At 38.6% G+C, this 72089-nt stretch overlaps 2 long non-coding RNA genes across 3 annotated transcripts; both read right to left on the bottom strand.

Moving 5' to 3' along the window:
• Nucleotides 1-9342: 9342 nt before the first annotated feature.
• LOC137012937 (uncharacterized) lies at nucleotides 9343-11265 on the bottom strand. 2 transcript variants are annotated; one of them, XR_010893634.1, is made up of 4 exons: nucleotides 11104-11265; nucleotides 10763-10983; nucleotides 10623-10675; nucleotides 9343-10528 (listed from the first exon to the last, which is right to left on the bottom strand). It is a non-coding gene; the product is annotated as an uncharacterized lncRNA (long non-coding RNA). The 2 variants fall into 2 exon arrangements; XR_010893633.1 differs by having other exon boundaries at nucleotides 10763-10960; nucleotides 11104-11259.
• A 15938-nt stretch (nucleotides 11266-27203) lies between these two features.
• LOC137012143 (uncharacterized) lies at nucleotides 27204-49080 on the bottom strand. Its single transcript, XR_010893550.1, has 3 exons — nucleotides 48917-49080; nucleotides 39335-39456; nucleotides 27204-39206 (listed from the first exon to the last, which is right to left on the bottom strand). It is a non-coding gene; the product is annotated as an uncharacterized lncRNA (long non-coding RNA).
• Between the last annotated feature and the right edge of the window lie 23009 nt (nucleotides 49081-72089).

Below are 72089 nucleotides of genomic sequence, written 5' to 3'. Positions count from 1 at the left end.
TGTGCTTTGCAAGAGCTTTGCAAAAGTGACCTAAGTATTGAGAAATGTGTCCTAGCATCTGCAAAAAACTGTAATGATGAAATATAACAGAGTTTGATTATGAACATCATAAATACTCACAGTTTGGTTTGCCACTGTTAATGCTGTTGTGTCTGACTATCAGTGTCTTTTTCTGTTTTGGTTCATTAGATTGTAACTTTTTGTCCTTCTTGTTTGTAATTTTCTCCTCCTCTCTTGTCCATACAGTGTGTTTTATTATCATCAGTCTGTGAAGCTTCATTAATGTTCTCCAGTGCATTAATTTCTTGTACATTCTGCCATTGTATAATCTGTTTAAAATATATAGAGGTTCAGTTTAGAGTGAAGTTTAAAATTAGTTGATGATTGGTGTGTAATTCAGGTTTATGTTTCATGATAACAGAAACACACATGCTTAAATAGCATAAATGAATGAATAAAAATCAATAATAAGATAAAGTGTTTTATTCACCTTGTGATGAGCTGAGAAGAGTGAATCTCCTGTGCAGCTCTGAGAGATCACACACTTCAGAGAGGCTTTTATATGAAAACCTCTGAGAACTTCTTCTTTCAGTTTCCTAAATGTTTATATATATATATATAATTTTCCTAAACTTCTCCTTTCAGTTTTCTAAACTCCTCCTCATCTTGTAGGCTACGTTTTGATTGGTGAATTGTGTTTTTCTAACTTGCTGCTGTCAGCATGTTTGCTGGTTTATATGAGTAAATGTCCTGTATATGTGATATCCTGCTGTTGAACAGTACCAACAAACCATCATAATCATTGCAATCATAATCATAAAATATGTTATGTATGTTGATTTTAATAGTTATAAACAGGCATGTAAACGTCTCGGTTACGTATGTAACCCTCGTTCCCTGAAGGAGGGAACGGAGACGTACGTCAGTAGTGACCGACGAATTGGGATATCGCTTAGAGAGCCCTATCATCTTCGTGTAAACTAAAACAAGCCAATGGAATTGGCGTGCGATATTTGCATAATGCGCACCGCCCCCGTCAGGTGTATATAAATAGGAAGCAGATGCAATCGCACTCTGTTTTTCGCTGAGGAGACAACTGGTGTCCGCGCTACAGCGAGGGTACAGAAACTGTGGCGACGGGACGTACGTCTCCGTTCCCTCCTTCAGGGAACGAGGGTTACATACGTAACCGAGACGTTCCCCTTTCAGTCGGTCACGTTCGACGTACGTCAGTAGTGACCGACGAATTGGGATCCCAACTAAAGCGCCACAGTTACGAAACCCCTTCCAGTGCCCAGCGCAAGTTCAGCCGCCCATAGCACCGGCTGGCGGTGAAGGGGGCGAGCTTACACCGAGAGAGTCTACTGCTGTCTACCACTACCCACTAAGTAAACTAGACACACTGGGAAAGCGAACCCGAAGGGACGCTGCGGAGACCACTACCTACCCAATGGGGGAGGAGTTTACGTGGGAATACACATATGGACTGGCCCGGGGGCAGTACGCATATGGAGTCCCTGGGATGGCTCCACCTGGTTAGGGGGAGACTCATCTGACAGGTGACAGCAGAGCTGGCTCTGCTAAGGGAAAGACACGGACTCGGCCCGTAGGGAGTTTTAAACCGTGGAAAATACACATATGGGACCGCTCACGTAGAGGGGTCACGACATATGGGCCCCAGCCAACAGACAGCGTCAGCGACGGATGTAGGCCTGGCATCAGACACTCCGCAATGTCCGAGCCGAAGGGGGAGGCGGAGGAACTCGACAGGGTTCGCCAAGCGGGGAACACGACTGGAGAGAAAGTATGCACGTATCCGGCCAGTGGCGGGAATGGCATTGCAAGCCGACACTTAGAGTGGGTACAACACGTCTACCGACTAGTGGATGCGAGTACACGTGAGGATACCGGCTCTACACGTAGGCTATAAAACCTAGCGAACGTGTTAGGTGTCGCCCAGCCCGCAGCTCTACAGATATCTGTCAGCGAGGCGCCATGAGCCAGCGCCCAGGAAGAGGCCACCCCTCTGGTGGAGTGGGTTCTCAACCCGAGCGGGCAAGGCACGCCCTGGGATTCGTACGCCAAGGCGATGGCATCCACTATCCAGTGGGCCACCCTCTGCTTGGAGACAGCCTTTCCCTTCTGCTGGCCTCCGTAACAGATGAAGAGCTGATCTGAGGTCCTGAAGCTTCGCGTTCTGTCCACGTAAACGCGCAGAGCGCGGACGGGACAGAGCAAAGCTAGGGCTGGGTCTGCCTCCTCCGAAAGCAGCGCTTGCAGGTTCACTACCTGATCTCTGAAGGGAGTGGTAGGAACCTTGGGCACGTATCCAGGCCGGGGTCTCAGGATGACGTGAGAATCACCGGGCCCGAATTCTAGGCACGTTTCGTCGACCGAAAAAGCATGCATATCAGATCGTGTTTCCCCAGGGACTTACCCACAACTGCATGGTGATGTGCGGCAATAGCGGCAACATGCACCTAGAGGGTGGAGGGAGACAGCCTTCGCTCCAACCCATCTTGCAGAAAGGAAAGCACGGATCCGACCGAACATGATCGGGGGTCCTCTCGGCGAGAGGCGCACCATTCGACGAACAGGTTCCACTTCAACGGATAGAGATTCCTAGTGGAAGGAGCTCTAGCGGAAGTGAAGGTGTCTACAACCGCTTGCGGGAGATCACTCAGAACCTCCGCATCCCGTCCAGGGACCACACGTGGAGGTTCCACAGATCGGGACGCGGGTGCCACAGGGTGCCCCGTCTCTGAGTCAGGAGGTCCTTCCTCAGAGGAATCGGCCAGGGAGGGGCTGTCGCGAGGAGGATGAGGTCTGAGAACCAGGTCCGAGTGGGCCAGTATGGAGCCACTAACAGAACCTGCTCCCCGTCCTCCCTGACCTTGCACAGGAGTTGTGCGAGAAGGCTCACTGGGGGAAACGCATATTTGCGCAGACCCGGGGGCCAGCTGTGTGCCAGGGCATCCGTGCCGAGCGTGCCGCCGGTCAGGGAATAAAACCACTGGCAGTGGGCAGTTTCTGGGGAGGCAAACAGGTCTACCTGAGCCTCGCCGAAATGCTGCCAAATCAGCTGAACCGCCTGGGGGTGGAGCCGCCACTCGCCCGCAAGTGGAGGCTGCCGTGACAGCTCGTCGGCTGCACGGTTGAGCACACCTGGGACATGAGTGGCCCGAAGGGACCTCAGATACTTCTGACTCCACAACAAGAGATGGCGGGCGAGTTGCGACATGCGACGGGAGCGTAGACCACCCTGACGGTTGATGTACGCAACGGCCGCAGTGCTGTCTGAGCGGACTAGAACGTGCTTGCCTGACAACAGCTTCTTGAAGCGGGCCAACGCAAGACGTACCGCTAGCAACTCGAGGCAATTGATATGCCAATGCAGCTGAGGCCCCGTCCAAAGACCTGCCACTGCATGCCCGTTGTACGTGGCCCCCCATCCCGTGGCAGAGGCATCTGTGGAGACCACAGCATGCCTGGACACTTGTTCGAGGGGTACTCCGGCCCGCAGGAACGAAGGGTCCGACCACCGGACAAGGGTGCGACGGCAGCTCGGTGTCACGGGGACACGGAGCGTGCCGCACTGCCACGCCCATCTCGGGACCCGGCCGCGGAGCCAGTGTTGAAGCGGTCTCATATGAAGCAATCCGAGCGGCGTGACCGCGGCTGCAGATGCCATATGCCCCAGGAGCCTCTGAAAATCTTTCAGTGGAGCCGCTGTCCTGCGCTTGAGCGAACTCAGGCAGTTCAACACCGACTGGACGCGCGCCTCGGTGAGACGCGCAGTCCGTGCAACCGAGTCTAGCTCGAGACCGAGATAAGAGATCCTCTGCCCGGGGGCGAGTTTGCTCTTATCCCAGTTGACCCGAAGACCCAACCGGCTGAGGTGAGCTAAAACCATGTCCCTGTGTTCGCACAACTGCTCTCGCGAGCTGGCCAGGATCAGCCAGTCGTCGAGATAGTTGAGAATACGAACGCCCTGTTCCTTGAGGGGAACAATGGCCGCCTCCGCAACCTTCGTAAAGACGCGGGGTGACAGGGCCAGCCCGAAGGGTAGGACTTTGTACTGATATGCCCGACCCTCGAACGCAAACCGGAGGAAGGGTCTGTGTCGAGGCAGAATCGAGACATGAAAGTACGCGTCCTTCAGGTCTATTGCTGCAAACCAATCCCGGGGACGGACGCATTCGAGAATGCGCTTCTGCGTGAGCATCTTGAACGGCATCTTGTGAAGGTACCGGTTCAGGACGCGCAGATCCAGGATTGGCCGTAGCCCACCGCCCTTTTTCGGTACAATGAAGTAGGGGCTGTAGAACCCCGACTTCATATCGGCTGGAGGGACCGGCTCGATTGCATCCTTCGCCAGCAGGACAGCAATCTCCGCCCGGAGAACAGGTGCACTGTCCAACGACACCTGAGTGAAGTGGACACCCCTGAAAACCGGGGGACGCCGGGCGAACTGAATCGCATAGCCGAGTCTGACAGTGCGAATGAGCCAGCGGGACGGGCTGGGAAGCGTGATCCACGCCTCCAGACTCCGAGCCAGCGGGACCAAAGGCACCACAGACGCACCGGGGGTGGGGCAGCAAGGCAGAGAAGGACCCGACTCGGACGGCATGGAAGCGGCCCGGAGTGAGGTCGGACTCTGCGAGGCAGCAGTGCGAATGGGAGACGGCGCACGGGACGCGGTCTGCGCCACCACACTGCCGCCTACTGGCGGAATGGGAGGGGGTTGCGAGTGGCGAGGCGGGGCCTGGCACACTGGCGAACGCGCCCTCCTGTGACCTGGAGTTTGAGGAAACTGCTCTTTTTGTGGCAAAGTGGGTACCGCTGGACTCCGGAGAGCCAGCGGCGGTAGATAGACAGCCGCCACAAAATCCCCCCGGCCCTCCTCCGGGGGTGGGAGAGCAGATGGAATACTCTCCCAAAGGGCAGGAACCTTCCGCTCCAGGTCGCCCGTCTCCGGGCCGAGTTTTCCCCGACCGCTTGCCACCTGGTTGGCAGAGACGGGCTGGGCACCACGTCTGCGACCGGCACCCTGCTGTTTGGCTGGTGTAGGCTGCTGCTTTGCCAACTTAGCAGGGGCGGAGGAAGACGCAGGCGGGCGCCCTCGGCGACGAGCGGGCTGAGGCTGAGCCACGGGCGGCTGGGTGGAGGCAGCAGCGGACCGCCGTGGCATGACATGTCTGATAGCCTCAACCTGCTTCTGTGCAGCGGAGAACTGTTGGGCACAGCTCTCCACCGCGTCGCCGAAAAGGCCGACCGGAGACACGGGGGAATCCAGGAACCGACGTTTGTCGGTCTCCCTCATGTCTGCCAAGGTCAGCCAGAGGTGGCGTTGCTGGGCTACCAGAGTAGACATCGCCTGGCCAACAGAACGCGCTGTCACCTTCGTTGCCCGGAGGGCAAGGTCAGTGGCAGCGCGCAGCTCCCCAAGCAGCTGTTGGTCAGGACCTTCCTGGGGCATCTGCGACAGCGCTTTTGCCTGATAGACCAGCAAAAGGGCCATCGCGTGCAGGGCAGAGGCAGCCTGCCCACAGGCACTGTAAGCTTTCTCAGTCAGACCGGCTGAGAATTCACAGGCCTGGGACGGGAGACGCGGCTTACCGCGCCAGCCAGCGGCCGTGGGACACAACTGCGTCGCAACAGACCGCTCGACTGGCGGGATCCTCGCGTACCCCCTGGCTAGCCCGCCGTCCAGGGAGGTGAAGGCGGACAAGGAACCAGGCCCTGTACGAGCCCCGTGCGGAGCTTGCCAAGACCTGGTCACCTCATCGTGTACCTCCGGGAAGAAAGGCATTGGGGCGGGACGCTGGATTTGACCAGCGCGACCCCCCCCCAAGTACCAATCGTCCAACCGAGATGGGCCGGGACAGGGTGGAGGGTTCCACTCAAGCCCGACGCACAAGGCGGCCCGGGAGAGCACAGCCGTGAGCTCGGGATCCGACTCGGGCAACGCTACCGTCCCGGGCGGCAGCGCGTCCGAATCCTCCCCCGAGGACTCAGGCTCACCTTCCGATGCAGCGATCGACATCCGATCCGCCGCCGGCACACCAAAGGTAACGGCTGGACAGTCCGTAGAGGGCCCAGCGGAAACCAACGGTGGCACGATGGGTTGCGGTGCTGATGAGGCGGCAGGGGCCCGAGGAGCGTTTCCGCTCGGCGGGGAAGCCCTGACCGTAATCCTCAGGTCACCCTTCCCATACAGCGCCGTACCGTCATTCCGGTTCCCGGGGCCGGAAAAAACGGTCGTACGCGGCATAGGAGAGGGGACCCCCGCTTCCTGAGACTTCAGGAAGGAGAGTCTCGACCTCAGCATCGCGATAGTCATGTTCCCGCAATGGGAACATGAACCATCCACAAAAGCTGCTTCAGCGTGCAGAATGCCCAAACACGAGATGCAACGATTGTGCCCATCGGCAGGGACCAGGGAACGACCGCACCCATTAACGCACAGACGAAATGACATACTGTCAGGGTTCGTCTGTAAAGCTCTTTTAGAAGGGGAAGTCAACTCACTCGTGCTGAAGCACCCAGGGAGCGACGCGATGTGTCAGGTACACCACTCCCTGACACACCGAGGAACCGGCCCAAATCGCTACACACGCACACACTCTTTTGTGTTGCTGTGAAAACAGCAGTTTTCGAGCTTATAGCTCAGCTCCTCGGAGACTCGCGGCCTCGCTGAACGTGCCCTTTCACCAGCACTGAAAGCTCGCTGTAAATCCTCTTCTGAGGCAATGTTTTAGCATAAAACAAACGAAGAAAGGAGTCTTCTAAAACAGGACACCAGTGAATGGCTCCGAAGCGAAAGACAGAGTGCGATTGCATCTGCTTCCTATTTATATACACCTGACGGGGGCGGTGCGCATTATGCAAATATCGCACGCCAATTCCATTGGCTTGTTTTAGTTTACACGAAGATGATAGGGCTCTCTAAGCGATATCCCAATTCGTCGGTCACTACTGACGTACGTCGAACGTGACCGACTGAAAGGGAACATTAATTAGAGGCATATTCCACTCTGACCAAAGAGCATATGTGGCTTTTTGAGCTGCTGAAGTTCATGTTGTGTGAAACATCATGAAAACATCAAAATGGAGACATTTTTAGGCACGTTAACAGAAAAATGATTGAGGCTGGTAACGGATAGGCCAAAGAACCAGTGAACAGATCTTTGTGTGCTGGAGGAGCCTGTCGAGAAATATGTCTACTGTATGTGAGTTCAGGATGCTTGATCTCTGTTTTTGTCTAGCAGGAAAATCAAGTCTTACACACTGTCCGCAATTTCCTTTTCTCTAAAACTAATTTCCTCATAAAACAGATTGAACAGGATCAGATATAACAGGATCAGATGTGTTTGAGTGTCAGTGAGTTTGTGCTTCATGATGATCCTCATTTATCTTCAGATCAGATTCTCTTTACTGTCTCTAAACTGAAACTAAAAGCCTTTGAATTTGAGAAAATCTAGTTGCCTGATAATATGCTGATATAGTTATTGTATTTACATGATTACTGAAACTCAGCTCTGACTCCAGAATCACAAGATTCCTGACATGATTTTTAGTTGTTCACCTCTATAGTGAAGGCATGTGTTCACCTTGAGAACTTCATCTTTGTTTCCAAATGCAATGACTTCAGTTTGTCTGTTTAACTTAAGGAAGTTCAGGCACATCCAGCAGTTAACTTCATCAATGCATTGGCACAGAGAGTCTATGGGGTAGTAGTCATTAGGTGATAGCTGATAAATCTGGGTGTCATAGGCAGTGATAGGCAGTTTGGTTCTGTCTCATTATTTGGCTCAGTGGCAGCATATATAGGTTAAACAGGAGCAGTCCAAAGACTGAGCCTTGAGGGACTCCACATGTCATGGATGTCCACTCAGACTTATGGTCACCAATAACCTCTCCTTTAGTATGACCTGAACAGGAACAAACAAGGATGAAGCTGAAATGTGAACAGACTATTTCTGTCTGGATCTTTATTGAACCAATGATAATAGAGGACCTAAACAGGACAGAGATGTTACAGTTTTTTTCAAATGCTAAATGACAGTGGGCACAACTGGAGTCACATGTGCAAAACTCTAACTACAGTCTGCACAGCAGCAGTTCATGTGGACCAAACTCTAGTTCGTTTTTCATTGCTTGAACACAGTTTTCAAAACTCTACACACTTATCCCATGACTTTAACCACAACCTGCACAACACTGTGGATTTACAGCACTTTGTTCAAATGCTAACACAGCACTGTCAAATGCTAAAAAACTGTAAATAAGGCTACATCATCCCAGAGACTCTGTACAGGACAAGAACGGATGAATAAATCTACAAAAACAGTATTTCACAGATCACAAATGTTCCACCTAAGAAACTTTTGTTTGTATGTTTATGTAAATGTGAATAATGAACACTGAAAATACTTTTATTGCTGAAACTTTATGTATCTGCTCTAAGAAAGAAAAGCAAATCTCACACAGAAAAACAAGATCAAACTGAAAGTGAAATGTATCAGTGGTAAAGAAAGAGCACTAAAAAATGAGCCACTGCAGAACTCACTGTACTGTAATACTGTTATGAATGTTCATATCAGTGATATGAATTCAGCCATCTGGTGAAGGACACCATTTCCATATAATTTCGCATTTGACACTTGGTGAGTGTTAATTATAGGCCCTGGCTCTTCAGACTGCCAAACCCTTCTGTTGACGTCAAGACTGATATCACCACTGTGCACATTTGAACAGTGTTTCTTGTTTATGACTGATTTAATTGGGCAGTTTGTTTTATTTTGCTCTAGATGACACTTCTATTTTCTGTTTTCTATATCATATATTTGTTATTGATAAATATTGTTAATATTGTTAAATATTGTTATTGAGTTTTGGCGTATCAAGTATTTTTGTGTAAACAATCTTTTAGGTCTGAGAATATTTACATGAAATTGCAGAATTCTTTATTTTATATTTTGTGGACAAAGCAACTAAACACATCTTTATCATTTAAGTCCATCACAGGGTGTACCTGAACAAGACAAACTCCACAGACGTTATCAAATGGCTTTTTGAATTCATAATTCCTTAGCGACATTGTGACGAAGTAAATGTTTTAATTAGAAACAGAAGAGTGAATCGCAGCGACTTTGAGATCTCTGAATGTAAGCAGGATTTCATCAAAACAGATGTCTGTAAGCATTTGTGTGAATGTCTGATGTTGATGCATCAGTGTGAGTTTGTGTCTATTAGTTATTAAAGCTTCAGTGATGAAGATGATCAGTCAACACTCGTCTTTGGCCGTTGAAAGAGAAAAGAAACTCACAAACAAGCAGATTAAGTTTCAAGATTTTTATCTATTTATTTTCTGAACATTTCAATCAGATTTATTCTTCTGGAGCAGTACATGTTTTGTTTTTTGTTTTTTTTAGTGAAACTAATTTCATTAAACTCTAGTTCATATTTTATTTACAATTAATTCTAGATTTAGAACATCATGTCCAGTACAATATACATCCAAAGTATTCACAGCGCTTCACTTTTTCCACATTTTATGTTAAATCCTTATTCCAAATTGGTTTAAATTCATTATTTTCCTCAAAATTCTACAAATACGCCATAATAACAATGCGATAGAAGTTTGTTTGAAATCTTTGCAAATTTATAAAAAATAAATAAATAAATAAAAAATAAATAAAATCACATGTACATAAGTATTCACAGTCTTTTCTCAATACTTTGTTGAAGCACCTTTGGCAACAACAATTACAGCCTCAAGTCTTTTTGAGTATGATGCTCAAGCTTGGCACATCTATTTATTTTTTTATTTTTTGGCAGTTTCTCCCATTCTTCTTTGCAGGACCTCTCAAGCTCCATCAGGTTGGATGAGGAGCGTCGGTGCACAACCATGTTCAGAGATGTTCAAGTCTGGGCTCTGGCTGGGTCACTCAAGGTCATTCCCAGAGTTGTCCCGTAGACACTCCTTTGTTATCCTGGCTGTGTGTTTAGGGTCATTGTCCTGTTGGAAGATGAACCTTCACCCCAGTCTGAGGTCCAGAGTGCTCTGGAGCAGGTTTTCATCAGTGATGTCTCTATACATTGCTGCATGCCATCTAACCGTGGGACCTTATATGGTCAGGTGTGTGCCTTTCCAAATCACGTCCAATCAACTGAATTTAGCACAGGTGGACTCCAATCAAGTTGTAGAAACATCTCAAGGATGATCAGTGGAAACAGGAGCAGCTGAGCTCAATTTTAAGGCTGTGAATACATGTGATTTTTTTCGTTATTTATTTTTAATAAATTTGCAAAGATTTGAAACAAACTTCTTTCACGTTGTCATTATGGGGTATTATTTGTAGAATTTTGAGGAAAATAATAAATTTAATCCCTTTTGGAATAAGGCTAGAAAAAGTGAAGCGCTGTGAATACTTTCTGGATGTAGTGTACACACTAACCCTCATTCAGTGACTGAACATGATGAAGAATTTTCAGCTGGTGAGATGACAGGAACCACCGCTTTCTGAAGAGAAAACACACACAACTCTCAATATCATATCAGATTCTGTTTCAGTTCTTCAGTTTGATCTTCATTATATGATCAGTGAATGTTTCACCTCATCTGTGAGCGTCTCTGAATCATCAGAATGAATCTCTGGATCATGAGAAACTATAAAAACAAATAGGCATTATTTCCTCATTCAGTTAAAGTAAGTTGCTATCCAGAGTATAACAGTGTTTTATATTAAAGACTCACAGTTTGGTGCTCCACTGTTAATGCTGTTTCGTCTAACTCGTCTCGGGATCTGTTTCTCTCCTGGATCTTCAGTTTGTATCTCATCCTCTTTCTTTGTCATTTTCCTCTTTCTCTCTTGTCCTGATGTTTAATTCTCCTGCAGTTTGTGATGCTCCATAGATCTGCTGAGATGATTCATTTCTCTTTTTTGCATTTTATCTGCGGTAAATCATATTGAGATACTATTTAGTGTTAGTTTGACATTTGTTAATAAATGTTGTGCAAAACAAAACAGAATTACATTTGTTTCATTATAATAACACTGTATGTATTTTTAAATAAAGAGATAGTGTTTTAATCACCTTGTGACGAGCTGAAGAGGGTTAATGTCCACTGCAGATCTGAGACGTTGTTTGGAGCTTTAATGTTATGAAGAAACTCGCAGGCGACGCCTCGTTACTGAGCTGATTACACGCTATCATGTTGTGCAGTTGCTCCTCTAGAGGAAGGATATCCTCTAGTGTGAGGATAAGGGGTTATGTGCGGTCAGCAGATCACTGTACTTCTAGTGTTGTGTGTCCTTCTCCAATTTTTGACTTTTCAGTGTCAGTGTCTCTTTTTGGGCACATTTTTTTTTCTTAATATGAGGTGTTTTTCATTTTAAGCCTTCATTCAGAGTCATTCATATGTGCAGTGCTGTGGTCCTCTAGTCTAGATGTGGTTAGCTGTGCTTGAGTTCTGTATGAAACACACGGCTTTGGTGTTTGTAGCTCATGATGGATCAGTTGAGCTGAAATAATGTTGGATTTGTGCAGGTGAAGCTCACACAGGTGATCTCTCACAGAAACCTGCTGTGATTCTGATGATCATCTGTAGAGGACGACACTTCACTGTTTTACAGGGGTCAAAGATCAAAACAGTGCAGGTTTGAAGTCCTTCATGTAGATCTGGATTATTTCTGAGATGTTAATGTGATCTCTGCTCCAGATTCAGTGTAACAAACACATCAAACATCACAATAACTGACACACAATAACCAAATATTGTCTTTAAAATACTGTAGACTTCTACATTTGTCCATTTATTATATTTCTTTATTTCACTGATTCATGTGTTCCAGATATACAGTAGAAACAGACTTTGATTCACACATGATTTTTCACACACTGAATGGTTTTTGTTGTAAAAATAATAAATAAAAACAAAAAGTGATTTACAATACTGAGTATGATATGATGGACAGATTCAAATTCCCACACCTGATTCTCTGATCCAAACATCTGAACTGATCGAACTAAATAGGCTACGTTTTATTTAAATCGCTGGCCGACGAACGTGCCGGCACATTCAGATGGATTTTTTTTCTCATGACAGAGGAAACAACTTAAAATAGACCAACTCCATAATTTTTGGCGATACAGATTAGTGCAAGACATCATTATCAACTATATTTGTGTACACTCACAATAAAAACAAAACTTTGTGCTTTTGTCAAATAAATAAAATTTAAAAAATGGTGTGCTTTCAGCTGTCTCTGCGAGAATCGTTCTGAAACGTCTCAAAAATGAAGTGAAACTATAATTAATTATATATATATAATTATTATAATAATTATCACACAAACATGAAACATGCATCTAAAGAAAGCTTAAAATGTCTACTTTTAAATAAAACAATCACATTTAAAACAAATATTCTCCTGCAATGTAATCTGTATGAAACAAAAGAGATGCACAGTATCTTTGTTTTGGACAAACGTGCCACACAAGTCCTGAAAAGTGACAATATAGTGCCAAATCATCTTTATCGCCCCCAGGTGGCTGGAAGCAGTAAAAGTCATAAACCCCACCAAATCCATGTAATGTAATGAACGTGAGACAAACTAATTTTTTTTTTAAACAATTAGTTAGTTATATTGCTATAAAAACGGGGGTGTACCGTCATGATTAATAGCTGAGATTGACAGCTTCTCGGAGTGAAGTACTCACTAGCTGTGTCCGAAATTGAATACTACTCTGCTATATAGTATTCGAAAAACAGTAGGCAAAAAGTACTCGGATAACTTACTACTTCCGGTAAGATTCTGAAGTGCGCATACGTTGTCATACTTCACTATTCCATGAGGCCAAGGGAGAGGATTTATGATTAGAGTTAAAGGGACGTAACTGACACTGGCAGGTCTATTCAAATGTCTTTGTATTCCCCTACTGTTGTTTCAATTTAAAAAAGAAAAAGAAAAAAAAGACCCTCGTAGGTCATGTGAAAGTAACAACATGGAGGATGTAGTACGTCCAAATTCATTCATACTACATGCATTTGTACTATATAGAATGTACTTTTTTAATGGTCAATATATTTAAATTCAAATGTAGTACCTAGCCTACTAGACAGTACGCAATTTCTGGACAGTACACTTTTTTCTGGATCTTCACGAAGAGATTGGAGCTTTAACTTTAATTTCTACATTTCCAGAACTGTTTATTTTGTGCGTGCGATATTGATATCACAGCTTTGTACTCACTATTGAGCAGACTCGAGACTCAAGATGTCAGATATGGTCCTATATCCAACTCCTCTTACTTTACATATCCCTAAACCTACCCGACTCCTCCCCCTGGATCTCGAGTGTTCTGCAGTGAGGGGCTAATGAGATGTCAGCGCCATATACATACACTGGTGGCTTCAGTTACTACAATGGAAGAGAGTGAAGGTGTGTCATCTATCTTTTTTTGTGAATGTTAATACTGTGAGGGTGTTTCTAATACAACGGCTGAGGGAGTGATGCAAAAGTTACATATTTCTCTCTTCTGACCAATGTAAGCAATCTTTCAATATTTTCCACTCTTTTGGAACATTGTGGAAATGACATATTACAAATAAAACAAGACTATTTATTCTGTGGAATATTTTTAATAGTTTCCTCAAAGTACTAATGTATACGTGTAATTTGTGGGTGGGAAGTGTATGGAAGTGAATGAATGTTTTTGAGACTTCTGGTTATGGCGACTTGCTGACGAGACGTATGAGTTGGTTCTGGTAAGGGTAAGGGTCAGAAGTGAGTCATAAATTCCATAAGGACTCTTCTGTCCTTATGCTGTCAAAAGCTGTACAAAAGCTGTCTCTGAGGTCGTACCCTTTCAAAAGGTATACCTTTGTACCTAAAGTGTACATATTAGTACCTTTTGAAAGGGTCCCACCCCAGAGACAACTTTTGTACTTTTATTTATTTTATTTTTTTTCTGAGAGAATGAAGGATGTTCATGACAATTTATACAAAAAGAAATATTTATTTACAGAACAAAAGAAGAAAGAGGTTAACTTCAGGAGTGGACCAGGCCAAAATAACCAACAAAAACAGCCAAGTCAAAACCAAAAAACGAAAAGAGACAGGGGTGGTCTTTTATACTTAATTGTTGCCAAAATATACACAGAAAACTGGAATAGCCAAAGCGAGCTGCAAGACACTATTAAGAACGCTGCTGTACCATTTGCAAAATTGCTGGACTTGTGTCCTCCCGTCCTCAGAAGGTCTCCCAAGTCGAGCTTGCCAAGTCCCAACTGCCAAGGACCCAATCTGAACTTGACATACTTAGTATTGAGAAATGTCTATCACAGCAGAGACAGAGCAACAAACACAACAAGTACCTTCAAGATATAAAAGCTTAGTGTTTACATTCATTCAACACAATGATTAGCACAAAAACTTCAACATTACAAAATCTCTTCCAAATGTCTAACTTAACGGATATAAACGCTAACAGCTCTTTCCCTTTACTAAGAAAGCAATAAACTAACACTTAATTTCAACATGTACTCTCTTTATTTACCAAAAACTGTTTAACTTCAAAGCATGCATTTATTAAAGTTGTGGTAACAGTTCCATCTGAATTACTTTTCAGCATGTCTCAATAAACAACCCCTCTGAGCACAATTACATAAAACATAGGGGATATCTTTTTACTTTAAGGCTCAGAGTACATTCAAAGGTCCAAATCACAATTTTAATCAATTTCAAAGGTCTGTAACAATTAGTTATTACATCCCACTGATGTAAACATGCATAACATGCACAAAAAATCAACATTAATTTTTTTGAAAAAATAAAGTGCCTTTTGCATTAAAAAATACATTACTAACAAATGCAAAAGTGGCAAAACAATTAAAGTGCCAGCATTTTGTATGAACAAAACATAACAAGAGGTAGGTAAAAGCCGCTTTTCCACTAATCTGGGCCAGCTGGTATGGTCACGATTTCTTTTCCACTGCGGGGCTGATAACGGCCGGTAACGCAACGGTTTACTGATGATAGATGTAAATAACGCCCGTGTTATGGATGATGTTTTTAAATTTATTATTAATTTGTGTTCACATCGCTCAAATAGAGCACAGCCAGCTACAGAGAAACTGGTGGCCTAATGGGGCTTTCACACAGGATGCGGTATGCGCTGCGCTCGCTGCTGGGTTCAGTGCAGCCCTTCAGATACAAAGCGATTTGTGCTGCGCTGACAGAGCATAGTAGGCGGAGTTTTCTAAATTTGTAGCGGGAGTTTATTTTATTGTTGTTCCACCTTTCGGCCAGCAGCAAAGTATGTCCCGTGCTAAGAAGCGAGCGATAGCACTAGCCCTGTTAGTTAGAATAAGAAAGAGAGCAGGTCTTGACAGTGTCTCCATGACACAGCTTTTCAACCAATGTCTCTATACGACCAACAAACTTGTATTGTATAGCTCTGGAAATTCCAACATAGACAATAGCTGTTCATACATTTTGTTTTCTGATTGTTTGGATACCCCGTTGCTATTGGTCGTGCGGGTAATCGTCACAGAGCACAGCGGCAAAAGTTGAACTATTTTGAAATTTGACGGCGGCGTGCGCGCTTTGGTCGACGCAGCAACAAACCGTCCTCGCGCAGTGCAATCCATTGAAATGAATGGGTTTCATAGCGCAGCGTGCGTCCTCTGTGAAAGGCCTTAACCCTTTGATTCACAACAACATGGGTCAAAAATGACCCGGCTGAGTTTGTATTTTCTATATCTTTGCAAGAAATTAATTTCATCATTCAGTATCCCAGGTATTCCTCAATTAACTTGTTTTTGATCATCACAAATCCTCATTTTTATTTTTTCTTTCTTACTCTTTGAATAAAAATAATTTTTGTATCACTACCCTTCTAATGCACAACATGGGTCAAAAATGACCCGTATTCATTTCCTATGTAATTTCAATCACGGTTGAGAGTTTCTTTGCTGCATCTTTAAAATAAATATATTTTATCATTCATTTATTTCAGGTATTCATTAAATATCTTGTTTTTGATTGTCAAAAATCATTTTGTTTATTTTTTCTTTCTTACTTTATAAAAAAAACTGTTTTTGTATGTCTACATCAATTTTACACACATGGGTCAAAAATGACCCGTATTCATTTCCTATGTTATTTCAATCATGACTGAGTGTTTCTTTGCTGAATCTTTAAAAGAAATTTATTTTATCATTTATTTATTCCAGGTATTCATTTAATATCTTGTTTTTGATTTTCTACAAATAATTGTTTATTTTTTTCTTTCTTACTTCATAAACAAACACAGTTTCTACATCAATTTTACACACATGGGTCAAAAATGACCCATAAAGAAATCTTTAATATTTGCAAATTTTTGCAAGTAGTAACATATTTACTGCAGACAACTGTTCTTCTGCTACACATTTCACATCTTAACAAGGCTACTTTTGTATATTTGATGGATGTAAGTCTTATTATATTTAATATATAAGGCTATATACTTCATAATTTTTAATTTTTGTCATAAATCAATGCAATTGGTCACCCTTTAAGTCTGTCAGTGTTCCTGAAAAGTAACAGTTTTGGACATATACAACATGGGTCTAAAGTCACCTGAATGAGTTATTACTTTCTATAGCTCATATATTACAATAAATTAATTTCATCATTCATTATTCCAAGTATTACTCAATAAACAAATCCTTATTTTAAATTTTAATTTCTTTTTGATTGAATTTTTTTTGTCATTACCTTTCTAAAGGCCAAAGTATACTTCACTTTTTATGCGTACATGAGGGTCAGCATACAGATTTTTTGTAACTTTTTATCATTTCCGCCTGATTTCTGTAACTGTATGTGCAACCTGCACATACACAATTAAATTGCGTTTGACTGTTCACAAAGTATACTTTCAACTTCTTTTACAGTAATGTCATCATCCACCTCAGTTCTGTTGAGGACCAGCCACTAACACTCTGGATAAAGAAAATCAAAAGCACAAGAATATACACATCAAACCCTTGATGGATACACTTATTATATATTTTCACTGTTGGACAGAAACCTTGTTCAAAACTGTTACTTTTCAGGAACACTGATAGATGTAAAAAGTGACCAGTAGCATTGATTTATGACAAAAAAATAAAAATTATGAAATCTAATATATAGCCTATTATATGAAATATAATATGACTTTCAAGCATCAAATATAAAAAAGCAGCCATGTTGTGAGGTGAAATGTGTGGCAGTCTGCAGTAAATATGTTCCTACTTGGGAAAATTTACAAAGGTTTCTATTTGGGTCATTTTTGACCCATGTGTGTAAAATTGATGTAGAAATACAAAAGCAAAGAAACACTCAGTCATGATTGAAATAACATAGGAAATGAATACGGGTCATTTTTGACCCATGTTGTGCATTAGAAGGGGTTTTCATAGCTTGTGCATCAAAGGGTTAAGCCAGGCAACATACAAGTGACCATTCCTGAGTGGCGACATCACTTCACGCATTCTACAGGCCCCGATATACTTCAAACGAAATCGAAGAACGAACTGATGTGACGTAATTTTGAACAAAATCAGGCCAAAACAAAGTTCATTTTTGGAAGTTCGAAATGGCTTGCCAAAGCGAACTTTCAGGAAAAAGAACTCCAGCTGCAAAACACCTTGTACTACCATTGGTCCGTGACAATAACGTAAAAGGATGAGGCTCCGCCTTCATTCGCGTGGAACTGATCTCTGACTCATTTCGTCTGTAGAGATTTTTGAGGTAAGATCTTTATAGGTAAGACCTCTTTATAGTACAAAATTAAGTTGTGCTTCTGATGAAATTAGGCTCTGGCACTGTTTTTCATTTTGATACTGTAAAGTTGCTTTTTTAAGCAATCTACTAAATAAAGTGCAATATAAATAAATGTGCCGTGACTGGAGTGCTACTTTGCAGAGCTCGTGCTAACATAGCTATGTTGTTATGATCAGACGCTTTTCTTATGCTTTCTATAATAAATGCTTGCTGTTTTCTCATTTTTGTTGTTTATTTTGTTACTGAGAAGAAAGTGCACGGCACGTTTACATATTCATCTAAACGTCGCTCTTAGCAGTGTGGGCGGTGTCAGATGTTCGATTACAGTATATAGCTGGTCACACATTTTGAACTTTGTTTACTCCTAAACAAAGAACGAAAAATAACATTGTTTTAAGTATATCAGGGCCTTACCAGCACGATTCAGCACCGTTAGACAACCGTGCCGAGAATCGTGCTGTGCCATACCAGGCTGCAGTGGAAACAACTTCCTTACCATCCTAAAAACTGTTTGGCCCGATGGTGGAAAAGCCGCTAAAATGCCTGTTTTGTTTTGAACATGTAGTAAATTTTTGACCTTCATGAAGGTCAATTTTTGACCTTCATATTTTCGTCACATTTTAAGGGAATAATAAGAACTTCTATTTGCAAATGAATTAATTACAAGTACATATTCATTGAAACCTGTGCTAAATAAGCAAATACTGTTAATGAAGATCCACTCCATTCCAGCTGATGGACGTCACTGATGAAGGACTTTGATGAGAGAATCTCTCCTCACTTTTGACATCAGTTTTTCAGGCCCATCTGAATCACATTATACTAGAAATAAACACACACATTGTTTTTCAATTTATGGGATATTGTTCTCAATCAGAAACGCATTTGTCAATTACATGATCACACGTCTATGAAAAGATTCAAAAGTGCAGAAAGTCTCAAGTCAGTCTGATGAATCTGAATAGAAAATCTAGCAAGACTAAAATGTGATGAAGGATTAAAGTTGTGAACAAGTAATGATCAAACACTCACAATATGGCCTTAGCCTCTCCATACTCTCACATCTCTCAAGTTTCTCTCCTCTTTCCTCTTGTGATTCACTGGTTTGTGTCTCCATTTCTCTCTCTGTCTTCTTGTTTTCTGCTGATCTGTGATTTCTGAGGCTCCAGCAGTTTTCTGGATGTGTGATTTTCTTTCTCCACTCCGTCTGAATCTGTTCAATCACACACAGAGTTTAATTAAAGCTGCTTAAGTATGTGACATTGATAAATGACAAATATATAATATATGCGTCTGCATCAGGAGTCCTGATTATAAACAGTTTTCTCTTCTCACCTCATGTTTGATCATATTTGATTCATCAGAACGACACTTTACAGCTCCGACTGGATCAACAGAGACTGAAAATGAAGAAAAACATTTAAGGTTACTCACATAACCATGGCTCCCTGAGATAACGGGAACAAGCATTGCATCTGCTTAAGCTAAGCTTGTGGCACGTAGCCTTTCCTTGGCCTAAGGACCACTTTGCTGTTGTTAGTGGCAAATTCTAGGCAGGAAGGATCCTCAGGCAGAGCCTTCAAGTCTCCAACTTGCTTGACTGATGCTAAAGCCAGTAAGAAGGCAGTCTTGAGAGAGGGCAGTCCTGCAAGAGACACATTGGCAGCGTGACATTTGCCACAACATCGCAGGAAATATGCCCTCATATTTGCTCTTTTATATAAATCGCCAGATGGCCGCAGGGGAAATGCTCAGTCATCTTGTCTGCAGAGCACTGTTCAGTCAGCTTCCAGAGTATGTAATCTGCTGAGAGGTTCATTCGGCGGCGAGAAGAGATGCATAGAGCGGCTTCAATCTTCTTCAGAACAGCGAGATGATCTTCGCACTGAAGGAGAACAATTCTGATGAGATCTGGCATTTCTGTGGCTTTTATAGGCAGCCAATCCTGCCCGTTTTGATGGGCTGAAATGCCATTTGATGGTGAAACAAACAGACGTGAACCAATAAGGCTTCAGGATTCAGAGAAAACAGGAGTTTTCCAGGAGTCATCTTAGGCACACGCAACGTGAGTGAACTGTATCAAAAGGGAACAACTGGTTATCATCATAATTTAAATACAGACAAATGCTAGATTCTGATCGCATACTTCAGTAGTACTATATTCAGATCATAGGTTCACTATTTGATTATGTTTGTCAGCTATTAAAGCCTTTTATACATACTCCAATAAAAAAAAAGATCATAATTGGTTTTAATTAGTCAAATGTCAAATGTGTAGATATTTTCTGTTTGTATCTTGACTAATATATGAAACGTTATCAAAATCGATTTGCTCAGGAACAAGTTATAGACTAATAGGACCAAAGATTGTCTGTTAGATATACCCAAACTGAATTATACTTCATGTTTAAACACTATTGTGGCAGGTCCAGTGAAGTTCTTCCTGCTTGCATGTGGTTGGCTAGTCTGCTCATCGATCGCCCTATCATTGGCCAGTGGAAGTGTATATAAACTGGCTGGTTATATGGAATAGCATCACAAGTCACCGCCCCTTTCTTCCAGTGTCACTTTTAGTCACCATCCAGGTATGTTGGGTGATGTTGTGAAGTATACATTTAAGTGTACTATAAGTGTAACAGTACCACAACTAGTTCACAGTTACTGCATTTGTACTACAAGTGGATTTATAAGTATACTAGTTGTTTACTATTTTAATACTACTACTACTACATATTTTAGCATATGAAAGTACACTTTGAAGTATACACTCAGTAAACTACTAGTTGAGTGCAAGTATACTTGTAAGTTTTAATATTTAATTATTTTTTTTTTTTTTTTGCACTTTAAGTATACTACTATGTTCCTATTTAGGCATTATTTTTTTATGCTTCATCACCCTGCAGATTTTACAGAGAGTAAGTTGCAATTATTTTACTAGTCATGGAATGGGAAATGTTATATTAACCTGTTAACAGCAATTTTCTGTGTTCATATATTTAAATAAAGGGTGATTATTTTAATAAGTAGCCTGCGCGTTTTCTTTACTCGTCTTATTCAGCCTGATGTAGCTATGCATGGAGTTATATGCCCTCAAAATTCAAGATACAAGGGCATTTTTTCCCCAACGAGTTTTTGTCATGTAGTTTTATTACAATATCACACGAGCAAGAGTGCCGTTTTCCCCAAATCAGCACAAATGCAATGTTCCTTCAACTTACCGTTAAAGGGATAGTTCACCCAAAAATGAAAATTTGATGTTTATCTGCTTACCCCCAGTGCATCCAAGATGTAGGTGACTTTTTTTCTTTAGTCGAACGCAAATTATGATTTTTAACTCCAACCGCTGCCGTCTGTCAGTCAAATAATAGCAGTAGATGGGAACTTCAACTATAACAGTAAATAAAACTTGCTTAGACAAATCAAAATTAAAACCTGCGGCTCGTGACGACACATTAATGTCCTAAGACACGAAACGATCGGTTTGTGTGAGAAACCGAACACTATTTATATAATTTTTACCTCTAATACACCACTATGTCCAACTTCGTTCAGCTTCCTGTTAGTGAGGTCAAAAAACGCATTCTGAAGACGGAAGTGATGTCTCGCCCATATACTTCAATGAGCGCGAGACATCACTTCCGTTGTCAGAGCGCGATCAGACCTCACTAACCGGAAGCTGAACGCGGTTGGACATAGTGGTGTATTAGAGGTAAAAAATGATATAAATACTGTTCGGTTTCTCGCACAAACCGATCGTTTCGTGTCTTAGGACATCAATGTGCCGTCACGAGCTTCAGGTTTTAATTTTGATTTGTCTATGGAAGTTTTTTCGACTCTTATTGTTCAAGTTCCCAATCACTGCTATTATTTGACTGACAGACGGCAGCGGTTGCAGTTAAAAATCATCATTTGCGTTCGACTGAAGAAAAAAAGTCATCTACATCTTGGATGCACTGGGGGTAAGCTGATAAACATCAAATTTTCATTTTTGGGTGAACTATCGCTTTAAATGAACAATGTGAGTTACATTTTAGACACAGTATTGTTAATATTGTTTTTTTTCCCTTTATTTTGCCAATGGAAATTTCAAAATTATGACCAGCAGAACAGAGCCCCGTGCAACAGAAATGTTTTTGTTATTCTGACTGAATCCACGTTTAGAACGAATGAATCCGAGCTTCGTTCCTGAATGAATCCGTCATTTGAACAAATCGGTTGAATGAATGACTCACTCACTCATTAAGACAGTGACTTGCTGCCACCTACTGGCAGTTTAGTTTACTTTCATATTTAAGGTACATTTTAATTAAAAAGTTAAAATTAGTAACATTTATTTAAATATTTAAATATTGAATTAAATTTATGTAGACAAATTGTAAATGCTGTGTAAATATATTAATGTCACTTCTCATTCTGTGTCACCTCTGTATTGCAAAGATGGATTTTGTTGATAATGATTTCATTTGATTGGTAACAGCCATAATGTATAGGCTAGTATTAATTTTTATTTCCTCTTGTCTTAAAAAGCCTTAAACTTGACTTTAAAAAATGTGCAGCAACCCTGAAAGAGAAAAGCTAAATAAAGTAAAAATGATTTAGACTGATAATAGTTTTCCCCTAAAGATTCTATAGATATCGCGATATATCGATATCGTGAATTCTTTTGGCCACAATAACCGTGGTGTGAAAAATCTAATATCGTGACAGCCCTAATAAGAGCCATTGGGAAATTTCCGGAAAATGGCTCTCAGCCAATCAGATTCAAAAGCCAGAACTAACTGTTATATAAATATATAGGCTTATATGACTGATATTTGTCTACTCACAGTCTGGTCTGTTTTCTCTCCTGCTGCTCCGTCTGAAGAGATTCACGAGCTTCATGTTTTCACTCTTCTGTGTCTTCATGTGTTTCTTCGTAATTTCCATCTAATTTTGCATTTAATTCACTGTTACAATATTACAAACATTCAATAATTTAATAAAACATTTCTGATAAAAAAAGCAAATAATCCAGTCATCAATATGAAAATAAAGCTCCTCAGTAAAATAGGATAGAATGAAAAATGAAATAATGTTTTTAGAAACATGTTTCTCACCTCTGAGAAGAAGAGAGATGCAGAACAATTTTCATACAATCACACTGAACATATAATGAAAAAGTAATGCTGAAATTAAAGTTCCACAGAGAGAATTGTAGTGTCCGTCTGCAGCTGCAGAGAATTCAGTCAAAGAATTCACAATCACATGTGAACTCGTTTATTTACAGAGTGGAATGTTCTGTGGGTAAAGTTTGGATTCAATGCACATTTCTCTCTCTGCTCGTGTCAAATCTTGCCCCGGAATGCCAGAAAGTTCATGTCAGTTCCCTCAGTGTTTGTGTTCTTGCACATTTCTCCCTCTCACTCATTTCTGCCCACTGAAAGAAAAATTAACAAAAATTAACACAGAGAAACAGTTTAAAGGGGTGGTATAATGACACTTTGACAAGATGTAATATAAGTCTCTGGTGCTCCCAGAGTGTGTATGTGAAGCTTTATGTATCATTTTTGTGTGTGTCCCTTTCATTCTGTCATGATAATCTATAAATTGCTTATGTGGGAACTGATCCTACAGAGCCAGAGAATATATGCTGCATGAAGATAGAACCGATATAGTTTAGTTTATATGGTTATAACTTGTCATTTTGCCATCTTGCTTTTATGACATGCTATTGCATTTGTGTTACATACCGTAAAGCAATATCATGGCCTCACGCCTTTGTTGTGTGTTCTCGGGGGCTGGGTTTATGTAAATTTTGGGGTTTGTGATGTCACTAATCCAGGAACAAGCTCTTTGTAGTCCCTACCAGCCGTTTGTTGTAGTCCTTAAACAGAGAATTCTGTAAAAGAAAATATCTCAGTTTGCATTGAACTTTCAGCGCTGTAACTTTGCAGATGTTGTTTATGATCAAACAGCAACATTACACACTAACTAAAGTTACAAAAAGTGAAATCATAATCAACTTCCCCTAATACATTTTTATTATTTTTGTTTGAACAAGGTATTTCTGGAGTTGTACAGATTTATTACAGTAAATTCATTTCATTCTAAAACATACAAATATAAAAATATGCTTAATCAATGAATGAATATACAGAATATTATGCTGATAAGGTGAAATTAGTCTTCTACACTGTAAAACAAAATGTGCTATTGTGCTAGACCCAATGGAAAAAAATGTTTTCAATTTCTTTATTCTTTGTTATAAATGATATTATATGTAAAAACCTTCACTTATTAAGTGTGAAAGTGTTTAATAACCATAAGTTACTGTGAGTTGATGAAAGATGGAACAGTGTTTAATCTTTAACATGGTAAAAACTCAGTCTGTGTGGACTGCCATTTTCCCTTTTCTCTGTTCAGTTCTCCTGCAACTAGAAGGAAGGGAAATGGAAAATTACATACACAAACAGTAAGTTGTGCTGTATGAGGCCATACTATCATGCAATGTCATTCCACATTAATTGCAAAAAGATACTCTCTTTTTTTGGTACTTAAAAAACAACAACAACAACAAAAACAAACAAACAAAAAAAAAACATTTTGTGCACAGTTTTTGTTGGAATGGATTGATCGATAGTATGTTCTTCCACTGTCCATCTATTTAAACATGCAACTTAAATAACTTTGCCTAAATCAATGGTTTTGATCATATTTTTCTCAGATACTGTTGAAAGCTAAGATGATAGTAAGGTGAAGTTTTCCCGGTGTGTTCTTGGCAACATGTAGAATCAGTGTTGGGGCATCGGGCGAGAGAGAGAGCTCTGATTGGCTGTTCAGTTTAGTGAGCGCGAGAACAATAATAAAGCAGTGAGTAAACAAGTCAAGGCGGTAGCCTACAGACAGAAGCTCTGAGTTTACATCATGAAGGGTGAATTTGGGTGTGACCAGAGATTATATACTTTAGGAAGATGAGAGGGTCTGTTTGGTGTGTCTCTACCCTATGAATTTACCTTGAACAAGAGGTTAAAGAATAACAACGACTTTAATGTACACTAATCAAATAAATCTATTGGTGTCAGATAATTTAATTCTGCAGGCCATCCTTCAATTGTGTTTTGTTCTGAAAATTGGTTAAAAAAACTCCAATAATGAAATATATGTGTCAATTCAGTCAATCAACATTTTCCCCTCAGCTGAGAATCACAGATGTTGAGAGTCACTTTATACTTAATGTGTGACAGGATGATTCTCATCCATCTTCATATCAGATCTTATCATCATGATCATCATCACTGTCTCTCATCTGAACTGAACTAAGAGGCTTGTGAGTTTACAAATTCTAGTTGCGCCATCTGGTGGTCAAAGATGGAAACAAACATTTATCTTCCATCTATTAAAAATGTAATTCTATTTAATGCAGTTGCTAGTCTATATTTACTAATTATGGTTCAAATACCAGCTGAATCAGTTGGTGAGAATCAGAATCAACTCTAATGAAGTCAGTGTAAGGACCTGAGGACTGGTGTGATATGATCATGTTTTCTGCTTCTGTTCAGTGTTCTGTATGAGCTGCAGATGTCTGATGGTGTTTCTGGAGTCCATTACAATAATCCACCCTGCTAGAGATGAAACATGAACAAGTCATGACTGGAGACAAACCATCTAATTATTGAGATGATAATGTGCTGATATAGTTATTGTCTTTACATGACTACTGAAAATCAGCTCTGACTCCAGAATCACACAAGATTGCTGACATGATTTTTAGTTTTTTGACCTCTAGAGTGAAGGTACGTGTTCACCTTGAGAACTTCATCTTTGTTTCCAAACACAATGGCTTCAGTTTTGTCTTTGTTTAACGGAAGGAAGTTTAGGAACATCCAGCTGTTAATTTCATCAATGCATTGGCACAGAGAGTCAATGGGGCAGTAGTCATTAGGTGATAGGTGATAAATCTGGGTGTCATCTGCATAGCTGTGATAGGCAGTTTGATTCTGTCTCATTATTTGGCTCAGTGGCAGCATATATAGATTGAACAGGAGTGATACAAGGATTGACCCTTGAGGGACTCCACATGTCATGGATGTCCACTCAGACTTATGGTCACCATAATAACCTCTCCTTAAGTATGACCTGAACTGGAACAAACGATGATGAAGCTGAAATGTGAACAGACTATTTCTTTCTGAATTTCTTTCTTTCTGAGTTTATTGAACCAATGTTAATAGAGGACCCAAACAGGACAGAGATGTTGAATAAGGCTACATCATTCCCAGAGACTCTATACAGGACAAGAATGGATGAATACATCAACAAAAACAGTATTTCACAGATCACAAATGTTTCACCTAAGAAACTTTTGTTTGTATGTGAATGTGAATAATGAACACTGAAAAGACTTTTATTGCTGAAACTTTATTTATCCGCTCTAAGTAAGAAAAGCAAATCACACACAGAAAAACAAGATCATACTGAAAGTGAAATGGATTTTGGTTCAAAGGCCAACATGTATCAGTGGTTTAGAAAGAGCACTAAACTACGCCATCTGGAGGAAAATATGAGCCACTGCAGAAGTCACTGTACAGTAATAGATATGAATGTTCATATCAGTGATCCCAGAGTTAAATTCAGCTAGCTGACAGACACTGTTTTATATAATCACCAAAGTCAATTTTTACTCATATTTGTCACTTAGTGAGTGTTAATTCATTTGTGAACAGGGCCTAAAATTATCAGAATAATAACAGTTAGGAGGAAAACACAGATTGTTTAGGAAATATATATTTTCAACAGAAAAAAAAAATCTCTGTACTAATAGAAGTTTATTATGAAAAGATGCATTCATTAGGCCCCAGTGGTGCAGATTCATTACAGTGAAATTCTTTTTAATCAATCATTCTAAAAAAAATTATAATTTCAGTTCATATACCTGTATTTGTTTTATTTACTTATATTACATTGGTTTCTGTTAATAATTATGTCATTGTCTTAAATGGATGTAAAGTACAATACAGTGATAAACTACGTAAATAAAAATGGCATTGCTAATCAGTGTCCGAATGTGTGTGCTATATCTGTAAGGACTTCATATTTGTTGCTGTGAACTTGAAAGAATGAGACATGACAAGAAGTTAATTGGATGCAATGTTTATTAATTGAAGCACAATAAAGAAAGACACTGTTTGCATCTTGCATCTGTGTTCATTATGAGTGTAACAGACCACTGAATGAGCCGTGGAGAAAATTAGTTCAGAAAGAGTTAATGCACAAACACACATTTATAATTGTGTCTTCATCTCCAGGATGGACTTTTATTGGTGTTAAATTCAGTTTTTATTCTAGTGCTGTTACAGTAAATGTTTCAAAGAAATGAAAAAAAAAATTGTATTTGGTTTAAATGGGGAAAACAAAATGACAAATTATTCAAAAAATTACAGGAAACAGGTGCAAAAATGCTACATAGATCTGCTTGTGTATCAAGTTTAAAGGAGTGGTTGCTTATGATTTCAAGTTTTTAACTTTAGTAAGTGTGTAATGTTGCTGTTTGATCATAAACAACATCTGCAAAGTTACGACGCTCAAAGATCAATGTAAAGAGAGATATTTTCTTTTACAGAAATCACTGTTTAAGGATTACAACAAACAGCTGGTAGGGACTACATTGAGCGTGTTCCTGGATTAGTGACATCACAAACCCTAAAACTTACATAAACCCCTCTCCCAAGAACACGCACACATTATTGCAATACAGTACATAACACAAATGCAGCATGTCATAAAAGCAAGATGACAAAATGACAAGTTATAACCGTAATTAAACTAAACTATACCTGTTCTATCTTCATGCAGCATATATTCTCTGGCTCTGTAGGATCTTGCAACAGTTCCCACCAAAGTGATTTATAGATTATCATGACAGAATGTGCTAATCAATGAGATTAAGATACTTAACTCCAGTCATCTACATTAATTCATCAACTAACTGTTCAGAAATGCATTCTACATGTCACTTCTTCTTGAGTGTCTCCATCATTGTCCGACTCCGGTTTGAACATAAAAGGCTGAACAGTTTCTGACATTTTCAGTGCATGAGGTAATGGAGCTCCTGAAACTCCGCCCTCTTCTTGAGAGCAGCAGCTCATTTACATTTAAAGGGACACACAAAAATTGAGCTTTTTTGCTCACCCTCAAAAAGTAACAAATTTAACATGCTTTAAAAAAAGTTCTACCAGAAAGACTCGGGAAGCAAAGAAACGTTTGAATACAATTTATTCAACAGTATGAATGTAAATATCAAATAAATGATAAAGTTCTTTGGCGTAGGCCCCGTCCATAGTACAATCCGGAGGGTAGCAGACGTTTGCAGATCCTGCCTGAAAATGAAGGCAGGGGCGGAGCGTACCCCCAAAAGAACTGGGAATGTGAATGAAATACGCACCAGTTGGAGGATTCTTTGAATACGTTCCTAAATATTACCAAAGAGAAAGAGATAATGAATGCACAGACATAAATGAATGTTTAATCATTAACAGAAAGAATCATTATGTCACAGCTTTAATGATGTCAAGAATGCCGCATAACCCATAACATTGCCACATTAGGTCGAGCATGAAAGCCAAGTAGGCCAATAGGCCAGCGTATAAACATGCCATGTAGATCATGTATGATGCCACGACAGGCCATAGTGAGGGGAAGACAGAGTGGATGAATGAGATACCCCGATATGCCGAGTCATATAGATGTAAATAGTAGGAATAGAAACTGACACCGTAACAGGTAGTTTGTCTCAATAGGATACTTACCACGGAAGATTTAAATATAGGATTTTATGATAAGCTATAATCTTACCTAATGCTTGTTATAAACATAACCTTGGTAATCCTAGATTAACAAAAGAATACCAGTGATGTGAATAGTGATTTGATGCTATGGTCAGAAAGACAAGTTAGTCTGCGATACTAGAAGACTGCGTATGAGGACCATGGTCCATAGAGATAGCGTTCACTTGACCCTGAGTGAGTATAGGGAAATCATAACGAGTGATATTAAATCGTATGAAAACACCACCACCAGTAGTTTGCATTAGTAACGTACTAGTATTAAATTATGACGAATAAATGGCATACGTAATGAATAATATTGACTCATAAGGATATGGTCTTTACATGTAAAGACCGCAAAGGTCCTGTACCTTGAAAAGTCAATATAGGCCAATTCGAGAAGACCTTGGAGTTACATAAAACAGACTTACCTGGTGGCCATGACTAAGACAGGCCTTTGTGTAGAACCACAACATGCCATTTGATGCAAAAATGAAAACCATTTAATGTGAGGTAATGAGCCATTTGAAGTGATGGCAACGATATGCCCAATGGCAACTATATGCCCGATGGCCGATGGCAACGATATGCCCGATGCAAACAATTTGCCCGATGGCAACGATATGCCCGATGGCCGATGGCAACGATATGCCCGATGGCCACGATTTGCCCGATGGCCGACGGCAACGATAAGCCTGATGACGACGACCTGTCATGATGGCCATTATATTAAACCTTTAATGTTATAGCAGCAATATTCCATGTAGCTAAAAGTTATGATTGCCATCAAATGTGAATGCAATGAGAGGCCATACGATGTAAGGTAATGATAGGCGATTTTATGAGATGTCAACAGTAAGCCTGATAACAACAATATACCTATAATGCTAAGAGTCAAAGCAATAATAGGCAATTTAGTATGATACTTCGATATATTCTATGTACCGCAAAAGTCATGGGACCATTCCAAGCAAAGCAACAATGTGCTATGTTACACGAAACCATGATTAGGCTGTTATAAGTAAAGGCCGCGAAAGGCCCATAATGAATACTGATTAAATGTCACGATAAGCCAATGATATAAAAGGTACACATTTGTGAAGACCGAAGCTGAAGATAAAGTAGAAAACAATGACACCATCGCTAGTAACTAGCAACCAATAATTGACGTAATGCGATTACAATGAGTGAATGAGCATGAGTCATTTTAAGTAAATAATGAAAAGGTATATATGTTTTCTATAGGAAAGACTCATTCAACATGCTTAGGCGTGACTCCCGCTCACGGCTAGATAGAACTAAGCAGAGAGAACTTTGTCTAACTGTCAGAACCTGCTAAGAGAACCCCCAAAGAAATTAAGTTTGACATGACGTAAGTACTTAATGCATGGGGCAGATAAAGATTGAGAAACCTTGTTGTGCAATGCCCTTGCAAAAGGGAAGCACTTTACTTGACAATGCTGAACCTGGCTGAAGCTAGCAAACCTTTTCAAAAGTATAACACCATGAGCATCGTTGTTCAATACCTTAGTAAAGAGAAAAGAGATATTCGGGAGTGCCCTGCACAGAAGGGGCACAATGAGCACAAGTGAAATGCTTATGACCAGGCAGGTGTGGAGTAACCTACGGAGCACAGTAACTGTGATGTCGATGTGTAGTAGGCAGCACAATATATAACTTTAGATATGTCGCGATGTGCGCATCCACAAGTCAAGGAGCAAGAATAGTATAGTTGCACATGTTTAGGTCCTGTCAGTTTACGCGCTATTCTGTGTGCGCACACGTTGAAGACGAATTGCTTTCACTATGCATCCATTTTTGCCTGGATAGCCACGTACATGCAGATTTATGTCAAATGTCCTTGTACACCGTGCATATGGCTTTGGTAACGTGAAGAAGAAACTGATGTGTATCATTATAGGGGTTCCACACATTCGATCTTAACTTACAGCAGGCTTGCTGCTGTCTGTATCATGCATGTTAACCAACAAAGTACAGAGAAATAACTCTGCAGCTTTAGAGATGATATGCAAGATAAAATGATTTTTTTTTTTATTTTTTTTTTATATTAAAGAACTGCAATTCTGCATTATCCCTGGATTCTTATTGTACTGCGAAGTAATAAGTCCCTTTAAGACAGTCATTTCACTCGGTGGCCATCTTTGAAACACCTCTCGGGCCGTTTCTCGATTCCAAGAACGCAGAGTTGCGGACTTGCGTTCTTGTGGAGTCCGGTCTTGCCAGCGACCTTGAAAGAACGAACTCGGAAGGACACAAGGACACAGAGCGTATTGTTTAAGAATTGAGGTATGCTGCAAACTTGTAGCTCAACTGACCGCCCCAGGATATTATAAGTGGCTGATGCACAATAAATCCAACATAACATCACAAACAAATGTTAAAACCTATTAAAAGATTTCTTTCAAATTATTATAGACATTATTTACATATCATTTTATTTCTTTTTATTTCACTGCGTGTATTTATTAAAATTAGTAGCCTTAGTGTCACATGATTTGTCAAAGTTTTTTTTTTTTTTTCATTAAATATTCCAATAGAAATACTGCAGGCTTCCTTCAGGTTATCACTTTATTAAAATTAAGCAAAACGAACGGTTTACTTTCACAAGCAGTCACATATTTGCGAGCTTGTAGCGGGAATCTCAAAAGTGAGAATGAGACTTTAAAGCTTACAGCTTCCGTATGTCGACAGCCGCGCGTCTCGTGCCTCCTTTCTGAGGCACGCGTTTGACCGTTTCTATAGAAACCGGTGCTTCTAAGAGGCGCTGCTGTGACGTGATGACTTTAGCAGTCAGCGATTGGACCTTATTTAGAAGGCGAGGGGCCAAGATGGCGCTGTGATAGGTTGACGCGTTCTTAACGTCTCGTCAGGAAATTTTGAAATAGGACGATTATATAGCCATTATAATATAGACATTGTTGTTTATGAACGTGTAAGTGATTGCGCTCTTCACATTACCCTCCTTGTGCCAATTTATCTATGGGTAGAAGGAAAAATAGACAAACTTCCAACGTGACAGCACATGCGCCTATGTCTACTATGGAGCCTGTTCAAAATGCTGATGGAAACGACAACATCGTTTCCTCCGTGGAATTGATTTCAGAAAATATTGAGGAACATAACTGGTTCGATTCACGCCCAGATCTGAGTGGTCTCATTGCTACTCCCCTGCCTGAAACTCCCTTAAAACCCCTATCAAAGAAAACAAAACGGGAACATATGGAAAGTAGCGACTCTTCTGCGGAAATTTTGGATGCCATTCGCGAGCTTTCTGGCAAATACGACAAGATGTTTCAGAAAATTTCTGCAATTGATGCAACGACTGGTTCTACAGCTAAGCAGATTGAGACTTTGTCGTCAACTGTTACTCAACTTGTTACCGAGGTAGCATCGCACAAGGAGTCTCTGAGAGTTGTGGCAACGGAGATTCAGGTGCTACAAAAGGTGACTAAAACCCTGAAGGAAGAGGTGGATGAATGTAAGCGCTACACTTGGAGATGGACATTAAAGCTACATGGTGTGAGAGAGAAGGATGGCGAGGATGTCCGGAAAATTGCAATTGAGGTCCTTAGCAACGTAGTTCCCGGTATCAGCGACAGCCTTGAAGATGCAGTTGACATTGCACATCGCCTTGGCCAGAGAAGAAAGGATGGTTCCCACAGATCCATTATCATACTTTTTGCTCTGCATCGTTTTCGTGACATCGTTTGGCAAGCTGCCAGAGGCTGCAAATTTCTCCTCGAAAACAAGTTGCGACTCACCGAAGCCCTTTCACCAGAAGATAGGGCTGCCAGAGAAAAACTTTGGCCCATTGTTAAGAAAGCCAGAGATGAGGGAAAGAAAGCCTCCTTTCGCGGCTCGTTTGCCTTAATCGACGGGAAAAGATTCAACTACTCTGATGTAAAATAGTCAGTTTCTGTGGTAGGCCTATGCTTTTTTAAGGGAATATACAAGGTATTTCTTTGTTTTACATTTATTTGATTCACCTACACTTGGCGTTTATCTAATTGACTTTTACTGTTCGCTCCTATTATTCCCCTAGGCAACGAATTTTGTGAGATTCTTTCTGTTCCTCCTTTCGTTGAGCCGCTAATGTTGTAATGTACACGGTTGGCTATATAATGGCACTTCTCTTCCTTTTTGGTTACCTAAATCGCTTATGACAAGCAAGGCGGTGAAGTGAATTTTCTTAAATTGAATGTTTGTGAATTATCTTTGGTTATATATTGTTCCTATTTCAAAAATTAGTTTGTTAGTGTTTGTTCAGATATAAGAGGTATAGAATTGTTTTTTGTGTTTAATGGATTTTAAGTTTAATTCTTTTTCTGTTATAACCCTAAATGTAAGGGGTTTACGTGACGCAGTAAAGAGGAAAGCTGTTTTTTTATTTTGTAAAAGCAGTGAGTCGGATATAATTCTTCTTCAGGAAACACACTCGTGTGAAATGGATGTAAAATTTTGGAAAAGTCAATGGGGAAATACAATTTACTGTAGCCATGGCTCTAGTCATTCTGCCGGAGTCTTGATTTTATTGCACAAGTTTAAAGGGCAAATACTAGGAGTGGAGTCTTCTGATGAAGGCAGATGGGTTATTTTATCGCTTCAGCAGGATAACTCAGTCTTTACTATTTGTAATATTTACGGATGTAACTAATTCCCGATCCGCCAACAAGTCTCTCTTTTCTCAGATAACTTCTAAATTGAAAGAAGTACTTACTAAGTACCCAGACTCTTATGTGATTCTGGGTGGAGATTTTAATGAGTGTGTGGATGATACCTTTGACAGATTTCCTCCCAGAAGCAACGATAGCTTGCATTTGAATACTAACATTTTATCATTATGCGCAGAATTTTCTTACAGATACATGGCGTTTTTTTCACCCTGAGATGCAGGAATTTACTTGGTCTAATAGTAATATGTCTTTCCAATCGAGAATTGACCTCTTCTTGATCTCTTCCTCAGCTCTTCAATTTGTTATACATGTTTCTCACTCCTTTGCGCCCCTCTCAGATCATAAACAAATAAGCCTAAAATTGTGTAGTAATACTGATAAAACCCCAAAGTTACGCGGTTATTGGAAATTTAATAATTCTCTATTAAAAGATGCTTCTTTCAATGATGGTATTAAGAACTTGTTTTCGGATATATTTTCTAAAAAATTTAGTGATGTTATAAAGCGAAATGGGAATTTTTTAAATATAAGGCAAGGCAGATCGCCATTAGAAGAAGTAAAGATTTAAAAGCCTCTAAAAATAAAAAAATACATGAACTCCTAAATAAAATAAATGCTTTACTGCAAAAAGCCTTAACTCAGGAGGAAGAACTGCTTTTGAGAAAATTAAGTTTACAAATTAATGAAGCGTACTTGGATTTGGCTAGAGGGGTCTTTATTAGGTCAAAAGCCAAATGGCTAGAGGAAGGAGAGACTAATTCCAGTTATTTTTTTGCGTTAGAGAAGAGGAATTGCAGGAGAAATTCATTGACAGCTCTAAATATTAATGGTGTGAAGTGTACTGATCCTAATCTAATTTCTAATTTTATCACAAGCTTTTATGAAAAACTTTACACTTCTGAATTTAATATGGATAACTGTGAGACTTTTGTCGAAACAATTAAAAACCATATTCCTACCATTGACAATGACTTTAAAGACCTTTGTGAGTCTACTTTAACAATTGGGGAAATTAGATCAGCTCTCTTCTCTATGAAGAAGGGGAAATCCCCCGGTGTTGACGGTTTTTCTGTCGAATTTTACATCCATTTTTGGGACTTAATAAAATCCCCTCTGCTTTGTATGTACGAAGAATGTGTTGCTCAGAAGGAAATGTCTACATCAATGAAACAAGGTATAATTTCTCTTATTCCAAAACCTGAAAAAGATTCTCTCTTAATTGATAATTGGCGACCAATTACACTCTTAACAGTTGATTATAAGATCTTAGCCTTGGCATATGCTAATAGATTGAAACTTAAGCTTAATCAAATTATTGCGGAAACGCAGTCAGGTTTTGTCAAAGGTAGGCATATTAGTAATAATATAAGACTTGTTTTAGATTTATTGGATTATGCTGATTTTGTGCACTCTAAAGCCATTATTCTTTTCTTAGATTTTTATAAGGCTTTCGACACCATTGAACATGGATTTCTCCTGCAATCTCTCAAACTGTTTGGTTTTGGGGACTCTTTTGTTAACATAATTGAAATGTTTTATAAAGGAATAAGTAGTTCCATCATAGTCAATATGCACACCTCCCAAAGATTTGCTATAATGCGTGGTGTCAGACAGGGTTGCCCGATTTCACCCTTTCTATTTATTTTGGTTACTGAGCTATTATCATTGAGTATTATGCACAATCAGAACTTAAAAGGTATCTCCATCTTTGATAGGGAAATCAAAATTTCACAGCTGGCTGATGACACCACTCTTTTTTTAAAGGATAAAAATCAAATCTCTAATGCCATTCAGATAGTTAAAAAGTTCTCGTATGCTTCTGGGTTAAAGTTAAATATGTCCAAATGTGAAATAATGTCCCTGCATGATTGCGGCGACACGCTAATTAATGGTATTCCAGTCAAAGACACAATAAAGTATTTAGGTATTTATCTAACTAAAAATTTAGTAGCCAGACAGCAACTCAATTTTTCTAGTCGGATTAAGAAAACCCAAAATATCTTTAATCTTTGGTTACAAAGAGATTTATCTCTTTATGGTAGGGTTCTTCTCTCTAAAGCAGAAGGTCTTTCTCGCTTCGTGTATCCTTCACTCTCTTTATATGTGACTGATGTTACTGCTAAAGGTGTTAATAAAATTTTCCTTGACTTTATATGGAAAAACAAGTCTCATAAACTTAAAAAAGCAGTAATTTCCAATTGTAGAAGTGATGGGGGACTAGAAGTACTAAATTTTCATAACATTATTAATGTGTTTAAAATAAACTGGCTTAAAAGATGTCTGATAAATCCAAATTCTTTATGGTTTTTTATTCCTAATTATATATTTAACAAAATTGGAGGCCTACCTTTTATCTTAAAATGTGATTATATGTATAATAAACTCCCGGTTAAACTATCTAATTTCCATCAGCAGGCTCTTCTTGCATGGAAATTGTGTTACATCCACAATTTTTCACCACACAAAACTTTTCTTTGGAATAATATGAATATAACTGTTAGAAACAAATCTCTTTTTTCCCCCAATTGGTTTAATAGAGGTTTAACTTATATCTTTTCTTTATTTGACAATTCCGGTAATATCTTGTCCTATGAATGTTTTATGACTGTCCATGACTTCCCTATTCCTTTTAAAGAATATAATACCGTGATTAAAGCTATTCCCACAGGTCTAATGCAACTGGTTAAGAGCCACATATTGTACAACCAGAAAGATACAAAGGAGTCGGCTTTGTTATTGGATGGCATTAGCATTTATGACAAGAAATGTAATAAACACATCCGACAAATTTTTCAGAAAAGAGACCAAATTCGCCCTAGAGGCAGATCTCATTGGGCTGCCCTAATTGATAATATCAACTGGAGAAAAGCATGGTTGTTAGCCTATAAATTTTTCATTCCTAATAAGACTAAAGAAGTCCACTTTAAAATACTGCATAAGATATACCCGGTTAATTCAACGATATCCAAATATGTTGATATTCCTAGTACTTGCTCATTTTGTGGTCATGAAGACGAAACATTAATACATTTATTCTATTCATGTGAATTGGTTCAAAAGTTTTGGTCTAACTTACTCACATTTAAATACCCCCATTAACGCACAGTTTTTTAATTTGAAAGATATTATTTGTTATTACACTGATTCTAACAAATCTAAAGAATATATTTTCAATTTTTTTATTTTGCTTGGCAAATTTTTCATCCATAAACAGAAATTTATGAGTTCACTTCCTACTTTCTCACTTTTTTTGATTGAGGTAGACTCGCTGCTTAAATCTTTTAGGTTAACTAGTAATGCAAAATGTGATCGATTCCTAAAGCTATATGAACAATTCTTTTGTGATGGCTCTGATGGTCAAGTTTAATCAGCTTTCTCTGTTTTTATTTATTTATTTATTTTTTCCCCTTTAATTATTTTAGTATTGTTTCCCCATAAATGTATGGTATTTATCCCCTTATTTCTCTTTTTTTTTTTTTTTTTTTTTTGTCCTTTTCTGTTATGTGTCCTCTTCATATGTATGTAAATGATTCTTAACACTTCCTTTAGATATTTGTCTCTACATACAAATGTCTTTTATTTCCTAATTCCAATGTTCTCCTGAAGGTGTTTGTATATTTGTATGATTCTTGAATTAAAAAAAAAAAAAAGAGAAAAAAAAAAAAAGACCTTATTTAGAAGGCGGGACATATTCCGCCATATTGCGCAATACACTTTCTCCCATTCAAAACAAAACGAGTGACACGACTTGTTTTATTCTATAATCTTTGATAGTAACCGTGGAAACAGGTATTGACAGCTGCGTGATGTCTAGTGGCACGCGGTTTCATCCAACACTATGGAACATGGCAAGCAAACTTGGAATAAGAATTGGAGCGAGGATCAACGTCAGCATGGCGTTTACGAAATGCAGCAGCTTTGCGACTAACTCGACTCAACAGATGCCGCTCAAGCACATTAATAGACAGGTGAGCAAAAGTACACGAGATGAATTAATGTTATGTAGCTCACCATAGTTGGCTCAACACGATGGAATGTTGGAATATCATGCTGTTGATCTTGCTTACGGTCAACAGACTAATAGAATAGCAGTCTACAACTTTAACACTCAAGTGCAATTTAATGTGATAGTGTAACGTTAGACCAAGTTAAACAGCGATGCGTTACCTCAGTTTTAATTAATAAAATAAACTTACCTGTATGAGTAGAATTTAAGCACTTGCAAGTAGGCCTACTTCAGTAGAATGAATTGACTCGTTCCTATTCCTGGAAATGCAGGCTGGGACTCGCGTGTGGCACTGAAATCAGTCTCTCGTTGGAATCGCACCCGCGATTCCGCGCCGATGAGATTGTGCCTCTAGCACAGGTAAATTAAATTCATTTAAAACAGTAAAGACTATGCAGTGTTATTTACATTAATCATTTCCTGGATCTGAATACTTACCTGAAATGTGTCAAACACCCTTTATTTCATTTAAATCACCCTAAATGTTCTAGAATTAGGCTACTTTCCGAAAAGGGTTATTCAAATAATCTTAATTTGTCATATCACGATATATGACGTTAGTCGCAGAAAGATAACGCAATAACTATGGAATGAAATCGACTGTCCCTCTTTTGCACAAAGAAAATCTGGTGCACGTGCATGAAGCTGAACACACAGGACATAGACGGAGACTTTAACTGCAGAAAGTAACACGTACAGGTAATTTTTTATATACAGTATGTAAATGACATAGCCTTATTACCGCACAGGACATAAATAATGATGTTTCTGCCTCTAATGTTACAAGGGAAGTCACTCGACACTATGCGCCATGCATACCCAAGTTACAAAGCTTGTCGTTCTTTCTGCTGTTAGACAACGAGTCCAACTCCGCTTTCATGCGGATCATTACGACATGCTATGAATGTAACAATGCGAACGAGCACCGTTCCGTCTCAAATAAATGCGTGCTACTGCACTGTACGGCTCTGCTGATGTATGTAAAGAGCAAAAGAGTATGATTATACACCCAACGACATCAAAATGCATAACACGATGAAAATACTTATCACTGAGATGAAGTGGCTGTTAATGACGAGAGAATATTGAAGATTGCTTTGATGATAGCTAGGCCCTTTGATGATACTGCTGAAACGAAATTCGAAAATGGAATCCGCGGGTGGACGTGCACACTTCTGAATTTTGAGACGGTGAATACGATCACTCTCATTGTGCGACCGCTTCAATTAACGCTCAAAATAATAGGCTAACGTGAACTTAAATGACGCTACAGCATTATATCCCATCTAAAATAAACGTTTTCACATTGTAGTACATCGGGCTACCGCTAACATTGTCTGTGTGAATATTTAGATAATCACAATAATGCGTCGTGTGGAACGTCAACTACGAACTGAACGCCGGCGATGGTATCTGCGAACACGATAGTGGGTGGGAACAGAACTTATATACTCAGGTGACGTGTAATGATTGGTTAGAATATGAGCAATGACGTGCATTAGAGTCTTCCGGGTAGAACTTCCGCTAAACGCTCCCATATCTGTGGGGTATTTTGAGCTAAAACTTCACATACACACTCTGGAGACAAAAAAGTGTAAAAGTGGCATTATAAGCATGATGCAGTATGACTGGATGAAAGTTCATTATTATTTTCAGAATAAAAAACTATATGAAAATATGATAGCATTTACACACACTATATACACTTATTGCAGTTTTTTCCCCACAAAGCCTAATGTAGGCTACTGACACAGTTTATCCCACATTCATTTCTCCTGCTGGTTTGTTCTCCAGGGAAGATTTAAGGTCATCTTATTTCATCATGATCCGTTCTGAATAAAGCTGCTGTCAGGATCTTCAGAGTCCAGAAGACACTCGTGTGCTTTAAAAAGAGACACATGGATCACTCATGCTGTTTCATCATCATCAAAATATGAAATAAATATTAAAGAAAACATAGATTAGTTGATCATCACAGCTGCCAGTACATGATTTCAGAAATCATCTTACATTCATGAATGTAGTTTCAGACATCCACACATGATTTCTTCATGTTCATGATCTCCGCTCATGTTTGATCATCTCTGATGCTTCAGATCGACACTCTTCAGGACTGTGTGGATCAACAGAGACTGTGAATGAAGAAAACCATGGCTGATTATCTTCAGTTTAAATATGGTGAATGCATATATAGGCTTTTTTTTTTTTTTTAAAAAAACCTTATCTGGCCGGTCAGAGTGTTCTGCTGTTTAATCCTCACCAGTGGTGTAGTTCCCCCCCCCCCCCCCAAAAAAAAAAACAACAACAACAAAAACATATGTAAATATGTTTTATGTTTTTGTTCACTAGTAACATGTTTCATTAAATACAAATAAATACAGTGCATTCTAAAATTGGTTGACATTTTTAATGTTTTACAGTTTGACTTATTTAAACATGTTGCTTTGGAATTATATTCACTGTGAAAAGTGATATATCTGAAATTAAAGTTTAATTTTATTCAAAAGGGTATAAAAAAAAGCAAATTATTCAAAATCTAATTTATTAACAGTATAAAAATGTGGTCACAAACAAACAAAAACAGTAGTCAGGCTGAATGGAAATTTAATCCACTCTCTGTCAGTAGGTGGCGCTTATGGAACAGCAGAAATGGAGCTTTTTATCTTTTTAGCTCTTTAAACTCAGTTTTATATTATTTATGCACATGTAAGCTTATCAGTTTGACTGAATTTTCTACTTCATTGTGTCATAAGAAGTCAAACTATATAATTTTCCATTATCATAGCATTTATTATGAATAATAGCAACCTACACATAGCCAATAGAAACAACAGAACATGTCACAGGTGTAATATAAATCTAGTGAAAATATTCCCTTAATAGATTATAAATTCTACAAGTTAGCCAAATTTACCATAAATACTACAATTAAACGATATAAATTCTAGTAAGGGTGGGTGATGAATAGTTTAAAAAGCTTCCTAATAAATGTTGGCGCAATGTGATGTTTGTCCTCTTTTCAGACTTATGTTCATTTTGTTCATCAGTCTAGATCGCGTTTGACTTTCTCTATAGCGTATTAAAGTGTTTCACTCTCAATATAATTCAAATGGATCGCACATTTTATCATCAGTGTCGGGATGGCTCGTGGAAATCTTATCACACTTTTGGAGCGTGATAAGATTCAGAGTTGCCTATGTTTATGATTCCCGCACCACTCATGCATTAAATAAACAAGCTTCAGTTGCACTGATGGTCTTTTGTACGGGAACTTAGCGCTTAAAAGCACCGAACGCATGATGTAGGCTATATAATTAATTAAGTCTTATTTATTCACCATATTTCTCACGCCGTGACCGCTGCAGCGAGAGATCTGTGCTCAATGCAAGGCTCAAAACACCGAGTGGCTTTGATCGGAGTCTCTCACTGCAGCGCGAACATGCACTGTGAAGCCTTTTTTAGCCGACAATGATGAGCGGGCAAATGACAGAAGTGCTCATGCACCAATTACAACAAAGAATCGCGAGTTTACACAACAGCATTGGACGCACAGTTAAGGGGGAAGCTAACAGGAGAATATTGTATGGACTTTCGAAGCAAAAAACAAATGGGTATACGCAAATACTGATCCTTACAAGTCGTAATACGCAAACAGCCCTGAGCAAAAAGTAAGCATACGGCGTATGCGTGCGTTTCGCCCCGACTACACCACTGAACCTCACATGTACACTATACAAATTGCTTTGTTTCAGTAATTTTTATCACCCAGAATACCAATGTGGGAACAATTTGAAAGAAATAATTGATGTGTCCACTCACTCTCAGCATCCGCTCAGAGAGAGAGAGAAAGAGAGAATAAGCATATGTGAATTACCCTACCTGAGTCATTCAGTGTCTCTACTAATAGCGAAACTAACCGTAGTTTAAGCTGAATAATTGACTTCAGGCAGAACAGACACATTTTTGCAGAATTTTTGCAGAATTGCAGAACATGGGATCTTAAGAAACCCAAAATTAATCTGGGTTTAGCAGGAAACCAAAAACTCATCCAAATGAATATCGGCAACAATTTCTTGACATAAGAGAAACATTCCCACAGCATAGTCCAATATATACAGATGGACCTAAATCTGGAAATCAAGCATCAGCAGCTTTTACAACTATGTAAGGGAATACCTGTCCCTCAACAAAGTTTAATCTTCACTGCAGTGCTTAATATAAAATTACTTTAATTAAATCCGGATGTTGAAAAAAAAAACATATATTCCCTTTTAATAATCACTCGGATCAAGTTAGATCAAGTTAGATCAAGATAGGACACTCAAGACTACACAGTAAAACGTTTTTTGTTTTTTGTTTTACGGTCATTTTATTTTATTTTAGATTATACTCAAAACTCAAAATTTATTTTATTTTAGATTATACTCAAAACTCAAAATTACAAACAATGTATGAAAATTAACAACTCGGCTGTTATTTTATGTATTATGACATTAATGAAAAATTACAGTAATTCAAATATTTTTACAGAAAATGTACTGTATTTTTTATGCATTAATTTTTTTTCTGTTTTCTTTAATTACAAACAAATGTATGTAAAATTAAAAAAAAAAAAAACAGTAATTAAACAGTAACTGTAACAATCCCTGTCTGTGTTCCTTGTGTCTCCACTGTTTGTGCACCTCATGTTTCCCTGCCACTCTGCTCACCTGTTATTTGCCATGGACACTCATTGGACCAAGCCCTCCTTGTTAGCTTTTCACCTTGTTAAGTTTGTCAGTTCACTCTACCTGGTTGATTCATCTATTCCCTGTGAAGTATTGTTATTTGTAATGTCTGCTATCTGAGAGTTCTTTCCTTTGTTCCCATGTTCTTAGTTTTGATCTTTGCCTGTTTCTTGGATTTCCCTGTTCTTGCCCTGTTGTCTGCCTGCCTGGATTATGACCCTTTGCCTCTCTTTGACCTTGAGTTTGGATTACTCTTTAAATAAACCCTGCAGTTAGATCCTCCACTTTGGTGTCCCTGTGCATTCCGTTACAGTAACAAAACAATTAAATGATAAAACGGTCAAATGGTTGGAAGCCAAAAAACCCAGTAGAATTAAAGTAAAATATCCTAATTTAAATAAACTGAAAAACGTGTATAATGTTATTTTACAGGTATTTCCTGAATTATTACAATCAAATCCTAAAAAAAGGCAGCATGCCAAACAAAAACCATAAAATTAAAGTAAAATATTCTAATTTAAATAAAGTGCAAAAAACACTGTTATTTTACAGGTATTTCCTGATTTGATTCAAATGACTGGCAGCAACAGAATATTAAACTAACAGATCTCTCAAAATCTCAGCATCTTCATTTATTACAGTCCAGACTTTATTTATTTCATACTAAAGTTCACTCTAAAACAAGACAAGACAAAAGGTGAATGTTTATTAATAAGCTTTAATATTTTATTAATATAAATTTAATAGTTTAATAGTTTAATAATATAAATTTATTAATAAGCAATTTAATAAATGTTTATTGTTCAGTAATTATTAATTGAACATTAATAAATGTTCATTTCCAACATACTTTGGGTTAATTTTAATTAAGCAATACAGTAATTTTTAAACAATAGTTAAGTTAAATAAAACTACCCAGCAGGTTGGGGTAGTTTAACCCTACCGCTGGGTTAAAATAACCCAATTGCTGGGTTAAAACAACCCAATTGCTGGGTTTGTCCATTTTCAACCCAAATTGGATTGTTTTTAACCCAGCATTTTTTAGAGTGTTCTACTGAGGAATAAGAAACATTTAGCTGTTTGTTTTTATTGAAAAAAAAAAAAAGTTTGATGTCACTGTTATGGAGATAAGCATTTGCTTAGTTTTTCTCTGACTGCTTTAGCTGTGTGTTTTTGATGTTGGATCAACTTTCATTTTGGAAGTATTTTTCAACCATGACGGGCAGGGCTCTATGCTAACATTTTTCTTTAGGAGCACTTTCTGATCAATTACATACATTAACTTTACCATTACAGGGCGTTATTTTCCCCTTTTAAATTAAATTCCAGGGGAATTTTTATCCTTATAAGAGCAATTTTTTTCTAATCTTATTAGATGTAGTACCATATTTCGTCAATTTCTTAAATTAAAATATATATTTTTTTTAAATGTCAAAGCAATAAAGTCAGTTAGAACAATAAGACCCAATCAGACTGTTACCAATCAAAAAGAAATCTTAAAAAAATCCATCTTGGCGCAGAAGCTCCATATTTAGATACATTTACATAGACTGCTTAATGCAGAATAGAGAAACCGTCTCGGTTACGTATGTAACCCTCGTTCCCTGAAGGAGGGAACGGAGACGTACGTCAGTAGTGACCGACGAATTGGGATATCGCTTAGAGAGCCCTATCATCTTCGTGTAAACTAAAACAAGCCAATGGAATTGGCGTGCGATATTTGCATAATGCGCACCGCCCCCGACAGGTGTATATAAATAGGAAGCAGATGCAATCGCACTCTGTTTTTCGCTGAGGAGACAACTGGTGTCCGCGCTACAGCGAGGGTACAGAAACTGTGGCGACGGGACGTACGTCTCCGTTCCCTCCTTCAGGGAACGAGGGTTACATACGTAACCGAGACGTTCCCTTTCAGTCGGTCACGTTCGACGTACGTCAGTAGTGACCGACGAATTGGGATCCCAACTAAAGCGCCACAGTTACGAAACCCCTTCCAGTGCCCAGCGCAAGCTCAGCCGCCCATAGCACCGGCTGGCGGTGAAGGGGGCGAGCTTACACCTAGAGAGTCTACTGCTGTCTAACCAATACCCACTAAGTAAACTAGACACACTGGGGAAGCGAACCCGTAAGGGACGCTGCGGAGACCACTACCTACCCAATGGGGGAGGAGTTTACGTGGGAATACACACATGGACTGGCCCGGGGGGCAGTACGCATATGGAGTCCCTGGGATGGCTCCACCTAGTAGGGGGAGACTCATCTGACAGGTGACAGCAGAGCTGGCTCTGCTAAGGGAAAGACACGGACTCGGCCCGTAGGGAGTTTTAAACCGTGGAAAATTACACATATGGGACCGCTCACGTAGAGGGGTCACGACATATGGGCCCCAGCCAACAGACAGCGTCAGCGACGGATGTAGGCCTGGCATCAGACACTCCGCAATGTCCGAGCCGAAGGGGGAGGCGGAGGAACTCGACAGGGTTCGCCAAGCGGGGAACACGACTGGAGTGAAAGTATGCACGTATCCGGCCAGAGGCGGGAATGGCATTGCAAGCCGACACTTAGAGTGGGTACAACACGTCTACCGACTAGTGGATGCGAGTACACGTGAGGATACCGGCTCTACACGTAGGCTATAAAACCTAGCGAACGTGTTTGGTGTCGCCCAGCCCGCAGCTCTACAGATATCTGTCAGCGAGGCGCCATGAGCCAGCGCCCAGGAAGAGGCCACCCCTCTGGTGGAGTGGGCTCTCAACCCGAGCGGGCAAGGCACGCCCTGGGATTCGTACGCCAAGGCGATGGCATCCACTATCCCTTTCCCTTCTGCTGGCCTCCGTAACAGATGAAGAGCTGATCTGAGGTCCTGAAGCTTTGCGTTCTATCCACGTAAACGTGCAGAGCGCGGACGGGACAGAGCAAAGCTAGGGCTGGGTCTGCCTCCTCCGAGGGCAGCGCTTGCAGGTTCCCTACCTGATCTCTGAAGGGAGTGGTAGGAACCTTGGGCACGTATCCAGGCCGGGGTCTCAGGATGATGTGAGAATCACCGGGCCCGAATTCTAGGCACGTTTCGTCGACCGAAAATGCATGCAGATCCCCTACCCTCTTCAGGGAAGCCAATGCAACCAGAAGAACCGTCTTGAGAGACATTAATTTTAGGTCAACTGATCGCAAAGGCTCAAAGGAGAGCTGTGAGAACCAGGGTCAGATCCCAAGAGGGTACGGAGGAAGGGCGAGGAGGATTTAGTCTCCTCGCCCCCCTCAGGAATCTGACGATCAGATCGTGTTTCCCCAGGGACTTACCCTCAACTGTGTGGTGATGTGCAGCGATAGCAGCGACATACACCTTCAGGGTGGAGGGAGACAGCCTTCTCTCCAACCCTTCTTGCAGAAAGGAAAGCACGGATCCGACCGAACATGATCGGGGGTCCTCTCGGCGAGAGGCGCACCATTCGACGAACAGGTTCCACTTCAACGCATAGAGACTCCTAGTGGAAGGAGCTCTAGCGGAAGTGATGGTGTCTACAACCGCTTGCGGGAGGTCACTCAGAACCTCCGCATACCGTCCAGTGACCACACGTGGAGGTTCCATAGATCGGGACGCGGGTGCCACAGGGTGCCCCGTCTCTGAGTCAGGGGGTCCTTCCTCAGAGGAATCGGCCAGGGAGGGGCTGTCGCGAGGAGAATGAGGTCTGAGAACCAGGTCCGAGTGGGCCAGTACGGAGCCACTAACAGAATCTGCTCCCCGTCCTCCCTGACCTTGCACATGAGTTGTGCAAGAAGGCTCACTGGGGGAAACGCATATTTGCGCAGACCCGGGGGCCAGCTTTGTGCCAGGGCATCCGTGCCGAGCGTGCCGCCGGTCAGGGAATAAAACCACTGGCAGAGGGTAGTTTCCGGGGAGGCAAACAGGTCTACCTGGGCCTCGCCGAAATGCTGCCAAATCAGCTGGACCGCCTGGGGGTGGAGCCGCCACTCGCCCGCAAGTGGATGCTGTCGTGACAGCTCGTCGGCTGCACGGTTGAGCACACCTGGGACACGAGTGGCCCAAAGGGACCTCAGATCCTTCTGACTCCACAGCAAGAGATGGCGGGCGAGTTGCGACATGCGACGGAAGCGTAGACCACCTTGACGGTTGATGTACGCAACGGCCGCAGTGCTGTGTGAGCGGACTAGAACGTGCTTGCCTGACAACAGCTTCTTGAAGCGGGCCAGCGCAAGACGAACCGCTAGCAACTCGAGGCAATTGATATGCCAATGCAGCTGAGGCCCCGTCCAAAGACCTGTCACTGCATGCCCGTTGTACGTGGCCCCCCATCCCGTGGCAGAGGCATCTGTGGAGACCACAGCGTGCCTGGACACTCGTTCGAGGGGTATTCCGGCCCACAGGAACGAAGGGTCCAACCACCGGACAAGGGTGCGACGGCAGCTCGGTGTCACGGGGACATGGAGCGTGCCGCACTGCCACGCCCATCTCGGGACCCGGCCGCGGAGCCAGTGTTGAAGCGGTCTCATATGAAGCAATCCGAGCGGCGTTACCGCGGCTGCAGATACCATATGCCCCAGGAGCCTCTGAAAATCTTTCAGTGGAGCCGCTGTCCTGCACTTGAGCGAGCTCAGGCAGTTCAACACCGACGAGACGCGCAGTCCGTGCGACCGAGTCTAGCTCGAGACCGAGACAAGAGATCCTCTGCCCAGGGGCGAGTTTGCTCTTGTCCCAGTTGACCTGAAGACCCAACCGGCTGGGAGCTACAACCATGTCGGGTAGGACTTTGTACTGACATGCCCGACCTCGAACGCAGACCGGAGGAAGGGTCTTTGTCGAGGCAGAATCGAGACATGAAAGTACGCGTCCTTCAGGTCTATTTCTGCAAACCAATCCTGGGGACGGTCCAGGATTGGCCGTAGCCCACCGCCCTTTTTCGGTACAATGAAGTAGGGGCTGTAGAACCCCGACTTCATATCGGCTGGAGGGACCGGCTTGATTGTATCCTTCGCCAGGAGGACAGCAATCTCCACCCGGAGAACAGGTGCACTGTCCAACGACACCGGAGTGAAGTGGACAGCCCTGAAGACCGGGGGACGCCGGGCGAACTGAATCGCATAGCCGAGTCTGATAGTACGAATGAGCCAACTGGACAGGCTGGGGAGCGCTATCCACGCTTCCAGACACTGAGCCAGCGGGACCAAAGGCACCACAGACGCACCGGGGGTGGGGCAGCAAGGCAGAGAGGGACCCGACTCGGACGGCTTGGGAGCGGCCCGGAGTGGGGTCGGACTCTGCGAGGCAGCAGTGTGCATGGGAGACAGCGCACGGGACGCGGTCTGCGCCACCACACTGCCGCCTGCTGGCGAATGGGGAGGGAGCTGTCAGCGGAGTCTTCTGAACAAGACACCAGTGAATGGCTCCGAAGCGAAAGACAGAGTGCGATTGCATCTGCTTCCTATTTATATACACCTGTCGGGGGCGGTGCGCATTATGCAAATATCGCACGCCAATTCCATTGGCTTGTTTTAGTTTACACGAAGATGATAGGGCTCTCTAAGCGATATCCCAATTCGTCTGTCACTACTGACGTACGTCGAACGTGACCGACTGAAAGGGAACATCACTTATTTTCTATTTTTTTTTATTTATTTTTTTTTATACGTTTTAACGATAAATGAGCATAAATGAGCATTTATGGTTAAAACGTATATAATAAAAAAAACAGAAAAAAAAAAAAACAGAAAATGGCAGATGAGATAAGATCTAGATTAGACTCTTATTCCTCGTCTGGGATCATGTAGAGCTCTTTGAAGCTGCACTGAAACTGACATTTGGACCTTCAACTGTTTGTAGTCCAGTGAAGTCCACTATATAGAGAAAAATCCTGGAATATTTTCATCAAATTTTAATTTGAAAGTGAACTAATCCTTTAAGGCATGAAAAGCAGCCGATTGCAGTACAAAACATAACTGTCGTTCAGTATAGATGCATTTTGGGAATTGTACTTTTTATTACGATTTTATTATAGATCATGAGAATCTATCAGGTCACTTGCACCGGCGCACCTAAATATTTTTTTCACAGTTGAAGCAGTTATTTTAATAAAACGTCTAAATATTTGCTGGGTATGCGCTTTCAGAACACAATAAAGCGTATTTTATGGCAAAAAAACATGACAAAAATTTGTCATTTTCATCTTATTGTTTACTATTTGCTTGATCGGTGTGGGTTTTGTTTATTTTGCGGTTATGGAACTGCAATGCGGTCAAGACCTGCTAGAACTACTTTAGTCATGCGTTTCCCTGATAATTGCACACTTTAGAACGTTGATCAACTAATCAAATTCAAACAGCCCCGTAATATGTTATTTATCATTATTATAAAGATAAATAATGATATGATTATTACATTATCATTATTATACACACACATATATATATATATATATTTATACTCTGCATCGTTCAGAATTGCTTTGGTGGTGTTTTTTGTTAGTGCGTGTCATTTTAGGAAGTGAAATATGCTGGTGCCATTTTATAATCTTTGCCTCGAATGCTGACAGGGACTGAATTCAAACACACAGTCTTGTTAATGGACTGATTTGATTTCATTCATTTATTTCAGTTGTTTAAAAAGAAATTAAATGAAGATAATAACTCAACATCCTGGTTGATTTTATATATTAAACGATAGAAGCACGAGTCACCAGTGTTTCTGGTCAACTAGTGTTTGCCACATCAGCCACAATATTAATCAGTGCAACTTCCATTTACAAAATAAACACAAAAATGTGGATTCAATGTCATATAATTCAGCAACACAAAGATATGATTCCCTCAAACATTTCCTGTGTGAATTATGAGTGATTGTTTTACTCACAGTTCGGTCTTAAATCAAAAAAGCTTCTCCATCTGACAATCTTCACAAGCTTTACGTTTTCACTGGTTTGTGTCTTCATCACTCTCTGTCCCGTGTTTACTCCTAATTTCCATTTCATTGAAACAAGAAATATAATGAAAAATGAACAATATTAATCTCTTCTGTCTTGCAGAACACTAGAAAAAGTCAACAGTAGACAGAGTCTTTATAAAGAACTGAACTGGGCGGGTTGTCAAGGCATCAGCCTATCAGTGTGCGCCGAGGGCGTGTCTCAACACCGTTTGCACAGAGGTTTTGTCAACCTGGAAGTTAGTAGCAGTAAGATAAGTATTTGACTATTCACATTTGTGTCATTGAGTGTCTTTACATGCACACCATTGTGGTGCTGACTGTAACATTTTTTGTTGAAAATCGCTATTGAAGGATGTCGTACTTTCAGAAGGAGTGATAACCACCGCTGTAGTACTTGAACAATGATATCCTGTTGTGATCTACTTTTTCTTGGTGTAAAACAAACTATTAGACTTCAGTTCTTTCTGCACAGCAGAACACGGTCAGATAAAGGCTTATTAATGAAAGTTCCTATCAAAAGAATTAATTGTATTAAAAGGGCAGCTATTTAAAAAAAAAAAGCCAGTGTTGAGCATCAAACAGATATTTGAAGCTGCTGGTGTCTCTGGAGTCTGAAGAAGCTCTCCATGCAGGCTGGCAGTTGTGCGTAAAGACGCATTTCAGCCACTCCAAACCAAACCTCAGAGAGAAACATTTACAGTCTTCATCTCTCTGTCTCTTCTTCATGTGTTTACTCCTAATGTCCATCTACGGTAATTTAAACAAAACAAATCTAAAGAAAAACAAATCAGTCTTAATCTCTTCTGTCTTGTAGAAATAAAGATCTTACACTCTAAAAAATGCTGGGTTAAAAACAACCCAAGTTGGGTTGAAAATGGAAAAACCCAGCAATTGGGTTGTTTTAACCCAGTGGTTGGGTTAAATGTTTGCTACTGGTTAAATGTTTGCTACCAACTACTGATTAAAAATTACTATATGGCTGACTTAAAATGAATCCAAAATAGGTGAGAAATTAAAAATCAGACACATAATTACTAGAGGCAACAATAATAATCAAAAGGTGAACATTTACTAATAAGCAATTTAATAAATGTTTATTGTTTATTATTCATCATCTTATTAATAAATGCTCATTTATTAAACATATTAATAAATGTTAATTTTAAGCAAGCAATACAGTAATTTTTATGCAACAGTTGAGTTAAATAAAACTACCCAGCACGTTGGGCAAACATTTAACCCAACCACTGGGTTAAAACAACCCAATTACTGGGTTTGTCCATTTTCAACCCAACTTGCGTTGTTTTTAACCCAGCATTTTTTAGAGTGTAGTGTAGTAACTAACAATGGAAATGTTAGTTTCCAGTAGCTGTGATGTTTCATTTGGAAATAGGCAAGCTTTGTAAAACTATATAAACTTTTGTGAACCCAGCCAGTATAATCACATTGAAAGAATTCAAACTGCTATTTAACATGAATATAACACCTGCATAGTGTCAATGTGTGAACAGTATGATGTGATGAGCAGAGACTGTGTGAACTGAAGAAAATATGTGACTGAAAATTACATTCCTTTTTCATCTTGCATCTGCATCCTTCATTACATCTGTTTCCTTTACAAAAACGAAGTTCCTGCACCCAGTGACACTCAAACCTGTCTACACACACACACACACACACACACACACACACACACACACACACACACACACACACACACACACACACACACACACACACACTTTGAACACAGTGGTTATAATCTAAGATAAATTGCTTATAATGTGTAAAGAATTTATTATATTTGCTTATCTGTATCAGAAATTGCAAACAAAGTAAACTATTTCTATAGAATCTGTATCTATAGAAATCTATAGATGTACCAAATCATTCATTGATTATCCATTAAAATCAACTGGATTAAATAAGATTCAAATAAAAAATTTGATAGTAATAATAGCTTTATGAGAGGCAATTGCTGTAAATGAAACACCTATTTTGTGTGGTGAAAAGGATACTTTGTGATTTTGTGCTTTGTCCGACAAGCCATGGCACTGTCACGCCACAAAGAGTGAAAAATACATTGCGGAGCAAAGAGGACACTGACAACATGTCGACAGACAAGACAGAGCAGGTTACTTATGGTATTAAACAAAGTTTAATCATTTAAGAAATGCGAAAAATAAAAGCCATTTTGTGGCTCTTTAACGTGTGGTCACAGATCACTGTAGCGCCTCAGCTCAAGCGGCTCGTGAACCGATCATCTCTTCCTACTAGTTCATTTATAGCACCAAATAAACATGAATGAACATCAGAAGGAATGTTGTTTCAACCGCAGAAAGACATAAATACACACCATTGTTCAAGTTCAAGTCCACCGAGGTTAATCTAACTCCTGACTGCTTTGTCGGCAAAATGGCGGATTCAGCGTTAGGCAAGGCAAGGCAAGGCCATTTTATTTGTATAGCACATTTCATACACAATGGTAATTCAAAGTGCTTTACATAAAGAAGAAGAATAAAAAAATAGAACATAAGGAATAGAAATAACAGTAAAAACAGAGAATTTTGCTATCTGGATGGATGAGCTAGGAAATCTTAGGGAGCTTTGTTGTTGTTGTTGTCGTCCGTCATACTGGATCTAAACGGATCTATCCATCAGAGCGGATCAGAATGGATCTTCCTCACATGACAGGACTGCTACCTGTTAAGGCACTTCAAACTGATAAACAAAGTTTCAATCTCCCCTTTTGCCAAGACACCTCAAACTGCACCACACAGCCCTAATCCCCCTTCCGGAGATATCTTACCTATGGAACGCAGTTCAAATTTCCCCTTTGGAAAGTGTCCTGACTGTAATCCAGAAATATCTTAACCATGCACCACAGTTCAAATTTCCCCATAGTTTGTCCCCTTATCCAAATTTACCAAATTTTAACCTAATCACAAATGTTTTCTTCCTAATTCTCCCAGCTCTTTCAACCAGACAGCAATATTTAAAATGCATTAAAAGTCAGAAATAACAAGATGATGCATAAAAGATATAAAATACATTAAAAATGAAATAAAAACAGGAAAAGGAATTAAAATAATAAAAAGATAATACATATAAAATAAAATGCAAACAGTTCGGACATAGCATTATGATTGGTTAGATCGCTTGTCAATCAAACTCCCGACGAAGGGTCAATCACTATGCTAAAATGTTTGAAAAAGTGCGCTTTTAATGATCTGTTGTGATATTTAGTACAATAAGTTTTGAAAATGTTGCAACACTTTGCTTGTGGAAATTGTAAGGGTGGATCGCCTACAGTGGTCCAGGCTGTAGGGTCACCGAATGACTAAAAAAAAAAAAAAAAAACTATCAGCTAAATGGCAGATGTACATTTCTTGTCTATTACCACCCACTGTTACTTATACCAACGATGGAAATAAGTGCTGTTACAATAGCAAAATATACAATAATAAATACAAGAAAAAATAAATACAAGAGCATTGCTATAGTGTGAACATATTATATTGCAATAGGGAGCACTTTAATGTTGATACCATATCAAAACTAGTTAGCACATCATTTGTAATAGAAAGGGTTTAATGACAATATCTGATTATGGTTACACTTAAAATAATTACAAAATAGAGGGATGAGATGATAAAATCATATACCATTAATTGTACACAGCATGTATGTAAAAAGTTACCTGAGAGATAGTTAGAGAGAGAGAGAGAGAGAGACAGAGACAGAGACCCCAAGGAAAGCCAAGAATCAAAGAAGAGCCCAGAAAAAGAGCAGAGAGTAAAAAGAGACCAGAGTTACAGTTACAATCTTCTTTTATCCCTTCCTTGACCATGTGACTGAAACCCAAATGTGAGAAATTCAAACTGACCAATCAGAAGATTAAATCTCCCCCACTGTACTAAAGGTGTGACAAGTTGTAGACCCCCGATGTACACACATCTTGGCCTACAGGACTTCATCACAATCAATACATTTGAGCCTTCCAAATGGCCCTTATAGCAAGAGAGAGGAGGGTGAAACAGTAAAGCAAACATCTTTGTTCATTTTAAAATATCTTTAGATATAGAAGTAAAAACTGTTTGTGATCCAGCTTACAGTCTCCAGAGTGATACTGGACACGACAGTAATGAAGGTGAGAGCACTTTATTACAGTTCATCGGAGTTTATTTACGGGTATAAAGTTTATTAAGCACCACCTGAAAGGCATAAGGTCTTTATATATTTGTTTACTGTTAGTTTTAACAAGTGTTTCTGTGTATGTATATTGGTGATGATAATACAAGGGAAAGAGAGAGAGAGTTTATGGATAATATTTTAATGCACACTTGCAGTGTTTTGTTAAGCTTTTACAGTGATTTTCTAGAGTGAAAACGGACGCTTCATATTTTGTGTTAAGTACAATAATAGTCATAAAAAACTCATCTGTATAGTTTTGGCCATCATTCGGACGGTACAACAGGCTTGTACTAATATAGTGGATTAAAAACAAGATGACAATATAAGTTATAACAGTAATTGAACTAAACTATACCTGTTCTATCTCCATGCAGCATATATTCACAGTTTCTGACATTATTGTGCGTCCTGACTGAATCCTGACACTGGAGAATCAGCTCTTGAAGCTCCGCCCTCTTAAGCCGTTTGCAGCAGCTCATTTGCATTTAAAGGGCACACACTGAAACGGCTCGTTTTTGCTCAACCACTAAAAGTGGCATGAGGGGCGCGAAAATGACAGCACGAAAATACAGGCATTATATAGCGGGTAAATTTGACCCGTGCGGTGCTTATAGGTATAAATGCCCCGTTTTTTATTTGGTTTTATCTAAACAATTTTTAATTGTGTAAATTACACAATTTTAGTAAAAGTTAATGACTGGGAGACTTGAATGTTTTATTGAAAACCTGTTATGTACATTTGAAAAAGAGTTTTGCACGGCAATTTATATTCTCAAATGTCCACCTGACAAAAAATAAATAAATAAAAAAATAAAGAAATTAAACACTTTTGAAATGTTATGTAACAACTAAAACTTGTTTGAACATATTGTTCATGACTCAAAAATATGCATTACATCAGTTTTGAAAAGATTTAAGTACCATTTTTGAAGCTTTGAAGCTTTCTCAAAGATCCATATAACAAAACCTGTAGGAAAAACATTACAATAACATGTATTTCTGTTAGTGTATTTGTACATCCACAGCTGACAATGGATAATAAATATAATGGATCAATAGATAATACGCCTGTAGTTTGATGTTAGTATTTAGGCTACTTCTTCTAATAAATTCATTAATAGAAAGTAAAATGCAGTGTTTTATTGTGAAGTAAAGTTGAACTGTTTGGCTGAGGTAAGAGTGTGTTTAGATCACTGTGTTAACTGTTTCGAGAGCAGGTACATTACTTTGGAGAAATATGTCAAATCGATTGAGAAAAACTCTGTCATATACTCTGCTTTATATGTAGATGAAGCAAATGTGGACAGAGAAATCACAGGATCATTCTGAGTAAGATTAAAACAGTATCCTGTCATACTCCATCTGTCATTTAGATCTGATGCCCATCATCATCACTGTATGACACCAGTTTAAGTTTTTCTTCACTTTTCCTGTAACACAGTTCATGATCAAATGTGCCTTTTAAAGGGAACCCCTGGTATCACGACTTAATATAACGTAAATAATGTCTCTTACTGAAATATGTAGTAGAAAACCCATGAAAGATTTGCATTATGTAAAAAATCCATGACATATTTGGACAATGGGTGGCACCATTTTGTTTGTGTTCTATGTCGGTGATGTCAAACGAGTTGCACTCACTGCTCTACTGACACTGACCTATTGCTATTTTTACCACAACACAACTTAGATTATAATATAAGATCCCACATTGTGCAGCTTTTGGTTGTAATTTTCAGTCGCTGAGAAGAGAATCGATGCAAGTTTTCACTGCTTCACTAGAGATAAGAGGAGAAAAGAGTGGGAAGTGTGAAGAATGTTAAAGACTGACACCCTGACATGTCTGACTTCACTTCAAAACCTTCTGGCTGTTTCATGTAAACCTCAAAATGTGTTGGAGCTGTCTCTTTCTCTTTAAGGTAATCCCCTTTTCATTGCCTTAGCACACATCTGTGACTCACTTCAACTCATAGCTTCATTTAATGTTTTTGGCACATCGCACACTCTGTAACAGTAGTGAACATCGGTAAAAAATTCTGGAATCACACTCAAGTCAAGTCAAGTCAAGTCACCTTTATTTATATAGCACTTTTTACAATGCAGATTGTGTCAAAGCTTTACAACGATAGAGGGAACATCATTTTGGCTGCACAGCAGCTCTAGAAGAAAATGTGTCATTGTCCAGCTTTAGTAAGTTCAGTATTGATTCATTCCATTGTAAAAATCATTAGTTATTAATTTAGTTCATTTATCTATACAGCAGCTCTGGAGTAAACAGTGATGATATCGTCCAGCTCAGTTCAGTTCTCATACAATGGTGTCAATGCAGGCAGATCAAAACACTGTTGAATATCAAGTGTCCCCGACTAAGCAAGCCAGAGATGACAGCGGCAAGAAACTCCCATCAGGTGACAAAATGGAGAAAGTCACTCAGTTCTCCTCTGGCTAAAAGCGAACAGTGCTTGATTGTGATTCAGGCAGTGTTAAAGGTCATAAGTGAGATTGGGATCGCAACAGTCAAAATTATTAATCCAGTTCCATCTGGTTGAGGATCGTATTCATCACGCCGGTATGAACGGTTTGTTGAGGAACTGTGTCACTGGCTGTCATGTCAATTTCTAGTTGACACAATCTCTGCTGACACTTCAGGGCTTTGTTGTCGACATGTCTAGGCACAGATCCTCCATCTGATCTGGATACGGCCCAGATCCAGCTGAATGTGTTAAACCTCGGGATAAACAGAGGGACTAATATTAGCATAAATGCCATTCTTCTTCTGATGTAACGAGTACACCGGGTGCTAACAATCCTTTAATAGATGTGAAAACACAAATTGATAATGTGTTATGTGTATGCCAGGTTAAAGAGATGTGTTTTAGTTTATATGTAAACTGACAGAGTGTGTCTGCCTCCCGAACAATGCTAGAAAAACCGACCATCCGAATGCATGAGTTTTATCACTTTTACAGACATCCACATGAGAAACAATTACCATCCGAATAGGGCTGTTGACAACAAGGGGCCCCAAATAAAGTTCTGCTTAGGGCCCATAAAGGCTTGGGCCGGCCCTGATCTAAACCGTGTTATAAATATCATAAATACTCACAGTTTGGTCTGAGATTATCGTGATATATAATGAGAAGATTTGGTTTAATCACTGAAACACAACACTATGATCTTCTTTCAGTTTAGTATTTTTAACAATCAGTTCATTCAACAGCAAACAATACAAGATAATGTTTAAATCACCGTTGATGCTGAAATAATTACAGTAACAGACGCCAGATTAGAAAATACAGTTGAGCTCAAAACATTACATACTCCTTGCAGAATATGCAAAAATGTTTGACATGAAAATTGCATGTTATTTTTTTATTTAGTACACTTAAAAAATCTGTAAAAACAGGGCACAATGTACTGTATTAATTTAACAGAATTTCCAGTGTTTTTTTTTTACAGGTGTTTTACCCGCATTTAGAATTTTGCACTTCATTGAGTTGTGTTTTAGGGTTAATGGAAATGTCCGTAAAATTACTGGATGATGTCCAGGTAATGAACTGCCAGCAATTTTTTTACAGTGTAATGTCCTGAATAAACTATTTTACCTTTACATAAAGTCCACAAGACAGTAAATGGCTGAATTTATAAAAATGACCCCGTTCAAAAGTTTACATACCATTGATACTGTGTGTGGTTACCTGATGATCCACGACTGTTTTTGTGTTTTGTGACGGTTGTTCATGAGTCTCTTGTTTGTCCTGAGCAGTTAAACTGAGCTCTGTTCTTCAGAAAAATCCTCCAGCTCCTGCAGATTCATCAGTTTTCAAGCATTTTTTGCATATTTGAACCCTTTCCAGCAGTGGCTGAATGATTTTGAGATTCATCTTTTCACACTGAGGACAACTGAGGGACTCAAACTCAACTATTAAAAAAGGTTCAAACATCAAGTAAACTTTTGAGCATAGTGGTTATCATCTATGAAATAAAGAATTCATTATATTTGGTTATCCATATTGGAAATTGCAAACAAGTTCTACAGAAACAAAATAGAATCTGTATCTATATAAATATAGATGTATCAAATGATTACTGACTAACCAAGTAATTAAGATCATTTGGATTAAATAATATACAAATGTATTAAACTGCACGAAAAGAGATGCATATGAAAAGTTTGATAGTAGTTCAATTACTGTGAATGAAACGGTTCACAAGCTTCATGTTTTCTCTTGTTTGTGTCTTCATCTCTCTGTCTCTTTTTCATGTGTTTCCTCCTAATGTCCATCTACTGTCATTTAAACAATAAAACAAACATAAAGAAAAACAAACCAGTATTAATCTCTTCTGTCTTGTAGAATAAGATCGTATGGAAACTCAACAGTTTCGTTTTGACTGGGCCTGTGATGTTTCTGCACCTTCTGCTGCTCAAACCACCCCAGGAATATGCTTCATGTCTGTAGTGGGTTAAAATGTTGATTTATACATAGTCAGAGATTCACACAATTACATTAGGAAATTGGCAAGCTTTGTTTCCAAACAGAGATATCCTGTCAATGTTATAAACTTTTTTTTAAATCCAGCCAGTATAATCACAATGAAAGAATTATAACTGCAGTATTTAACTTATCGTCACTGCAAAGCATTAAAGGGGTAGTTCACCCAAAAATGAAAATTCTTTCATTTGTTACTCTCCCTCATGTACTTCCACACCCGTAAGACCTTCATTCATCTTCAGAACACAAATTCATATATTTTTGATGAAATCCGATGGCTCAGTGAGGCCTGAGCAATGACATTTCCTCTCTCAAGATCCATTAATGTACTAAAAACATATTTAAATCAGTTCATGTGAGTACAGTGATTCAATATTAATATTATAAAGCCACGAGAATATTTTTGGTGCACCAAAAAAAAACAAAATAACGACTTATTTAGTGATGGCCGTTTTCAAAACACTGCTTCAGGAAGCTTCGGAGCGTTATGAATCAGTGTGTCGAATCAGCAGTTCGGAGCGCCAAAGTCACGTGATTTCAGCAGTTTGGCGGTTTGACACGCGATCTGAATCATGATTCGACACAAAAGATTCATAACGCTCCGAAGCTTCCTGAAGCAGTGTTTTGAAATCGGCCATCACTAAATAAGTCGTTATTTTGGGTTTTTTGGCGCACCAAAAATATTCTCGTGGCTTGAATGACAGAATTTTCATTTTTGGGTGAACTAACCCTTTAATGTGATTTGATGGATGGAGACTGTGTAAAAATGCATTCCTGTTTACTGCATTTCATCATTGCATCTGTTTTCTTTTACAAAAACACCTGTGACACTTTTTGAGTTTTTTGAGTTATGGGGTCATTCCATAGGCATAATGGTTTTTATACTGTACAAACTGTATCTTCTATCCCCCTACACTACCTCTACCCCTAAACCTAACCCTCACAGGAAGCTGTGCACACTTTACTTTCTCAAAAAAACTCATTCTGTGTGATTTATAAGCCTTTTGAAAAGTGGAGACATGGGTAATGTCCTCATAAGTCACCTCTTCTTGTAATACCTATGTCATTATACACATTTGTGTCCTGATATGACACAAAAACGTGCGCGCACACACACACACACACTTTGAACATAATGGTTATAATTTAAGATAAATCACTTATAATGTGTAAAGAATTAATTACTTTTGGTTATCCATATCAGAAATTGCAAACAAAGAGAAACTATATCTATAGAATCTGTATCTATAGAAATTTAATTCTTTCACCTCTCCTTAATTGCGTCTAAACGGACAAATTAACATAAATGTATCTCAAAATCTCTGCCTTTGCGAGTATCTTCTCGGTAAACACAGTCGGTTACGGTTATGTAGAGAAAGAACGCATGTGTGTCATTATTGTATGTATCAGTGCATTCGTTTTAAAGTGACAGTCACCTAAAATGCCATAAGCTGTCTGTGTGTTAATGTTAATCAAACTAAAAAAAAAAAAAACATCACTCCGATCTTCACTGAATAATGTTTTTGAAACTTTAATAATGATTAACCTTTATTTATTTTGTACAGTGAAGATTATATATAGTGTTTATTTGTGCTATTGCTGGTAGTTTAATTATTTGTTCTTTTTATTAATGACTATTTACTTGTTGTTAAGATTTATAAGTATTATGCTCTCATTTATATTAATTTATATTTGTATTTTATTTGTTTTCCCAACTTTGTTTTTCTCTGTGTGACAGGCAATCCAATCAGAGTGCCAAGTGCATGTCATGTGGCCTAATCAATGACTCACTGATTGCACGTGGTTATTCTGTTTAATTAACGTGTTCCAGTCAGAGCGACTATATGGGTAAGAGTACACAGTTGTTTGTGTCTTATTTGCGCGTACTCTGTTAACACTTGTCTTTAATAATCCTTGAAATTTATATTAGTAGTTTTATAGCTGTGGTCTCAAATGAAATCGAGAATTGTTAGATTTCACTGGTATCTAAAATATTGGGTGTCATAACCTTATTTATTACAATATAGGCTATACATGGGTCAAAAACAGTCGTATCATTTTCTGTCGAGCCGGAACCTCTTTATTTTTTCACACATATCATTACATATAAGGACACACATTACAAACATCAACATCCCCACTTGCTCTCCTCCTGTAAAGTATACCATTATACATAATCCATGAACACAGTCTTGTATTTATCTTGTGTTGCGTTTAGAATTTCTCAAAATTTGTCACAGGTTTATCATAACATCAATGGGTCGATACTCAATTGTCACTTTACCATCACTGAGTGCTGATCGACTGAAATGACTCTATTTACATCTGTTGACACACTGGCTTCTTTAGTTATCTTCAGAGGTACCAACTCGTACAGGCAGGTGTTTTTCATGTGGTTTAACAAGATACATGGTCCTAACCCTAACTTCCAGGAAATCAGAGGATCGATATGAGTAAGATAAAAACTGTCTGTCATTTAGATCTGATGCCCAAGACTCAAGTTTAATTTCATGATCGATTGTGCCTTAAGTAGCGGTATCAGTGATGTTCATTTGGATCAGACAGATATTGAGATATTGGGAAGCTTTTACTCACTTGGTGTTGACCTGCATGAGTTTACAGTCTGACATACTGAATCTCCCTATTAGCTTTGAAATTTTCATATTCATTTTTACAACTCCTCCACTTTGCTGAAAATCAGTTACTAGTAAATGTTTGAGCTTTCCCAGATCTCCAGTCATTTAATGAGCAGTTTTTCCATCAAATGGCAGAACATCCATTGTATTGTTCCGCCATTTGCATCAAGGTTCATATTGAAGTGATATTTGCTCATGTGGAGAAAGTCTCTGTAATCCACACCCATCACCTGACCACAGCCTTTGGTGACATATCTGTAATTGTACGTCTGAGTACCATCTGTATTATTTTTGACAGCATAGACCCATCATCCCACTGCATGTTTCTGAGTTTGGTTAGATGTGTCGTTCTTCTTAAGGGAATCCCCTTTATGGTATTCTCTGAATAATTAATGAGGTCGAGTACTGATCTTATATTGAAGCTCTGTCTATTTTACATAAATCCATTTTGTGTTTCGACAATTATTGTGTTAAGACCAGATATTATATGAGTTGTGAATATTAAAGTAACTTGTAATCAACATTGGTTTTCAATTAAAAGTGGATCTTTATCTGATTTAGGGATTAAAAGACTTTGAGTTTGAGAAAGTCTAGTTGCGCCATCTAGTGGACAAAGATGGAAACAGCTGCAAATCTTCTGTGTATTAAAAAAATATACAATAATGTATTATTTGATTCATAAAGCTATAATTCATGCAATTAATATTCTGTAATCTTGAGTTAACTCAGATAGACCTATAGCTATAGACCTCATCCTCTATAGGATGAATTATGAAATCATTATAAAAAATGACGACTTTATATTTTATTTATATTCAAGGCTAAAATCTTTTTTGACAATGTCCTAACTTCTTTCTTTCTTACTATGAACTTATTTTCTGTCATCGCTATCAACAATACTTTCTGGAAAAACTTTTACTCTCTTTGTTCTATAAAACTTTCTAAAATAAACCTAAAACGGGAAAAAGGCTGTTATTCTGCCTGCCAGTAATGATCAATAGTGCGGTTATACAGAACAAATCTATCCTCTAATAGGACTTTGTCATTTAACACACATATTTTTTTGGTATTTGAATAACTGAATTTACAAAATGTGCATTAAAATGGTCAAAAACTTTAGAAAACACATTTGGATGTATAAAGCACTTAAAGGATTAGTTCACTTTTAAATAAAAATTTCCTGATAATTTCCTCACCCCCATGTCATCCAAGATGTTCATGTCTTTCTTTCTTCAGTCAAAAAGAAATGAAGGTTTTTGATGAAAACATTCCAGGATTTTTCTCCTTATAGTGGACTTCAATGGAGCCCAACCGGTTGAAGGTCAAAATTAGTTTCAGTGCAGCTTCAAATTGTTCAAAACGATCCCAGATGAGAAATAAGGGTCTTATCTAGTGAAACCATCTCTCATTTTCTGAAAAAAATTTGAAAATTATATTAGTTTTAACCAGAAATGTTCATCATGAACTAGCTCTCTTCTTCTTCTCCTCTATTAGAATTCCAGCAGTGTAGATGCTGCTAAGCGTAATACTGCCCTCCGCAGGCCAAAGTTTGAACTAATTTTTATATGCAATATGCTAGTGCAATAGTATATAACAGTTAGTTCAAACTTTGGCGATGAGCGATGGTTTCACTAGATAAGACCCTTATTTCTCATCTGGGATCGTGTTGAACAATTTGAAGCTGCAGTGAAACTAATTTTGACCTTCAACTGTTTGGTGCCTATTGAAGTCCACTATAAGGAGAAAAATCCTGGAATGTTTTCATCAAAAACTTTAATTTCTTTTTGACTGAAGAAAGAAAGACATGAACATCTTGGATGACATGGGGGTGAGTAAATTATCAGGAAAAGTTTATTTAAAAGTGAACTAATCCTTTAAAAGATCATGTGCAATCCATTATTTTATTACTGATTTATTGTGGTTTGTCACTCTAAAGCTGCTTTACTTTCAGAAAGAGTGGAAACACTGCTGTAGTTCATGATCAATATGATTCAAAGACACATTAAATGTGCTTCATGATGATCCTCATTCATCTTCAGATCAGTTTCTTCACTGTTTCTGATTCTGAAACTAAAAGACTTTGAGTAAATCTAGTAGCGCCATCTAGTGGACAGAGATGGAAACTTCTGGTAATCTTCTGCGTATTAAAATGATAAATATACAATAAATGAATGTATTTATTTGATTGATATAATGCCCTAATTCTGTTTCATGCTAGAAATATTCTGTAGTGACTCGACCAATCGATGGCTTTTCAGAACAACTCATTTTTCCAGCCTGTGTAAAATCTGTCCAATGATCTGAAGTTTTGAATGATCTGCTGGTGCCATCAGTGTCATATTAGTCATTTTAATTGAGTGTTAAATATATTTAGACTTTAGAGGGAGTTTCTGCAGTAGATGTGTGGAGGAGTTTGTGTGTTCCTGTCGGATCTTGTCCAAGAATTTCACAGTTCATGACAGTCGTTTTCTTCCATCTTTATTATGACTGAATGAAATCAGAAGCACTTCAGAACATCTTACAGAAATAATCACATCTGTGTCTTAAAGCAGAGGTTTTCAAACTGGTGTCCAGTGTCAAGAAGATGCTAAAGGTTGAACATCTCAGATTTCAGACAGAAATAATGTCATTTCTTTATATTTTAGGAAGGTGTTTCTTCACAAGAAGATCATCATATTTAAGATCTGTAGCTTCAGAATGACCAAGTTTATAAATTCTTAAACAACTCTAACGGAGATACAGTGATGACATCAGAGATTACTGTAAAACTATCAAATTCAGAAAAACATTTAATATATTTACAAATTTCAAATACTTTCATACACATTCATTGCCAGAAAAAGCGGATCTCTTAACTTTTATTAATGCACATTCACTAATGAATACTGTACTAATAAATAATTTAATATCTTTAAATATACACAAAACCAATCAAAACTATAGACAATTTACATTGCAGTGAAAAAAAAAAAAACAGTTCAGTCTTTGACTGCATGATAAATCAAAGAATAATCTATTGCACTACTGATTAGTGCATTTATGAAATTACAAAAGCTGCAATTTAAATACACTTCATTCAGCTGTTCATTTTTAAATGCTGTTTTTGTTTTTCATAAACACTTATTCTCACAGCTGACTATACATCATCTTCTTCTTCATCTTCATCTTCAGCGTCATCGCTTTCCATGCATACAAAAGAAGAGAATCAGAACTGTGTGAACATGTGTTAACGCTCTGGTGCTCTTCACTCATTTTTGTTTTTTAGATTTTTTTACCTCTACAGAATGGTGTGGAACTTAGTAAAGTTTTTGGCACTTGCTTTACGAAAAAGAAATCATAGACATGATTTGAAAGAGTTAAATGGCCCTTCTGGAAAGATTAGTCACACTTGTGCTTCTCACAATCAAACATGAGCGCATTGAAATGAATGAGAAATGAATTTCATCTACTGGAAGCGTTTGGTACTGCACATACACAAAATCTTTTTGAAAGTTTGTTTTTTTTGAGATATCAACCTCAAATTTGAAACTCAGCTTGTTTAGATTTATAGCTCCAATTTCTTGCAGTGTTACAGTATACATTGCTGTCTGATCCAATAATGTGAAACACATCAGAATTTTTGCCAAAATAAAACCATAATGGTTCATCATGTGAAAATGAAAAACCAAGATATTATTAGTAGTACTATTTTCATTATGCAGTTGTTTTTATTAAAAAATATTTTTTATAAAAATAATTGTTTTTATTAAATATTTGACTTCTATCAATTCAAACTTTTGATTGACTAAGTGCACATTATTATTATTATTATTATTAATATTATTTTTGCTGCTTTCTAAGAAGAGACTAACAGAAGTTTTTAATTAACTATTAATTCTGTGTATAATCAGTCAGTGTCTCACCTCGTCTGTGAGCGTCTCTTTGAAACATCAGACTGAATCTTTACAGCGTCGTCTGGATCACGAGAAACTACTAATTAAAAACACAAATATATTATTATTTTCATGCAGTTCATATATAGTGGATGAATGTTACAGTTCAGGATAAATTTTACTGTAAATCAAGAAATTTGAGGCAGTGACCGATCAATCGAGAAATGGGGACAAATATAACAAAATTTGGTCATGCCGTCATTACTAAAAACCTTGAAATATTTTAATACAATTTTTATGTCAGTAACGTATATCTGTTCTATTTGTTAACAGTCTCCAAATGTTTAACAAGCAATGTTAGAGTCACAATATTGACTGAAACATTAGAAGTCCAATGTTACATCTGTAACAACACATGTAAAACCTTCACATAAACACAGAGGAGCACAATAAACTCTAGAGAATATATAGTTAAAACTATTTAATATCCATTACATCTGGATCACCAGACTGAGAGGCAAAAACTTTATCCTCTGGACTATATCACTGAATATACTGAAGATAACACATAGCCAGACTATAGTTCTGAACACAAACTTTCCACATTATTATTATTACATTAGAAAAAAACATTATTTTCCATATTGAGTTTCAATGCTACTTTTACAAGCCAAAAACACACACACACACACAAAAAGTAAATATATAATAAAAATGTTGATCTAAAGGCAGTATGGCAGTATTTAAAGTTAAGACAACTTCTGATTCATAAACACTGAAGATTTTGAAAGCTTGAGAATGAACACCGGCTACCACACTACAATATTTATAGATATTTAAACTGAACACACAACACTTTTCTTATATTACTGGAACAAATAATCTGTTTTGATGTCTTTGACTTTGATGGTGTCGCGACTGAACCACCCCGTGACAAGCTGCTCTGATAGAAACGACAAAGCTAATGTTTGACAAAGATATCAAATGTTAGACAACAGAATCAAAACAAGACAGATTTATATTCATAGACATTAATGGTTTAGACAGTATGAGGAAAAATCAAAAGTGAGTCTTTGCAGAAAACTTCTCTCAAGTATGAGTCAGAAGCTTGTCCTCTGTCATGCAGAGAGAGAGAAAACTGGTGTAATTTGAGATGTTACAGTTGACTCCCTACTTTTAACATTAAGATCCGCCACTTTCAATCCCCAAAATGTATTTTTAAAGGACCTTTGAAACCATGTATGATCCTAGAAAACACACCCTACACTTCATACACATTTCATATTTATATTACAGTCTCTCATGAATCTGTGAAATCACAAATGCTTACAGTTGCCAATAATTCATCATTTAGTGTCCATGATATCACGCTTCCATTAGTTTCAAGCAATAAAAATCGGCTCTGAATTTAGGTTTGATCACCAATAACTGATTGATTGGTGCACATTTCAGAGAGTAGATGTAAAACTGTAAAAGGCTGTAAAAGACACTCACAGTTTGGTCTCCTGTCAACAAAGCTGTTCCGTCGAGCTCGTGTCAGGATCTGTTTCTCTACTTCATCAGATGAATCTTTATTTTCTGATTCCTGCAGTTTCTGATCCATCTTCTGCTATTCATTTCTGTTGCAAAACGTACAATTCAGAATTAAAGTAAAGTTTGCCACTCATCTTATTTAATTCTCATTCTCATTTAATTGCCACTCATTCTTATGCAATTCAGATTTACATTTTAGTTTCATAGTGACAACATCAATGAGTAAAATAGGTTAATAAACAATTAAAGATAAAGTGTTTTAATTACCGTGATGAGGTCTCGTGGGAATCTCCACTGCAGCTCTGAGAGCTTGAGCATTTATACCAACACGAGGGGAAATTCAGGGAACTCCTCCTAAGATCATATCCAACAGATAAACTGCATTCCTGAGAGTTTGTACCAACATGGTCTTGGATTAGAGTCAGGAAGTTTTGGAATAATGCCAGATGTACGCATTCCAATTCCAATGAAGTCATATGCAACAGTTTCTTTTTTATGGCTTACACAACCACAGAATGACATGTAGTGAAATGCTTGATACGACTCTCTGCACAGAATACAATAAATTATACAGAACGAGAATATAAAGTAAAACAGGAATAAAGAAGAATAAATCTGAAGATTAGGGTTTAGGAACCATGGACGAACCAGACAAATGAATCGTTCAGATGATTCTTTCAAAACATAATTCCACAAACCCAAACTCAGAGAATCTAATTTTTGGCTCCTGTCTGTCTACAGAACAACCCCCTGCTAGGGACATTTATGACACCTATGCTTCCTGCCTGAAGGAAATGTGGCAAATTTTGAGCCATTTTTAGAAATCAAATGGTCACCAGAAGATAAAGAGTCTTTGATCTCCAGATCAAAAGAGACAGAGAGAAAATGCAGGCCTGTTTCTCTGAGTGACCTATGACCGAATGACACAGAAAACTCAGAGACACAAATAAACTGTATAAAATTGTTCCAAACAATTTTAAACATAATTTTCAAACATCTTTTAACTGCATAAATGTTACATCATGTCTACACATGCTACATGTGACCAGTTATGTTTTAGAACACCCACAACTCATGTAACGATGTAACTATTGAATGGTTGAATGAAAGTATCTAATGTTTGATATATATTTAAATCTCTTTTTCTCATTGAATTCATGGTTTGAATGAAATATGTGTAAAATGTATCATATTCCATTTAAATAGAAATCATGTCTAAATGGTGCTCTCTTCCGAAGCTGGCAATTCCAGAGACCAGAGATAACGCTTATTTTATGATTGGGGCGGAGAAAAAGTTTAAAGGTGCCATCGAATTGAAAATTTAATTTACCTCGGCATAGTTGAATAACAAGAGTTCAGTACATGTAAATGACATACAGTGAGTCTCAAACTCCATTGTTTCCTCCTCCTTATATAAATCTCATTTGTTTAAAAGACTTCCGAAGAACAGGCGAATCTCAACATAACACAGACTGTTACGTAACAGTCGGGATCATTAATATGTATGACCCCAATATTTGCATATGCCAGCCCATGTTCAAGGCATTAAACAAGGGCAGCCAGTATTAACATCTGGATCTGTGCACAGCTGAATCATCAGACTAGGTAAGCAAGCAAGAACAATAGCGAAAAATGGCAGATGGAGCAATAATAACTGACATGATCCATGATATCATGATATTTTTAGTGATATTTGTAAATTGTCTTTCTAAATGTTTCGTTAGCATGTTGCTAATGTACTGTTAAATGTGGTTAAAGTTACCATCGTTTATTACTGTATTCACGGAGACAAGTGTAGCATTAGCTGTTAGCCACGGAGCACCATCAAACTCATTCAGAATCAAATGTAAACATCCAAATAAATACCATACTAACGCAAGGGTAAACTGCAATAACCTTGCTCCTGGTGAAATTCAGGGCAGTACTTTGTCCGAACACCTCCTGGAAGTGTTTGTATTCCATATTATTGCTTTGTTCAGGGCATAAGAAAGAAAGATAACTGTTGATCATATAGAGAAGAGTTTATTCTGCCACTTCCACACACAGCACAGGTATCGACATGCCCACACACGACAGACTAAAGGTTTTTATCTTGCTGCTTGTGCACATCAGAGCGCCAGCCGCCAGCACCACCATCCCTTCATTTATCTGCACACATACACATGCTCAGAGGTGGCGAAGCTACAGGTGGGCCCAGGTAGGCCTGGGCCCACCCACTTTGAATTGTGGCCCACCCAAAAGATGTATGAAATAATTTAATACACAATATTAAGTATAATAAAAGTCTTATTACACTATAACTTTATTTATTTAGTTAAAAGAATGATTGAATGCAGTTTTCATGGTCAATTGCAGGCGGTTTCATTTCCCCTCTCCCTATAGGTGCATTTCACACGCTTGTCAAAATGAAATGTTTAACTAGAAGCCTTGTCATCTTATTTTGTCTTCTAATACTGCAGAAGGACATGCAAAGGTTAGTAAGAAATCATTAAGAAAATAAAAGTTCCAGGTTACAGATATGTTTAACATGCAGTTTATTTACAAATGTAGAAAAAAAAGATAGCAATAATAGAATAAAACAATAGAATAAAATATACAGTATATAGAAAAAGAGTGTTTTAAGTTCGATGTTTGACTGCTGGGGCCCCAAACCTGGAATCGCTTAGGCCCCCAAATCACTAAGTCCGCCCCTGGGTCCAGCAACATACTCCCTTCCTTTCTTTACTCTGTGTTTCTACAGTACACTCAAAAAAATAACTCTTTGAACGAACATAAAAAAATCATGGAAAGGATTTCCACATGATCAAGTTGCTTTATTTCAGCATTATGCAATTCTGTTATTCCAATTTAATGTACTTACGTTGGGTCAACTTAATTTATTAAGGTTGATTCAACTTATTTACTATGGTTGGGCACAGCTTAATTTAACAGTGTCAGCCCAACTAATTTCCAATGTTTTGGAAAATAAATAAAAAGCAATAAATAAATAAATAAATAAATAAATGTTTTCATATACATTAATTTTTACAATTAATTCTTCTTGTTTAATTTTGTGATTTACATAACTTTCGTGATGTTCTGTGTTAGAACTCTAGATCTGATACTGGATTCATCCTAAATTGCCTTGACCAAAAACACTGTAAATCCTAAATTGATCATAAGTGCATTGGTGGCAATGGTTTTACAATCAACATAGACTTACAATGTTTTTGGAAATTGCAACCCAGAGCACTACCAAAGTGATTACTTTCTTATTAAAGTCATTTGAAAGTTTCTTAGCAGGTCCTCAACCCAAGCACAAGTGCAACAATTCACCACAATGGTAACCCTAAAACTATTAATTAACAGAAACTTTTAAATACCAACATAATAGAACAGTAAACAATAAAAGTCTTTCCATTTTCTCATCTTCCTAAAAACTGCTTAAAATAACACTTTATTTCAGCATTTACACTCCTGGTTCAGCCCCTTTGCAAAGCATGATGGGAAGTGAAAATCCTGTTTGATTGAGTCCTGGTTGGGTTTACTGATTTAAACATTTTATTCCAATATAAAAACATCAAGTTAAGTCAAAGAGTAATCGTTTCAAGTCAATTTAACATGAATCAATCACATTTAAACCAGAAACCTGATACAGTGGTGTTGAATCAAAATAAAATAGTTTAAATAAACTGAACAGCATCAAAAAATCTTTTTTTTTTTTTTTGAGTGTATGTTCTTCCACTGTCCATATTAAACATGCAACTTAAATAACTTTGCCTACATCAAAGACTTTGAGAATATTTATTTTTACTATGGATGATGTTGAAAGCTAAAGTGACTGTATCTTTATCGAAAGCTGCAGGTTGTGTTTTCCTATCAGTTCTAAGTTTTCCTGGTGTGTTCTGCACCAGTGGCTCTAGTTGGACACTGTCTGGTTTTTTTGGGGATTATTCAGTATGTAGAATCGTCCGTCGAGTGAGAGAGATTTGCTGTTCAGTTTAGGAGACGAGTCTTAGCATGAGAATAATCGTGTGCACATCAAAGGGGGTTTAAGGTGAACACACGCGGTGGCGTTCATTCCTGCATGTGAGCACGTCCCATCTCGTGTTTGCTGCTGGCTGACACCTGGGAAAGACAACAAGCTATCTGGCAATGAGAAGTGAAAAAGTAAAAAAAAAAAAAAGCCTAAGGTGAATCCCATGCATCACTTCAGGTAGACTATATGTACTGTACATGAAAGGTCATTTTCCATAATAGGGGCACTTTAACTAATAATAAACAGATTGAGGTTTATTTTAGATGTGTTTAAGTTCTCATAATACCATAACCATCAGTGTAATGAGTGACAGTGTGAAACATGATGATCCTCATTTAGCTTCATGTCTCTATTTCTCATATTTCATGTTGAAACTGAAACTACAGGTCTTTGAGTTTGCAATGAAAATCTTGTTTAAGTACCATATTTTTTTCTCAATTCAATTCAACATTCAGGAAGTAAATCTGTTATTATAATCGTTGCAATGATTCAGATGTCTGAAGTATACAGTGGTACTAAAAGATAATACAGATTATGCAGTTTGTCAACATGATGTATTTAGTTAAGCAGACATAATGAATGTGTTCGGCGGTGTGTAATTAATGTTCTGGTTTTTGCAATAAAGTTTTCCCCATTTGCAATAAGGGGCTCTGTGCAATTCTGATGTGCAATATACTCTTTTACCATTTTTTTTTTTCTCTTAATATTTATTTATAATATATTTCTTTCATTAACTGTACATATTTGCTTACATTTTCACTCGCTCTATTCTGCACGTTCTGTATATCCATTCACATTGCACTGTTTTGCAGTATATATCTGCCACATTTGCACTGTTTAAATGTAATGTTTTTGTATGTGTGTGCACTTTTGAATGAGAGACTAAATTTCATTGTACAGCTGTACAATGGCCATAAAGGTTTTCTATTTCTATTTTGATGGTTACAATAGATGATTACAGCTTGTGCTCGTAGTTCACGTTTTGTATGTTGGCAAGATCTGAAATCTTCACAAAGGCTGGATCCAGACTGGATCTGTTGAGATCTGAGAGAGAAACAAGAACACAAACGCAGGAGAATTAGTGGAGCTGCTGTTTCAGACAGAAGATGATCGTGTGTGCTTGATACTAATTCATCAGATCATTCTACTACAAGTTTATGAGAAAAAAAAAAAAGAAATATGACTTTAATCTAGATTCAAACAGCGAGAGTGTGTTTCTGAGCAACAAATATTTTAAAGGGATGGTTCACTCAAAATGAAAGTCCTTTTTATCATTTACTCACCTTCAATTTGTTATGAGGAAATCAATGGGACCAGAAACTGTTTGGTTTCTAACATTTGTCAAAATAACTTTCTTTTTGTTCAACAAAAGAAAGAACTTGAGGGTGAGTATATGATGACAGGACTTTTTTTGGGGTGAACTATCCCTTTAAGAAAAGCCAGAGATTATGAGTCAAATGTGAGAAAGCTCTGATAATGCCTTGAAGTGTTTATGAGTTATGATTATTATAGTTAGCAGTCTTTAATGTATTTAACACACTCTGTGAACTTTGATAATTTAGTAAATTTCAAACACTGTCAGATTTTCAACTGACAAAAATAAAAATAAATAAATAATTAAAAAGAAAGGTTCCCGAGTGTTAAAACTAGCTCTCAGCTCCTAAATTATTTAGGAGAGCTGGAGAGTGACTACTTCTAACATAGAAGATGGCAGCTGAGATGAGGAGACACATGCTCTACAATGAAGATATGTATCTGTGGAGTTATATGATGACAGGAAGTTGATAAAAAAATAAAAGCTTGTCAAGGTTGTAACTGACCTAGTACGAAATTTAATAACCTCCCCCACTCTACAAATCAATGCTCTCACTGTAGAAATGAAGGTAATATTTACATTTTTGTGGACTGGATTATTATTATATTTTATTACTATTATTATTATTTATTTATTTATTTATTTATTTTTTACATTTTCATGGACTGGCATTTTGTTTGACGGGAAAACTGCAGCAGTCAACCGATGATGACTTATGCCCTTCAGTCCACAGTAAGAAGGGTCTTAAATAGCACTATTATGGCACAGACCACACCAAAGTGGCCAAAATTGATGTGCAGAATTTTTTTTATGACCCCAAAACTCTGTTTAAACCATCAAAATATGAAGAAAATATGTTTATATTTATATTTTTTTAAAATACGGGTGAAGAACAAAACACTAAACTTACTGAAGGTATTTTTTCAACACTACCTGACAAAATTGTTTAGCAAAAAAGGAAAGCTACAGTTACAGCCTAACACTTAACAGCCTAACAGTCCTCCAGCTACCTACCATACCATTTCCCCTTTACTTCTTTG

The sequence above is a fragment of the Chanodichthys erythropterus genome, chromosome 22 (assembly GCF_024489055.1).
Source record: "Chanodichthys erythropterus isolate Z2021 chromosome 22, ASM2448905v1, whole genome shotgun sequence".
NCBI lineage: Eukaryota > Metazoa > Chordata > Actinopteri > Cypriniformes > Xenocyprididae > Chanodichthys > Chanodichthys erythropterus.
Note: the sequence above shows the minus strand (reverse complement) of the source record. Positions and strands in the feature narration are given on the sequence as shown.